Here is a 70,997-nt window from a genome sequence, read left to right as displayed (position 1 = left end):
TAACACAGATACACATACTCTGGGAACTTCACAGAATCACAGAATATTATGGTTGGAAAAGACCTTTAAGATCATCAAGTCCAACCTCACCCTGCCAGGCCCATCACTAAACTAAACCATATTGCTCAGCACTTCATCTACATGTCTTTTGAACATCTCTGGGGATGGTGACTCCATCACCTCCCTGGACAGTCTGTTCCAATGCTTAATCATACTAATGGTGAAAAAATTCTTCCTAACATCTAATCTGAACCTCCCCTGGCTCAACTTGAACCCATTTCCTCATGTTCATTACTAGAGAGAAGAGATCAACCTCCACTTTACTATCTTTCAAGTAGCTGTAGAAAGTGATCATATCTCCTCTCAGCCTCTCCTTCTTTAGGCTAAACATCCCCAGCTCCCTCAGCTGGTCCTCACAAGACTTGTTCTCTTCACCCTTTGTTGCCTGTCTCTGGACAAGCTTCAGCACCTGAATGTCCTTCTTGTAGTGAGAGGCCCAGAACTGAACACAGTATTTGAGGTGTGATCTCACCAGTACCGAGTACAAGGCAGACAATCACCTCCTTGGCCCTGCCGGTCACACTATTTCTGCTACAAGCCAGGACGCTGTTGGCCTTCTTGGCCACCTACACACTGCTGGCTCATGTTCAGCTTGATGTCAATCAACACCCCCAGGTCCTTTTCTGCAGGACAACTTTCCAGCCACTCTGCTCCTAGCCTGTAGCTTTGCCCAGCACTTGGCCTTGTTGAACCTCATACAATTGGCGTCAGCCCATCTCTCCAGCCTGTCCAGGTCTCTCTGAAGAGCCTTCCTGCCCTCAAGCAGGTCTACGCACTTGCACAGCTTGGTGTCATCAGCAAATTTACTGAGGGTGCACTCAATTCCCTCATCCAGGTCATTGATAGAGACATTAAACAAAACAGGCCAAAGATTTTTTAAATATCCTTGACCCAGTAGAGGCACACATAAACGAGCAAAGTATTGGCCATGAATCACGTACTCACTATTTTAAAGAGAAATTGCTGATGGATATGAGTCTCCCTCTTAAAACCATTCACAGCTCTTGACACAAGGCAGGAGGAAAAGGTCAAATGAGCATTGACACTTGTTGGATAACACACCACAGCGGTTTTGCAACAGCACAACTGTTTCAGTGAACTGAGGATCTCCTGGTGATGGACAAGGCAAACTGCTGACAATGTCAGATTTTAGGTGAGCTTACGAGGATGTGTCTGAAACACAAAGAATGTTTCTGGTGCAGAGCAAACCAGTGTGTTTAGGAAAGAAAGCAGGGAAAAGTTACTGCATTTCTGTGCCTCTTCTTGCTGTCAAAAAAAAATAAAGTTAAACAAAAATCCTGCTGTTTTACCTTATTTTGATAACTACATGCTATCTCTTATCTTCAGTAAGCCGAGAGCTTGCAAATTACCCGAGAGGAGAAAGGCTTCTCCGGGTTTCCATGCTGCTATGGGTCTTCAAGTGCTGCTCTAGAAAGCACTGCCTCCTACTCTGAAGTTTTCTCCCCATGAGCACCAGGACCTCTGCTCAGGCAGAAGCTCCAGCCATGTAGGACAGGCAGGACATGGACCACAAAACCCATCCCAGGTCTCCAGCAAAGTCGCCGCACTGTGAGAAGTAGAGTCATGGCCTGGGCATATCTCTGCATGCTTGTATCTGTCAGCTGCCCAGATAAACCTATGAGCTTAGAGTTGTGTAATGTGTTTCCTTGATGGATCATCCTATAAAATCACTAAGGAATCCTGAGGCAACCTGACACCTGTAATTGGCCAGAGGAGCAGAAACTGCTGTGGAAGGCAACTTGGCAAGGGAGGGAAGGGTATTTTTTCCTCCATATTTTTTCCTCTCTGCCTGGTCACAACAGGTTATTTGATAATTGTTCAAACTGGCAAGAGACTTTCTTTTGAATAAACCCAAGTTGAAATGAAAGAAATCAGTAAGGTCCTAAAGCTGTGGCGTAGAAAAGAGAAGGAGAGGACAGGACTGTGTAAATCACATTCTGTCTGAGAAAGTCACAGAGATTTAAACACTTACCTTACTCAAGATGTCCTTGTTAGTATGCCTGCATGCTCAGAAAATGAAACTTGCAGATCACTTCTATTTCAGTTGTTAGATTTTTCTCTCTCACTGTTGAGGGGATTTGTCCTACAGCAGCCTTAGGACAAAAAGACTGGGTTTGCACAGCTAGCCATGCTCTCAAGGCTCACACCAAAGGTAGAAACCCTTCTTTGATATCTAGGGTTATTTTTGCTTCTCATGATTCAGTATTTGTGCCAGTTTAACACAGGTGAGCACGTCTGGCTAACTGCCATGCCACGCATGATCCCAGGTCCCTTTGGGGTCTCATAGCAGCCAGTAGTTGTTTTCTGGTAGAAGGTGCGCTTTTAGGGTGCATCCCACCAAGATCCTGCTCCGGAGGAGGATTAAGTGTCTATGGTTAGCTCAGCCCACAGCTCTGGAGCCTAAATCCAGAGTTGTGAACCTCACAATCCTGCCCAAGCTGCTGCTGAAGCTTGGAGAGTGTTCAAACTCAGAGACACAGCATCTATGCACCTCATGCTTAGAAACCAGGAGGAGCAGGAGCCAGTGACCTACAGCCCAGCAAAGCCCACCCAGGAGGGCCTGGAACACAGACACCTGCTTGGGTGAGGGTTCATCATACCTGTGGGTGTAAGCTTCTCCTCTCAGACATGTGGGCAAAACTTAATCTGAAAAATATCTTATCTAAGCTAAAACTAGTGACTCAAGTTCGTTGCGTAGCCATAACCTATCTTTATCAATGTAATCATACAAGTATTTTGTGTTCATTATATAGGATTAATATTTCATATGTAAATGCTCCATGTGTCTATCAAGATTTATATTATCTATATAACTTTTGTTTACCGAGACACATTATATATTTGTTTATGGTATGTTATATTTTATGTACCCTGCACTGCACTTTACCTTTAGCCATGCGTGGAGAGGTTTTGACACTGTGAAGAGTGCATCTTGCAAAGAGTGTGAATCTTGGAAGCACAGCATGCAGAAAGGCAAAACACAATCCAGCTCCAGTTGGTTTAATCCACTCTTAGGGTTGCTTCAGATTCCTCCTGAAAATGACCTTTTGTGGTTTTGATGGGAGAGATGCAGAGGTTTTGTGGAAGACGGCAGGGCCAGCTTTCTGCAGGAGGGACAAGTGGTTTTGGAGCGTGTTCCTGGCTGAAGGAGAGAGGTAGGTGATGGCAAGTCTGTGTGTCCATGTGGTAGGGTGGCCTGGGTGCTGAATGTGTTTGGCCCATGCTGGGAGATATAGACATTCATGAAGAGGAGAAAGGATAAGGAAAGATGTCAAGGGAGACTTAGGCATGCTGGGGCTTGGACAGGGATGGGATTCCTGATGCTGCAACCCATCTGCCACAGGACACTGTGAGTGTGGGCTCATCGCAGAGCTGCCACAGGGAAGGTGGCCAGGTTTGGGGCTGCTTGGAGATGACCAGACTGCTCCCCCTGACATTTGGGAAGACAGATTCCCCCTCAATGCTCCTAAAGCAACAGAAACACATTGGTTTTGTTCTGAATCAGAACAGAGGGAGAAAAAAAAAATAACTGGAAATATTTACAAGCCCTATCTTCTCACAAGGGAGAGAGAGAATTGCCCCAAAGTGATTCCTTGACTGTGGAAGGGAAGCACGTGGTGATGGTGCCCATGCAAGGGGCAAGCATCCTTGTCCCACTCAACTGCAGACCCCACATGGGAGCTACATGGGTAGGGTATGGCCAGGAACAGCCAGATCTGGCTCCAGAGAGCCCACCTGAGTTGGACTGCTGTTTGCAGAGGGAAACCATCTGTCTGGGACAGAGGAACAGAGCCCATGGTTGCTGAGCCACGTGCGAGGTTCCCATCCGTCTTGCAGAAACTTGCCTGTGCAGAGCTGCTTGGGAGGGCTCTGCCATGCTTGGAGCGAGTGGGCAATTATCTCCCCTGTCAGTGAATACTTGGATTTATGTATATCCCCACGCCTTCCCCTAAACAAGCTTTCAGTACAGAAATTGCAAAGCTGAAGAGATCCTCCGCAATTAGGGGAGAAAACATCTCTCTCAGCTAACAGGAGAAAAAGGCTGAATGAAACTGTGCATTGTTAGCTCTTAGTCGCTGGGAAGGGTAATAAACAAGGCAGACTTGGTTGGGATAAAAAAAGCGTCGAGTATGGTGAGATTATGAAACAATAGGTACTGATAGAGAGGCAGCCCTGAGCCAGCCGCAGAGCAGAAGCTTTACTGAATGACTGGGTTTGAATGAATCCTAATGATAATCACGGGCTATGTGGCAATTCGTTTAAATAACGTGCCTCCTGCTTCCTCCCAGCCTGGCAGAATGAGTCCATACATGTTAATTGCTTAGTTTTGAAGAGAAAGCTCCTCTCTGTGTGGCAATACTATATATTTAATTTTTACTGTTTGTTTACTGTGCCCTTCTTCAAGCCTTTTGCTTTCTTTATAGGGCATCTGCTGCTGTCATTTTGCATTTCAAACAAAGGTGTTAGCATCCAAGCTCTGAAGCTGTTACGGGGAATTTCACTAGGGAAAATGGAAAGGATCGATTGCTGCCCAAGATGAGCCAGATTTCAGGAGGGAAGAGGAGTTGGCAAGCCAACGTACATGTCAGAGGTAAGAGACCCAGCACCACAACTCCTCTGAACTTTGTGTAGGGTTGGGGCAGGCTGCAGCTTGACCCTCTCAAGTGTCCTGCTCCTTTCCAAGCCAAAACTAGTGTGAAGACTCCAAGCACATCCAGGAATCTCAGTGGGCATGAACACTGGAGAGGTTGCCATGCTTGAAATAGCTTTATAATAGAGCAACAAGAATAACAATAATGTAATAGATGGAGATTTGAGCAAGATTCCTCACTGATTATGTGCCGTTTCATTGCTGAAGCAGAAGTGTGCTCTTCCAGGCAACTGCAAGACGATAGTATCAGTGGGATCAGAAGCAGAGGCAGTAGCACCTTCCTGGGCATCTCTAGCCAGAATTCTCAATGCTGCTGCTAGACTTAAATCTTTGGCCTCTTCTTCTTCCCCTGCTTATGTTCAGTTTCCCCCAAAAGCCTTTCTCTAAGTGATTAAGCTAATATTTCTGCAATCTATTTTACGTCAGAAATGGGGAATTCAGTCCCAGCTGCTTTTGCTCACAGTAGTTTATAGGTGTGAATTAGCATCTACTAAGTTGTGTTTCCTCTCATGTGGCCTTTGTTGCCATCTGACTGCAGGCCTGTCCTCTCCAGCAGACTAATACATTAGCTCATTTCATTTGCAGAGGTTTTTAAAGGGTTTTTTTATGGCCTCATCTTGAAAGTGGTTGTGAAGGTCATCCTGTCCTAAAGCAGCATATTCCCCACAACACCTGATACTCAAGCTTATCACTTAATTTAGATTTTTCATTTTCTACCCAAACTCACTGATTAAATGCTGCAACCATGCTGTGGAATGTTTATGAGAGGGTTACCATCACTAGAAAATAATTAATTAGAATATACTGGAAAAAGACAGGAATGCTTCTTGCAAATGCAAATAGCGTTGCTAGTAGCTATTTTCCCAGGTCTTACTGCCTATCGGGAAGCAGAGGGGATTGCTGTTTGTTTCCTGCAATTAAAAAACAACAGTTTTTCTTCTTCATTAACATCATTAACAACATTAGGCATCAGATTTTGACAGCTACATATTCAACAGGCACCACAGATCTATACACAATACTATTTAGGATGATTTAATACTATTTAGTGTAACATCTTTATGCATGGCAGGGCACGTTGCTGTGGCCCCAGGAGGAGATGCAGGGGAGGGAGGTGTGCATGGGAGGAGCAGTGCTCAGGAAATGGATGGACCTTAGGGCCTTATGACATTTGGCTGCTGCACCCTCAGGTAGCAGCAAAGTGCTGGAGAAGGAGCAAGTCCCAGCTTGCTGCTGTCACTCACCATCCCCTTGAGAAGCTGGGGGGAGGACTCATACTTCCAGTTAACTCCCAGGCTGGCCTCTGCCTGCCCTACATGAGAAGGGCTCAGTGTCGTCCTACAGGTGATTCCCGAGGAGGAGAGAAGGACCATTCTCTACGTTGGCTCCAGAAACTCATTACCAGGATCAGCTCCTTCCTAGCTACAGGGCTGAAGGCGCTCCATAGACTTGGATCTTCCCTTGTCCTACACAGCACCAGTGTTCAGACTGCATGGAAAAATTATAAATGGTTTTGGTTCCAAGTTTTAACAAGCTTTTAGCTACAGCTAATGAATGTCTTTAAAAGAATGCAATTGCACCTGCATTTAAGTCCCTATTTTTCATATGTTTTTGGGTTTTTTTTCACTTATGCATTGGAAAATAACAGGTATTGTCAGTGAAGCTTTTGTGTGGCTTACAAGACAGATGGATGCATGATGCGTCCTACCACAGTTGCTCTGCAGTGGCTCCTTTTTTAGGTGAAAGCTGTGGCTGTACAGCTAGGCTTCTTGGATTTGGAATTACGAACATATGACTTTCTCAATAGACTGAAAAGCAAAATGCCTTCAATTGTAGGACCTTGCTCCCTCAAAATGCATTAGAAAAGGAATTACCAAAAATCACAAAAGCTATCTCTGCCACAGATTGGCAGCATAGAATTAGCCCGAAACATGTGGCTCTGCAAAAGAGTTCCCAGATTGTACTGCTGCTCCTGACAGGCACTCAGGCCCCATCCAAACACAAAAGTTGTTTCACTTTCATTCTTCTTGTACTGTATAATCCCCACAGCTCTTTCTCTCTTCGCTGAGCATGGAAGCAGACATTCCAGCCAAAAGACATCAGTAGTGTAACTTACGTCCGTGAAAAATTACCATGCCTGTGCACATCATCCTGAATTACTCCTCTGCAAGCACTTTGGAGGAAAACTTCATCCCTCTCCCAAACCCTGTAGCCCTTTTCCTGAACGACAGAAAAGTGGTGAACAGACTGGACTTTAGGCTTCTGTCTAGGAAAAAACAAAAGGTATTTTTTTTCTTTCCTCATTCGCCCCAGGGCCAACATAACTGCTGATCATACTTTCCCCCCAGTGTTTTGCAGCTGCATCTGTTCCCTGATCTGGACAGCTCATGAGATCTTATGAAAGCCTAGTGCCAGCAGAAGGAAAAGGATGAGCATGGACATCCTTACCAGTGCCAATGTGGACTTTTAAATCAATTAGGTGAATATTTCTTGAGACTTTCCAAAGACCCCCAAATTACTGCACAAGAGTCTATTTTCCAAGAACAGGGATTGAAACTGTTATTCCCTCTACTACTATTGGGTATCTTTTTACAAAGACTCCCTTGGAAATGGCCCAAAGACTGAGTGATGCTTTCTGGAGAGCTGCATGGGTCATAGCTGACCACCACTGCTTTGGGATGGAAATACTGTGGTGATGCCTCTTCTATGTTGCCTCCCCTATGTTGCCTCCCCTATTTATTTACTTCCACTTTATCTCTGCACCTGTAGTTTTTGACCAGGACATGGGCAACCAGGCACAGCTTGCTGAGTTTCAAAACATCTACTTCCAGGACAATCCGTTAACACAAGGCTCCTTCTCTGGGCAAGGGGGTTGCTTCATATCTCAGGTCTTGTGCTGAGACTTGTTTTGTGATTTGCACTACACAAGTGTTGGATAATTACAGAGTACTCACAAAAGCATCAACACACACTTGCCATCTGCTCTGGTCTTCCCTACAAACTCACTCTTGGCTGCTGTGTTTCTGGCTTCCGTTGGACAGCGTGCCAGAGGCTGTGTGCTGAGCAGATGTTTTACTTCATCCAGTATGGACATTTTCTTTCTTTTTTGAAAAAAAGTCACCTTCGAAGCATTTAGAAGAACATATGGAGTCCACTGGTAGCTAAAAGGAGAGTTGGAGCTATTCAGGGTGCCTTGAGCTACCTTCAGGCATCATGTCCTAAGCGAGAACCACCAGTGCTCTACGCAAAAAGTGTAATGGGTGGCTCAGTGTATGCCCCACTAAGATCCCACCCCATTGACAGCCTGGTAGAAAGGTTTTGCATGATTTACACGCTGTCATCAGCGTGAATAATCCAAGGAGTGTGCAGGCAGTTTAACACTGCTGAAGAAATACATATTGCCAACTTGGGAAAGGGGAAAAGGCGGTCTTGCTGACAGTTATTTGTTACTGACTCTAGCTGGCATCAAGCAACCATTGCCTGATGTCACCATCCAGGTTCATTACGCAATTAATGCTGCTTTGCAACGCTTTTTAGGCAATTTTCAAGTTAATTTTTAGTGCTTGGACATTGTCCTGTGTAGGGCACTGCTTTCAGGACTTTGTATGTTGCTGCAACATGGGTTCCATTAACAGATTAAGAGAGAGGATGGATAAAGATTGCTGATAAAAGGCACCTTTTTCAACCTCATGCAGATAAAAAATAAAAGGTCTTGCTAAAGTTCTCCTGATTAAAACAACAACAAAAGGTCTTGATGAGGCATACTAAGCAGAAACTGTGTCTAGAATTTCTATTGAGTTATCTAAATGCACTCTTCGTGGGATTAGAATACATCATGTGCTTCACAGCACAGTCATGGCATGCCTGGATTTGTATAACCATGTTACTAGAGCAAGCTGTCCTCATTTTAACACGATATGACTGTGAACACGTGTATGGCACAGGGAAAGGAAGCCCACACTGATCAAGAGGCTAACTGGCTGGGAGGCCAGTTGTGCCTGGATCAGGGTTCTATTTTGAGCCTTCTTGCAGGCCATCTTTGACTCCTCATGCTGCTGCCTCTTCTTTAGGTACCATCATGCTTGCAGCTCTGCTCAATCATGGCAGCGGTAGCATCTTTGTACATGGTAAAAGCAGTTTTGATGAGAAATCAAGACTTGTGCTTATTCCTTTTCTCACAGGGTAAAGAAACCAGGGCTGGGTGAAAGCACTGTGTCTAGGTAGGGCATGGAGCTAACTAGGTGAACATATTTTCTGGGGCACATGGACAGGAAGAATCGGAACCTGGATGCAGGCCAGCACAACTCCACACAGAGATAAGATTGTGCAGATCAAGAAAGGAACTGGGCAGTGACCACTGCAGCGTTAACTTACTCTGGTGTAAAATGACTCCAGGGTGTAGGAGGGGTCTGAGCCACGGAGCAACTCACTAGCCAGGCTAACACCAGCAGCTGCAGATCCTCCTACATCAGTGCCACAGGGCTCCCACTGGTATTAATCATCTACATCACTACATTCAGAGACAGGAAAATAAGGAAGGAAGAGAAACAAAGGGCAGAAACAGAGATGACCCTAAAAGGGAACTTACTTTCTTACAGAGCAATCCTGAAAGAAACAATAAGGTACTAAACAATAAAACACAGCTAGGCAGTTCAATGCTACACAAGGTCACATTTCTACCTTCCCCCACAACCAGCCTCAGTGGGAGGCTCATTGTGGAGTGACGGATGCAGAGACGAATTGACAGCCAAACCTGGGGGATCTGGCTGTTTCCCCAGGATGGATCTGACATCCCTGGTTCTTGGGATGGAGACAAAGGGCGAGAGAAACAGAAATATTATGATTGCCACTCTACAGAGGAGAGTGAATAGCAGTGGCTTTAAGGCTATCTGCACAACAAGATGGCTTTATCAGTGCTGGAATAGTAGCATGCTCTCCTGCAAAGCACACCTAGCAAGGACAGAGCTATTTCAGTAAAACTGGGAATGTTTTTTTAGCAGATTAACACCCTCCTGAATGCAGTGAGCAACCATGCAGCTACAAGCATCGTTTTTGACAGTTTAACACTCACTAGCCCAGAAGCTCATTCCCACTTGCAGGCCTGAATTAGCTATTAGCCCTTCCTTCTCCTCTCCAAAAGAGGTTCACCTCATCCAGACTTCCTGTGTGACCTGGAATAAAACAAGGTAGAGCTCTACCAAGAGCCCTGATGGAGCGGGAGAGGCGTGTTCTCTCACCAGTTACAGTCACTGACTCTTCTCTTCCAACACTTACCAGGAAAGCATCAGCAGTGAATGCAGCAAATGCAGAGGATTTTGACTTTGCCCTCACTGGTCCAGCTCTGGCTCCTCTCCCTAAAGCCACAACTTCCAATGTGCCTCCAGGCAGCTCAGTTTGCTTCCTATTTCCAAGCAGCATGGCTCTGCAAGGAAAAGCTACAGCGATACGTAGAGAAAAGGGGAAAAGGCCATCTGTCACTACTGCTCACTCTGTCTGAGGAAATTATTCACGCAGTATCAGCAGAGCTGTTTTGCTGCATGACATACATCCCCCACGGGGGCTTTAGCTGACAGGATTACGTTGACCATTGCTTTTTAAGCAGAGACAACAGTTTCCCAGAATTCAGGAATTGTGAGCCCATGACAAATATCAGTCTGACTTATCACTTCTTTTAATACTAATGGGAAAATGGCCCTTTAGAGCAGATGAAGAAAAGATGATGAATTAGATGAGAAGTGAGGAAACAGGCTATAAGCAGCCCGATCCCACACTAAAGAAATCTCTGGCAAAATGCAGACTTTTAAGATAATTAGGTGTCCTTCCCTTTACTGTAACATCTGAAGGTGTGTTCACACCCCCTACTCAGGGAGCTTAATTTAGGAGTTTTAACTACTACACTCAGATTAGTCATGAGTGACTCAGACTGCTCAGACCTGCTTCCTCAGACAATGGAAAGATAGAGTTGTGACAGGCGTGAGGGTATAAGCTGTCTGAGCATGGCCCAGGCTGTCTCACACTCCCTAGAGGTGTTCTCCTGAGGTACCCCTGGCGCAGGAAGCACTATTTCCATCCTACGTACAGGAAAAGATGCCTTTGTCTGGAGTATGCTACCAACTTGCACAAAACGAGCTGCTTGCACCAGCTTATCTCCATTTTGCCAGAGTTTACTTTGGCCAAGAGCTGCACTTTTTTTCCACACAACATCTTCCCCAAACTACTTGCAATCATTATTCACTATAATAATTTTTTCACTTATGAAAAGGTCACAAGGCATCTTATACTGAGCACAGATATTTTAAGGCAAAAGGGAATTCAGATTTCTCAACAATGGGGATTTTATCATGTACTGCTTGCCAATATAATGAGCGCATCCAAGAAATATGACTCAAGTCTTCATGTTTCTTGAACCTAGGAACTGTCTTGTCCGCAAAACGTGCCAGAGTTTTCCATGGATGTGATCTGGCTTCTGTTTTTGCTCTCCCTGTATTATCTTGAATTAGATTGCAGGTACAATGCAACCTAAACACATATCCATGAAGACACAAATATTTTTCTCGACATGTTCTGGAATTAGGGAAATGTGACCTTAGTTTTATTTGCACACCTCTCTTCACACCAAATTTCTCACATTTTAGCAGATGACTCCCCTAAATAATGTTCTTTCATTCTCCTTTAACCCTCAGCCCACCTCTCTTGACTACAGCAAAGGAAATTCCAGTGTCTAAGCAACTACTCCTCTTTCTCCTAAGTGTCAGTCTTTCAGACCACGTGGGCAAATAAAGAGCTCTTCTGCTGACTCATCTTGGCAGCTGGATCACGTGGGCTTCTTTAGGTCCATCACAGGGCTAGAAAAGGGGCTAGGAAAAGCAAAAATATCCAGATGGGCGGGGGGGGGGGGGGGCTGGGCGCGAAGAAAGGGCTTTCATACAAGCCTGTTTAGGGAGGAATTGGTCCTACCAAGTCTTTGTTTTTGCAAATATTCTACAGTCAAAACCTCAACATTCAAGCCACCAAGATTCTAACCAACAGTGAGCTTATATGAAGCAATGAAGGAAAACAAAGGTCAGCCGCTGTACATCTGAGAGTTTTACCCTAACCTTTCAGCTTTTGTCTAGAAACTCATATCCAAGATGTCAATAACCTGGACAGTATTTTACTGTGGAACTAGGCAAGGGAAGGAATGGTGAAGAAGCATTTAAATTTGTTCCAAATCTCCTGTCACAGGCTTCCTGCAAATAGCAGCACAGTTTTGGACACCGTTATGCAACCAGGTCCCTCACTACCGCGCGCAGTAACAGTTAACCCCATTTCCAAAAGCAACAGTGGTTCTTAGCACATTAGGTATCTCGGAGGGGACTGGATTCTTGAGCCATAAAGCCTGGATTTAAAGGCACACACAAGAATCTGTTTTCCTGATTCACTTGTGGACCTTTGTGGAACTTTCTCTCAGCCAATAGCTCAATCAGTTGTCAGCATACAACACAACATCCACAGAAACTGGTAAAAAAGATGAGTGAGCACTACAATAATCACCCAAGAACCTGCTCAGATAAAGTTAAGAAATTCACATCAACTCCTAGGACTGTGATCCTTCTATTATTTTTGCACACAGCTGTATGCACAGTGCTGCACTCCCAAGAAAGCCTGCAGAAAGGGAAAACAATGTGAATACTTATGGGAGTTTGCATTAGCATGAACATTTGCACCTGAATAGCATGTCCTGCCATCTCTGAATACTATCTGTAGGCCTGCAAGTAGAGCTGCTCTGGATGGGACTTAAAGGACCCAATGCACATTGCAATGTTTCCCTTTACAGAATCATAGAATGGCCAGGGTTGGAAGAGACCTCTAGAGATCATCCAGTCCAAGCCCCTGCTAAAGCAGGGTCAGCTCCATTAGGTCACATAAGAATATGTCCAGGCAGGTTTGGAAACCTCCAGAGAAGGAGACTCCATACCCTCCCTGGGCAGCCTGTGCCAGGGCTCCCTCACCTGAACAGCAAAATAGTTTTCCCTTGTGGAACTTTTTGTGTTGCAGCTTATGCCTGTTACCCCTTGTCACTTGAGACAACAGAAAAAAAATCCACCTTATCCTCTTGACATCCACCTTTTAAATACCTGCAGATATTAATGAGATCTCCCCTCAGTCTCCTCTTCTCCAGACTAAACAGCCACAGTTCCCGCAGCCTTTCCTCATATGAAAGATGTTCCAGTCCCCTGATCATCTTGCTGGCCCTGTGCTGGACTTTCTCCAGCACTTCCCTGTCCCTCTTGAGCTGAAGAGCCCAGAACTGGACACAGGACTCCAGATGAAGCCTCACCAGGGCAGAGTAGAGGGGGAGAAGAACCTCCCTTGACCTGCTGACCACACTCTTCTTGATGCATCCCAGGATGCCATTGGCCTTCTTGACCATGAGGGCACATTGCTGGCTCATGGTTAGTTTATCAAACAGGACTCCTAGGTCTCTCTCTGCAGAGCTGCTCTTCAGCAGGTCAATCCCCAGCCTGTTCTTGTGCATGGGGTTGTTCCTCCTCAGAGGCAGAACTCTGCACTTGTCCTTGTTGAACCTCATGAGGTTCCTCTCTGTCCAACTCTCAAGCCAGTCAAGATCCTGCTGAATGGCAGCACAGCCTTCTGGTGAATCTTTGCAGAGCATCTATGTTACCATATCCTGGCATGATTCTTCTGTGGGAGAGCACCTTTTGAGGCAATTGACAGGTATTTATAGCTTTATAGTATCCAATTGAAACTTCAAGCTCCTTGGTATGGTACTGACTTCATCTAGCTGTGAAGCACCATAAACAGTTCTTAGTATTACAAAAATAACAACTCGACTGACCCACATGCAACCCGTGTTATGTGCCCTGTCAGTTCCATTGATTTGTGGATGTGCAAATAAAGTCCGGTTCAGGCTCTGTATCTTTGCTGCCACAGTATAATCTAAAAAGGACTCGGAAAACATACGGGATTAGTCAATACAAATTTTGTACTCAAAGAGATAGTGTTCAAGTTGTAACATTCAAGGATTAAGAAAACAAACAATCAGTGGAAATATCTCAACCACTTCATTTGGAAGCATGATTCATTCTTATTAAAATGAATTCACTACTAGGAAATACAGTGCTATATATTAACTGAAAATTACTTTCTAGTGCAACTTGTAGAAACAGGTATTGCATCTCATTTCACTGGGCAAAGTTGGGACTGGAAACACATCTGGGAAAACATCTGGGTTTACTGTCAGATGCTGAAACAACATGCTGAGACATATGTTAATTCACATTCTATTTCTGTGGCCCATCTTCATACCTGTGCAAGAGAGTGAACCGTACTCCTGCTTCCCTTATGAACTACCACCACAAAACTTATTTTCAGGTGAAAATGGCACTCTCCATTTTGACAAATAGATGGTAATAATCTTTTATTCACATCACACACCCCTTCATAGTTTCCCTGTATCACCACTTACAGAACAGGAAGTTTTCAGATTTTCACGAGGGGTAGTTACATCGTGTGGCATTACAAATGCATCTTACTTTGTTTAAGATGAGAAATTAACAACTCTGAGCTATAAAAACTTTCTTCTTTCATATTTTTGGTGAGTTTAGCAGATATTTTGAATAATTTACACGTACTAAAATGTTTTCCATCTCAAACATCAGCTTTGAAGAAAGCAGCCTTCTCTGTATTTTAAAACAAATCTACACTACGCTCAAGGTAGCAGCTTTTACTGTTAAATATTCTCAAACACAGCAGACTTCAAAGCAAACCCATTATTTGCTGGATACAGTTAGATAAAGTGCTAAGTAAGTACTTCCTCCTTTCCTCACAAACATGAGAAATGTAATTCCACAAGCAGCACTTTAATCTCAGTAGTTTTCACAGCAAAGAATCACTGTTGAAGGAATCATTGAAGGATATCAAAATAAAAAAGGATATACACATTCACTTGTCTTTCTTAATATGTGTATATATGTATGTATAATCATTTCAACTTGATTACAGAAAGACTGTGGTATGCATCAACTGGCATAGTAATATCATCCCAAGGAAGAATCCCAGAATGGCTGAAGTTGGAAGGAACCTCCAAAAGTCACCTGGTGCAACCACTCTGCTCAAGCAGGATCACCTCAAGCCAGTTGCCCAGAACCACATCCAGATGGCTTTTGAATATATCCAAGGATGGACTCCACAAGCACTCCAGCTGAGCTGTGCCAGTGTTCGGTCACTCCACAGTAAAAACTGTTTCCTGATATTCAGAGGGAAGTTCCTGTGCTTTGGTTTGTGCCTATGGTACCACTGAAAAGAGCCTGACAAGGTATTCTTTCCACCTTCCCTTCAGGTATCTATATACACTGATCAGATCATTCCCCGAGTCTTCTCAGGCTAAACAGCCCCAGCTCTCCCAGTTTTTCCCTCATAGGAGAGGTGTTACAGTCCATCATCTTTGTAACCCTTCTTCAGACTCCATCCAGTATTTCCATGTGTCCCTTGTGCCAAGGAGTCCAGAACTGGACACAGTACTCCAGGTGAGGCCTCACCGGGGATGAAGGATCCACCTCTCTTCACCTGCTAGCAATACTGTGTGTAACGCAGCCCAGGATACCATTTGCTTTCCTTGCTAGAGGAGCACATTACTTGCTCATGTTGAACTTGATGTCCACCAGGACCTCCAGGTCCCCTTCTGCCAAGGTGCTTTCCAGCGGAGTGGCCTCCAGCCTGTACTGATGCCTGCGGCTGTTCCACTCCAGCTGCAGGACTTTGCACTACTCCTTGTTGAACTTCACAAGGTTTCTATCAGACCGTTTATCCAGTCTGTTGTGGTTCCTCTGGATGGCAGCAGACCTCTCTGGCCTATCAGCCATACCTCCCAGTTTTGTGTCATCTGCAAACATACTGAGGGCATGCTCTACTCCATTGTCCAGATGTTAAACAGGACTGGACTCAGTATTGACTCCTGGGGTACACTACTAGTTACTGGCCTCCAACTAAACCTCCTAACACTGACCTGACCATCACCCTCTGAGCCAGGCTATTCATCCAGTTTTCAGTCCACTTGTTTGCTTATCCAGCCCATAAGTCAACAGCTTGTCTGTAAAGATCTTATGGGAGACAGTATCAAAAGCCTTAAAAGAAAGCAAGACAATATCCACTGCTCTCCTCCTATCTACCAGGCCAGTCATTTAATTACAGTAGTTTATCAAGTTGCTCAAACATGACTTCCCTGTGGTGAAGCCAGGCCGACTACTCCCAGTTATTTTCTTCTCCTTCATGTGCCTGCAAATGGTTTCCAGGATTAGCTGCTATACTACCTTCCCAGACACTGCGCTGAAGCTGACAGGCCTGTACATCCCCGTGTCCTCCTTCTTACCCTTACTGAAAACAGGAATGACCTTTTCTTTCCTCCAGTCTTCAGCCATTTCTCCCCATCACTATGACTGATCAAAGTTTATTGAGTGGCTTCACAATGACATCAGCCAGCTCCCTCAGCACTCATGGGTGCATCTCATCAGTGCCATGGACTTTCGAATGTTCAGTTTGCTGAAGTATTCCCCGAGCTGATCTTCCACTAAGGGTACATCTTCCTTGTTCTAACCCTTCCTCCTGGTCTCTGGCATTCCTGAAGGCTGATTTTGCTAGCAGAGACCGAGGCAAAGAAGGTGTTCAGTACCTCAGCCTTTTCCATGGCCTGTGTCACTGTATCTCCCACCTCACTGATCAATGGGCATACATTTTCCCCAGTCCTCCCTTTGTCTTCTACGTTCTTCTTGTAGTCTTTGACACCCTAGTCAGGCTCAATTCCATTTGGGCTTTAATGTTCCTGGATGCTTAGACAATGTTTCAGTATTCTTCCCAGGCTACCTGTGTTTGCTTCTGCCCTCTGTATGCTTCCTTTTTGTGTTTGAGTTTGGCCAGGAGCTCTGTTTTTTGTCCACACAGGCCTCCTGGCATTTTTTCCTGATTTATTAATTGGGATGGAACTCTCTTGAGCTTGAGGAGGAGGTGATCTTTGAGTACTAACCAGCTTTATTGGGCCACCCTTCCTTCCAGGGCCTTATCCCACAGGACTCTTCAAGTAGACCTATGCAAAGCAGAGCAGATTTCAAGGGGAGGTGATAAAACTCTAATCTCCTGAGCCTCATACCATAACCCTGACAAGGGCGTTGCACTTTCAGGTTGAAAAGTTCCAGCCAACACTGTCAGGTGACAGCAAGACTAAAACGAAAGAAAACATAGGCCACTAGAAATGAAAAGACAGATGCAGAAAACCGTAAGGTGAAAGGCTTTGAGAAAGCTGTATTTGAAAATTTCAGAATCAAATATTTTAAAAAATATTTAAATAAAATCATTCATTTATGCAAATGCATTAACCCAGGAAGTGCCAAAACCCAAACATCCAGTATGAAGATTTCCTTTACAATAGAAGTTCTTCTGGGAAGTATATTAAATATGACAAGAGAGGGGAAGAGAAGCATCTCACGATTTGTCTTCAAGGGCATCACATTTTACAACAATGTCTTCACCATTAATCATTTATAAACGATTCACAAAGAAATTAAATACACTATTCCATAAAAGAATAATCTCATTTACAGTTTATAGATGTAAGGCTTCACCGTAACATCTCATACCCTTTGCCCGACTCTTTGCACACCCAAGGTGAGTGATCTGTACTTACTTTCCTACCAGTGTAACCCCGCATGGTGGTCCACAAAAACATAGGTAGTGTCCAGGTTTATTTGTAAGGTTCAACCAAAAAATATTATTAGAACGTGTCCTATTATTTGTCACAATAAAAGCAAATTAAAAGCCAGTAGAAACAGGTAAGTTGTATTTGCTGGTCTAAGACTGAGGGAATGGATTAAATTATACTGTGCAAAAACCCTGCCTAGCTGCTAGTTATACCATCATATTATTAGTCATTGTGCACAACTGGGACGCTGCAACTCCAAATCACAGACTAGAAACACAGTGCTTCCTTTAAACAAAGTCCATAATTCTGTGTGAAAAGACTTGGGGAAAAAGAAACAAACCAAAAATCATGAGAACTATCCACCTCCATAGTTCTCATCCACGTAAGAATTATTTGCTTTACACAGCTCCAGTTTATTGAAAATACTGAATGTAATACTGATGACAATAACACCCCTTAGTCTCTTCATGTGTCAAGTACGATTCAGAGAAAAATCCTGCCTCAAAACACTCACTTTCAACCACAAAACATTGCCAGAAATCTTGTATTCGCAACAGTTACCTGATATCGTGGTTAACATATTAATTCTGAAGACAACAGTCACAAGTACTTACAAAAAACACAGATATGTTTCCTAAAAGTAAAGTGAAGCTTCATTTCAGGATGACAAAAGCTTTTGTAACAGTGCAGGGTGCAAATTTTCAGTATGAAGACATTCAGAAGATCTGCTGCTCAAAGAGGATCTTTTCAAACCCTTGTGGAGGTGTCTGATAAAAATCACTGAACTGACAATCCAGAATGGCACTGTCATCAACTGCAGGAGAGAACCAAACGGAAGGAATTAGAGAAAGAACACATACAGTTTGATCCTTCGTTACACCATCTCACTAGATTATATACCGTGCTCAAACCATGAAAAATATTCTCCAATATATCCATTACATATATACAACTAAAATAAACCTCTTCAACAAATTTGTGAAAGCCCTACAGACATACCTCAGGAGGGCAAATCATCTCTTTTCTGCCCTTTACTTTAGTCGGTGAAGTAAACGAGAACGCTATCTCTAGTGTCCCTGGGAGTGTTACCAGGGCTGCTGGCAATTCCCTCCAAATTTTCTCCTCTGTTTCTCCAGAAATCTACAGATTAACACCACTGCAGGGCTGTCACCTCCTCAGTTGCAATTTTTTTCTGTCCACTTCTTAATTCTGCTGGGGTGCCAGCTGTTTGCAATGCTGCTTCTGGAGGTTTACAAGGTTTCGTGGTTTCTGACATGGTTGGTGTCAAACCATCTGCTTCAGCATGTGATCCAAAGAGAGCTTCTTTGACTACTTCTTTAAGCTGGAAGTTAATGTTTTTTTTAAAGTACCTCTCTATTTTTGGACCCTTTCAATAATCTGAGATACAAGTGTTCCTGCTTTCAATGTAGAACATAAAAAAAAGAATCTGCTGAGGATTTTCAGAGCAAAGCTTCCATGTACCACTTTAGTAAGCTGAAATACCCAACCAGTCAGCAAAGTAAGATCTCCTTCAAAGACAATTTCTTCCAAGACAAACCTGCTACACTAGCAACATCAGACCAAAACTGAAAAGCTTCAGCTGAATTCCAAAGAAAAATATTGAGATATCTCTGAGCCAAAGCAGCATTTTCTTCCCTCCTAGGCTCAGCTAAAACTCCTATTGGTATATTTGTACAGTTCTGTAGTACTTAGGCAGTAACTGCATCTCACTTCTGCATGAGTGCCTGAGATACCGCTGCTGTAGGGAACAATCTTTAAGTCAATTTTTCTGCTTTATGTCCTCAGGCTTGACACTGTGTTTGTCTGCTCTTATCATGTTTCTTTAAAAGATATTGATAAAGATCTTGATACTTCCAGTCTGAATTATGCTTAAGAAACTCTCTTCTCTATGGTCAACTCCTTTCACATGCCTGGAAGTTTACATTTAATTAAGAACATTCATCATTTATACCAAGTAATTGTCATAGCTATATGTAAGAGATGTGATAATTATAATTAGATTATGCTCAGTTGTGGAAGATAAGAGCCTGGCAATTAAAGGTTACTGCATTCCCCAGGCTCAGAACTTCCTTAGTCAGAAAAAAAGACAATTTGCATCTTTGCAGGCTAACGTGACACCAAACGTTTCCTGAAAGCAACTCGCATTCTTCATGCAATGTAACACCATTTATAAAATGCAGGGAAGGTGCAACGATCAGTTTTCCCACAGCAGCTCTTTTGCTGCTGGTCAGGAGGGTTTTCACATGAGGAGATCCCGCAGTGCTGCAGGGTAGCTCCTGTTCCGCAGCATTTCACCAGCGCCATCATGTGGCACAAGAACAAGTCACAAAATTACCAGCTCAAACAATTTCTATTCTAATAGCTTAGAACGATACAATCAGTCAGCTACATGTATAGACTTCGAAGGCTCTGCAACACATCTAGAGTATTTTCTCCCTGTTCATAAAATGCAATATTACAAACGTATCAAGATATAAATGGGAACATGCCAACAGTTCATTAGGGACCAACCATGAAATAAAAAATCCACATCACAGAGCTAATAGTACCTCAAGGGCAAAAATATTTTTAAAAGGGTACTACTTAGATGATGCTCACTCAGGAATAAACTGGAGATGGCTGTAAGGACAATACAGGGAATTCGATGAGCAGTTATCACTTGCTGGGAGTTACCAGCCAACCCACAGCATAGTGTAGATCCCACACTGAGCTAGGGAAAATGCTGCTTTTCAGACGAGATGTTCAACAGAATTCTGACTACTTGGGAACTAAAAAACCACCGACAAGCTCTGGAAGAGTAAATTGTTAACACGTGTCTTGGCCAAATTCCAGCTTCCAGAATTCATAAACTCTTTTTTAAACTACCTATGCAGGGACTAATTGCCTGTGGCATTTGTTTCCTGTCCAAAACTGTGTTGTACTGACGGTTGCTGGTGAAACAGTGACTGCAATCTGCTCACCAATCGTTGGATGTCAAAGCCAGACATCAATTTGGTATACCTGCAAAAAGTTGCACCACTCGTCAGCACACAGCTGTACTAGTCCTACACTGAAGTCAGTACTGCCACAAGAAAATACAAACGGCAATTCAGTATCTATGTGTTTAACGCTGAACATGTTTAGGAAGTACCTGAAATGAACAGGCATAAACAGATTAAACTATTTCAGAGATAAATCAGATTAGCTCACAAGTATACATTAGTTTGAATTTGTTGTTTTCATCTGCTAAATAGTTTTTTTACCTGTCAGTTTTTAGACCAAGTGCAGTAACTCCCCAGTTTATTGGATGGGGACAGCCTAAGTTGTCAGTGAGCAGTGCTTTTTTTCCTGGCTCTCAAGTAGCATTGAAGATGAGGTGAAAAGATACTTCTGTATTTTCCAAGGTTTGTCTTTCATGCAATTTATTGCTGTAGTTGCCAAAAATAAACGATTGATACGTGTTCCATTGAAGTGAGAAGAAGAACACATAGCTCACAAGATAGGCTTTGGTACAAAGACATTGTCCATGCTGTGAAACAGCTTGCAAAACTCTGACTTACCGTAGACCACTGGATAGACAGTCCCTCGGATCCCTGAAGCTGGACAATGCATATTCTTCCCATTTAAATATACATTTAACTCTACATGGTCATATGTAATGCCCTAAAAAGTATAGAGAATTGACAAACAAACAAAAAAAGCATCAACAAGCTTATCCACACAAAACTGATACTTAATTGGGCTTTCTTAGCCACAGGGAAATTTTAGCACCATTATGCAAACTGCAGCATCCCAGAACACCTCACTTGAAATATTTCTGCAAAGGACTAGAAGTTAATAAACAACAAGTAACCATTTCAGAAGGGGGTTAAAAGAATAATATAGTATCTGATGGTAAAGGACAGAGGCAACAACCCTAGAAGTTTGGGTCTTTTGAAGATGAAATTTGCTATATAGATGAAAACTGCTATACAGACACAAGGTTACCCACTAGGAAAAAGTAGTGGTGACGGATGGTCTAAATCTCATTGCACTGCTCCCATGTATTTTTTAAAACAAATCTCAAATGAGACATTGAGAAAATGAGAGCAATAAAACACAACCCTTTGCACAAAGTCACTTAAAGATCTTTTCAGAAACCTGGAATAGTAAGGCACAAAAAAACCCCTTTTAAGATTCTACATTTTCTCTCATTCTTAATAATTTTTCCAGTGAGCGTTACCCCCTCCTCACTTAATATCTCCCCTTACCTACAAAAGTTTGGCTAAAAATACAATTCATTTATCACCAAGGACCTCCCTCTGCTCAGCTCTGTCCTTCTAATTATTAACCAGTTAGCTATGGGATCCTGAGTTGAGCTGGGCATGGTGCACTGCTATGTAATACATTCCAGTACATTATTTGTTCAGGCAGGTTCCATCTCAAACAACACAGGATTCTCGTGATGCAAGTTATCTGCCAGGTAGATACTATAACCAGTCTGCAACAGAACTAGAGGTTACTTTTCAAACGCTGGTAAAGTTTGTCCCTCACTCAGAAACGTATCAATGCTGAGAATGAAGCCCTCTGATCTGCAAGCTGCTGATCTGCTCAAACACAGAGGGAGTTCGTATCCACACTTTCCAAACATGGAGATGCAAGATGAACGATTTAACTGACATGGTCAGTCTAACACAGAGCTGCCCATCAGAGGAATCTGGGAACAGCTGGGGAAATAAAGAAGCCTCAAGAAACTCACCACCACGTCACCCTCCTGAGGAAGGCTGTTTGCTGGTAGTCTATTTTTCTCCTCATTGTTATAGTAGAGAGCTCCATCATTTCTCATCACCAGGCTATGGACATCTCGACCAAGTGGAATTTGATTCAAGTTTGCTTTCTGTGTTGCAACTCCAATACCCCAAATCCCTAAAACGTGACATTAACATGGTAAGGAAAAAGCGCATCATTTTGAAGACTACTTGACTAAAGCAGGACAGTATAAAGAGCATGTTTTTAACTAGTGCCATGGTGCTTCTACCAGTAAATCTCTCTTGGAAATACCGGGACCACTGGTGGTCAGCCCTGGTAGGCAGCCAAGCACCATCCTGTCACTCACTCTCTTCCTCCCACAGGACCTAGGTGGGATGGAGGAAGAGTTAAATAAAAAACAGTAGTGGGTAAAGATAAAGACAGTTTAATAAGAAGTGAAAGCAAGAAAGAAAACAAATAACCCGAGCGCTGCAATGACAATCACTCACCACCTTCCATGAGAAGACCGACGCTCAGCCAATTCCCAAGCAAAACATGGCTAACCTCCCCAAATCCCCCCTTCTGCCTTTTGCTTCTGAGCGTGACAGTACGTGGCACAGACTATCCTTTGGTTAGTTGTGGGTCATTTACCCTCCTAACCTCCTGTTCACTCCCAATCTTGTGCACTGAAGGGGCAGAGTGGGAAACAGAGAAAACCTTAATGCTGTGCAAACACTGCTGAGCAATGGCGAAAACATCAGTGAGTTATCAGTATTGTTTTGGTCACAAATCTAAAGCATAGCACTACAGGAGCTGCTATGAAGAAAATTAACTCCATGCTGGCCAGACACAATACAAGCAGTCACAAGTGACTGAAGATAAACAGCACCTATCCTGAAAAGGATTCAGAGAATTGTGATCACTTAACTTTACTCCCAGAAAAATACTGAAAACAAACTTTGAAACTGTAGGAAGACAGAAAAGAAGAAATCCGGTAGCATGGATTTGTGTTGTGAACAACATAACTTCTTTTTTCTAGACTAGTCTTAGGAAAAAAGAAGAAACTGTAAATACAATAGATCTTGATTCGGTAATGTTTTTGAAACTCATACAACATGGAAATAGTTACATTACAAAAACAGTCTACACAGTTACAGCAGTGTGAGTGCACAACTGGTTAGAAAATTGTATCCAAGGAGCACTCATCAGCAGCACCCTGTCAAATCAAAAAATGACTCAAAGGGGGCTGGAGGTTTTGCACTGAATGCCCAAGGTCAGATACTGTTCTGTATTCACAACAATGCTTTGGGTAACGTGACAATGTGCTTATTAAATGTGCTGTCAACACCAACCTGATGGGACCACAAGCTCTTCAGAGGCCACTCAAGTTTTAAATGATCCTGACAAAATGGTTAAGAGGTCTGAAATAAGGAAAATGCATTCACTTCTCCTGCATTACAGCAGGTAACTAGGAGAAGCAGGTAAGTAGAAGTAAGTGGCACAAATACAAAAGTGGCTTGGCAATCAGTTTGTAGATGATGATTTGGGGGTTACCACAGACCACATGCTGAGTGTGTGTGCCCTACTGTTGCAATGTATGGCATGCATAAAGCAGACATATGTACATACAGCAGATGAAGGACATCTGCTGCTGCAGCTGGAGCAGAGCATCCATTTTAAGTATCATACTTCAAGACAAATAGGTCAATTAGAGATATTGTAGAAGAAACAACAAAAACAACCAAAAGTGTAAAAATGTAATCTATAAGGAGACAATGCAAAGAAATCCCCAAAGTTGGACAGTTTAGTCTACAGGAGACTAAAATAAAGCAAAAATGCAAGAAAACCAGTTTCAAAAGACAAAAACGCAGAACAACTTATTCTAATACTTACAGGTCCAGAAAGAAAGAATAAGATTGCGAACAAGATTCAGATGAAACTTTGAAAATTAAACTTTCCAATAGTCAGGGTGACCCCCACAGATGATCTGTAATGGACTGTGTAAGGAACTTTGGAGAAGCCAAGTTACAAGTTAAATTACGTACAATTATCCTGCCTTGGGGTAGAGGAACAGATGAGACACGGGCTCACACAGACCAGGAGAGTTTACTACTTGTGTTTCTCAAGTAAAAGAACATGAATACTGCCATCTGTGTGAATAATGACTGTATATAAACAACAGTTGCAGTGAATTCTTCTCTCAAAAGAAAGGATACTAAAATTGCTAAGTTAAGACTGACCTGGAGTTTACAGGTAGTTTAAAACTAAACAATTGGTTTGACTGCAAGGTGTTTTGTACAGATTTGTGCTCACACTGCCTGCATTCTTTTCCAACTGAATGCAAACAACCCTTTCCCAAAAAGCACCACATTCAAGCTCCAGCTGAGATCATACGGCCTGTCTCTGGACTAACACTCCCCTTCTTTCCTCTTCCTACACCATTTAGGGAAAAAACAGCTTTATTTTCATAGTGTCTGTTGTTGCTGATTTTTTATGTTAGAACACAGGTAAGCCTGGAGTGCCCTCTGTGCTAGTGAAGCTGCTTGTATTAGTGAAAGCATAATGCTTCCAAATTTCAGTCACTTTCAGCTGCCTTGCATTAGATCTGTGAAAAAAACATAAAGGAACAGTGCTGAAAGGCTCCTCTTGATAAGGCAGTGTTGGAATAAGTGCTGCATATTTGATTTGAAGAGCAAAGTATAGCAGGAAGAGCATTACTCTTACTTGGATAAACACAGTGCATGTTAAAAGCAAATGAAGGTAGACAAATAGCTACAAACATTCCTGGATAACCTGTACTACCCTTTGAAAAATACTTCATAGCTCCAGTGAGTTATGGGGTCATACACATTTATTTACCAAAAAACATTTCTAAATATGCCAACTGAAGAGCATGTTTGTAACAGCACATAAAACAACACAGTGGTTTAGTATCTGCACTCCTTCAGTAATGCATTTACCATTATCTGAGACATGGTAATCTGACATACCTTCAGAGTTTAAAGTTGTACATTTTTGCTGACTAACCTGTGGACTGGATTTTAAATTCAAAATAGCTCTTGTTCTGATGCAAAGGTGCATTGGCTAAACAGCCTCCTGTGCCACATATTCTTCTGCCATTTTTAACAATGACGACATCTGTCCCTGCAAGAAGAAAACAATGCACAAAACTTCAAAACATTTTTAGAAGACTTAAAGCAGCTTTTAAAAGTCCTAAACATTCAGTACAGTTTTTGTTGTTTCTGCCTCAAGTAAGAGCTTCATTAGTCTGTGAGAATGATAGGCTGTGCTTTCAAGCACGAAAAGTAAAGCTTTTACAAGCAAGTTTATTGTTCAGCTAGGATTTATTTATTTAAAACACATACACTGCTCTAATTTCACCTCTTGGTTTTTACAGCACCGTGCTGATTACAACCTTTGCTCAGACACATCAGAAGCACAACTTAAAATTTACTCAGAAAGAGTTCATGCTAAGACCAAAGCCCTGTCCCCCGTCTCTGTATACTGGAGAAAAAAAAACTCTGCAAAGAAAAAGGAAGGAACATCAGATAGAAATGTTTGATGGAACTGCAAGGTGTTTATTCTCTGAAAAAAAGCCTTTTGTTAGAAATGTCAATACAGAGAGAAAAAAAAATCCTCTGCTAAGTTCTCCTTCTCTAGTGGAAGACTTCATCTTTAGGCACTGTTGCCATGGCCATTGACATGAGAGACAATCAAGGTCCACTAATACAACTGAATAAAACCAAGCTAATTGTACTTGAGCACCAAACCCTTGATCAGCCACACTGCTTCCCTCTTAGCTCTTTTCCCCATCTCTGCTGCAGCTGACCCAGATCACTTCTCAACAAAACCTGGGTACGGTTTTGAGGATAGCTCATCCTCAGGATGACACTCAAAGGGAGGCATAGACTCCATATAGACCAGCTCCTTCTTCACCTTCATTGCTGTAGCTCGTCCTCCTGTTCTAAGCCACCATCCCTTGCCTAACCTGAACAAGATCTTCAAATCTTGTCATAGAATGGTCAGGGTTGGAAGGGACCTCTTGAGATCATCTAATCCAAACTCTCCTCCCAAAGGAGGCTTCCCTCGATCAGGTCACATAGGAATGCATGCAGGTGGGTTTGGAAACCTCCAGAGAAGCAGACTCCACACTCTCCTTGGGCAGCCTGTGCCAGGGCTCCCTTACCCACACAGGAAAGTAATTTTTCTTTATGTTCAAGTGGAACTTCCTATTTTCCAGTTTAAGTCCATTACCCCCAATCCTGTCATTGGATATTACAGAAGAAAGTGTTCCCCCATTCTCCTCATATCAACCCTTTGAGTGTTGATCCCCCCCCAGTCTTTTCTAGGCTAAACAGCCCCAGGTTTCACAGCCTTTCCCCATAAGGAAGATGCTCCCTGATCACCTTGGTAGCCCTGCGCTTGACTCACTCCAGAAGTTCCCTGTCTCTGGAGCTGAAGAGCCCCGAAGTGAATACAGTATTCCAGATGAGGCCTCACCAGGGCAACCATCCCATCAGGCAGCATTTTCCCCTCGGAGGCTGACACACGCTCTCACGTGCTCATTGTGCTGATAAGCCTCAAGTAAGTGTAAACCAGTGAGATTTTTTTTCCCTGAAAACTGCTAACTTCTGAAGAAGCAGCAGTCGCAAAGCCTTTCTGACTGCACTTCACTGAGAGGGGAGAGGATAAACTTCCAGAGCAGGCGCACGCTCCTCCTCGGGCCGTTACGGTTATGTCGTGTTAAAACGACTCAACATCCGCAGCAGCCCCATGTTCAAGCCTCCCGGGACACACACGCGACCCTGGCCACTTGCTCCCCTCACGGGTTTCGCCGGGCCTGCGGCCTCACCGCCGGGAAGACAACTGCCCCCTAGCCCCGGCCCAGACCCGTCGCGGGCTGCTCGCAGCGCGGGGAAAGGACACCCGGTCCCGTCCCGCTTACCCATGCGCTGCGTGTCGAGATGCACCGCCGGCATCTCCTTCAACGGGATGTGTCCAGCCCCGCCATCCCTGCAACAGGAGAAGCAGCAGAACACGGAGGCGGCCATGGCTGGCCGGACCGCGCCGCGCGACGCCACGCAGGCGCATGGGCAGCCGGCGGGCCGGGCGGCGGCGCCCCCTGGCGGCCGGGAGGTGGCGCCACGGAGCGCACGGGCCTGCTTCCCTTCCACCCGCCCGGGCGCTCCGTGGCGGGAGGCGGCGGGTTATGGCGGAAGGGGTAGCCTCTGCTCTGCCCAGGGTTGTCCTGGAAGTCGGCTACGGTCTGGAACAGTCGCATTAAAACATTCAGGGGACGGACGTTTCAATTAAAACGAATACATCCGGAAATGTGCTCCGCAGCAGAGGGACTGTGTCTGACTGTGGTGGCAGTGTGGCACACAGCCACCTCAAGGATGACTTACACATACAGATATGATGGGCAGTTTTTATTGTGTGTGTGTGTGCGGAGTAAAAGGTTGGTGCAGCTGGTCCCTGCTGGGACTGGCTGCCTCTCCCACCTCACAGTCTCTCAACTTACCTCCATGCAGTGTTTGTGCCGTAGGGGTTGCCTATTCGCCTCATCTTCCACATCTGTCTGGCTAGTGAGGCTTAACTCTATACATTTTGGGTCATATTTGCTTCTACAGTACTTTCTCAGTACTTTCTGGATTTACGTAGTTGAACTCAGCTGTAATGAGTGCCACGGTGAAAACACAGCATGCTATCACTGCAATCCTTTGCAAAGCACAATATAGGAAGAGCTTTGCTTCTCTTTCATAGAGGCAGAACTCTATGTAAGATACAGGTTGAATTGCGGCCTTTGGGTTACAGAAGTGTATCTTTAGCAAAAGCCCTAGAGCTGTCCCTACAGCACAGAGCATCCAAAGCAGGGGCTACAAGCTGGGCTCCAACAAATATAGTAAAGCGTGATAAAGTGGCTAGAAAAAACCCACCTGTACCTACTTCATGGTTTTATTTACAGAAAAATATCCAATAAATGTTGTACCATTAATGGCTGACCTAGAATGTTTTGCAAGGCAGCAGATAATTTAAATACTTATATTTAAAGGCTTATTTATTGCCAGATCAATTTGGCATGAAATTGTTGTTTCTTACGATTTTCAGATGGTGTCTTATTTTGTGGCATTTCACCCAGAAAGCTCCCTTAACATTTTATTACAGTATACAATATGATGCAACTTAATGAAGCACATGTGGTACGATGGTATCTGTCTGAGGTTAAGCAGATATTCAAAAACCCCTGGTAAAAGAAAGTTTTGTAGCAAGAAATATCAGTCTGGATAGGCTGTATCAGTCATACTTACCCCTTAACTTGAAACATGAGGTGAAATGCTGTCTTTCTCAAAGTTGAGCCTAAAATCAAACTGATTTTAAGACCAGCTTTTAAATATGCATCCTTTCTTTTATTGGACTTACAGCCCATAAACATTTGGGGTCAAGAACTCCTTTCCTGAAAATATGCCAAATGGGATTAGGCTTGAACTTCTAAGAAATAAATACTAGGTGGAAACCGATGTTTATTTATTTCGCATGGAGGGCATCATGATTCTCATTGGTAGCTTGTGTTCACATAATTAGTCACATTTAAGTCACTGCGGGACTTTTATTGTCTGTAACACACTGCGGGTTTGTTACAGTAAATGCTAAATGACAAATGTTAGTATAGTTTAAAAAAAACCCAACAACTTAGAGACTCGACCTCCAAATGATTCCCCATCCCTTTTTTTTCCTCTGTGCCGCAGTAAGTCCTTTCTTCCCCCAAACAGGCACTGGGAACACAAACGCATGTCACCATGTGAAGTCAGCACTGCTGAATGGGTTGGACTCAAGGGGATGGGGCTTTGGGGAGCAGCGTCTGGCTATTGTAGGAGTTTCCCATAGGGCTTCTCCTGCTGAGTCATGAGGCTTGGACTGGACTCCCCTGCTTTCTGAACTCTTTCCGAGGGGTATCCACGTTCAGCTGGATCCAGTCTTAGCTCCTGATTGTAACTAAGTTTGGACTCTGCATTCTGGCACAGAGTCAGTTTATGACAGCTCAAGCTGGACCCTGTCTTATGAGAGTGATCTCAAAACAAGAAATCCCAGGGCTATTATACCCTCACAATCTGAAGTTCCTCACCCCTCTTGTGGTGCCTCTGTCCAATGGTGATATTTGAGTCTGAGGTCTTCTTGTTGCTTTTTGCACCTCCAGATGGTTTCTGTTCTTATCTGAGAAGCTGCAGTTCTTTGCAGGTTTAAAAGCATCTTAGTTTATCTGCACTTGGATATAGTCAGTGTCACCATTCTTTTACTAACTTGAGGTAGGACTGCTATCTCCCCTTTCTTCTAGTTTATCTCCTTAGCACCAGAGGACTCCCAGTGCTTTGTCATCCTGAAGTTTGTGGTCTCAGGCCTCAGCTCTCATAGTTGTCCATCTTTGGCAAGTTTCAATTCATCCTGGTTTTGCACAATTAATTCTAATATTTTACTATCAAGTTATTTTCATTTCCAACACTGGCTGTGTCTTACTGCCAGTTTCCTGCTCCACTGCTTTCTTAACCTGAGAGGCTGGTTTTACAGGCCAGCAGACTGCAGCACTTGTGCAGCATGCCACATCTTGGAAAAGATGACAGTGCTGCTTTGGAGCACATTGAATCCAGTGCCTATATGTGCTCTGCGGACAGGAAGCCTCAGGGAACCAAGGTCAGTGAAGCATTTCTCCCTGCAGTCCATCCTGACCCCCTTCAGGTGTGGAATCCAAGTTGCTGAGCACTCAGTGTCATCATGAGTTGTGCGGGAATGGTGGCAAAAATATATGCGTGCCTTGAGTGAAGGCTCCAGCTCTGGAGAAAATCAAGCAGGTAACAACTCTGGTCTGGTGGAAGTAAGTAAATGGAAGTAAGGCAAAAGTCAGCTGACTGGCTGGTAAGAAACATGGCTTAATCATATGCTTTTCTTGGAGGATGAGGTGAGGAATTCCAGCAGGATAGTACCATATTTGTGAATGTGCTTTTCAGCTTGTTTAGAGCATATTTGAACTCCAAAATTTTTACAGTGTGCAAAGAACTGCCCCAAGGAAATGAAGATCTGGACTCTAAGATTTAGAAGTGCAGCTGTGCTTGGCAATGAAGGGTTAATTCTGCTTCTGCCTTTCTTGAATGTGCATTTCTTTCACTGGGGAGGCCAAGTATTTAGGACCCTCCCACACTGGAAGCAAAATTAGGCTCAGCATGCCTAAACATGTTTGTTGCTCAAAGGGTTTTAACTGTTGTTTCCTTGAACAGTAGCAGCAGAGACATTTTGTCTAGGAACCATGTTAGCAGAACAGCAAAAGGACCGGTCCCATCCATTCACAAATGCAGGCGCATTTGGAGGTCCTGCTGAAAAAAAAATGATGGTCATTTACTTGTTTTGTTCTCTAGCTCAGAGCTTCATTCACAAAATACAACTGTCTCATTAGCCCTGAAAAGTAGATGTCCTGGCTGCAGACAAGTGTATTTCAAAAAGATTCTAGATAGCGCCAAATTTGCAGGAGAAGGAGGAACTCTTGCCTCTTGTTACAATGTGTACTACAACATGACTCATCAGTTCTCAGAAAAAAACTTCCTCTTTGCCCTGCTAGTAAAAAACACTGGGACTTACTTCTCTGCTGCCACAAGCTTTGTGAAGGCATTTACACCTGTGAAAACCAATGAAAGAAGTAGTTACGAAATATGCTGGAATGGATTTAGTGACATCTCTGTGCAACTTGCACAGAAGTAAATGATGGTGCAAGACTGGAAAATCAAGGTTTGTTTATTGAAAGCAGTCCTTCCACTCCCAGGGTCAGGCCTGTGGTTTGGAAGATGATACTGACAAGGTCTCAGATGAAAAACAGGTTGTGCTTGTACTTCTGAAGTCTTAATTATAATATGTTCTTGTGAGGATTAACGTTCTGTAGGAAGTCTTCTGTTCTATACAGTTAATCCGATGCTTGCAAAGTCAAAGAAGAAATTGTATATGAAAATTAATTTTACTCCTCATCTTTCTATTTACTTTGGTGGCCACTTCTCTTCTCTTTATGCAATACAAGCAAAACCCACTGGAGCAGTTGATGTTTAGGCAATCACAAACCTCATTAAGCCCGACAGGCATGCTGGCCATGCTTTGTTCAGGAAGGAGCAATTAAGTTCCTTTATGGCATAAGATAGCTAAAAAGCTAGAAACCGCTGCCCACGGTGCAGGGCTACAGGGCCAAGCGCTAAGATGAGCTAACTCGTATGAGCAAGCACTAATTTGGGGAAAGTCAGAGGCATTCCTCTAGGGATTGCTTGCGAACGCGCAGCAAAAGCACAGATTGGTTGCAGCTGTGTTTGCCTGTGTGCATGTCCAGGACCGGAAACACCGTGCAAGAGCCAGCAGACAGTGGGAGAAGCAGTGGTGCATGGCCCTGAGAAAAAGCCAAGGGACAGCTTCTTCTGGGCAAGCATCCTGGCTGGAGCAGCAAACTTGGACAGAGCCGCGCGGCACTCCCTCCCATTCGCTTCCTCTGCGTGCAAGGGAAATGGGACGTGGCTGTACATTCTTTGTAAATAAATAGAATTACACTGAGGAGATAACTGAATTCATCACTGATTTTTTTTTTTCCTCCCCTCGCAGGAAAGTCTGGCAAAGTGCTGAATATTAGTTAACTGTGTGGGTCAGAGGACAGTATGTAAAACTGCAGGGCTCTTCAGTGCTGCTAAAATAATCATTGGCGACCCTGTAGATATCACGGCAGCCTCTGAAATTCAGAGCTTAAAACAGCAGTTGATCATCTCAGTCACTGAGGATCCTTCATGGATTTTTAATGCCTGGCATTTCTACAACGCATATCAAAAGTAGCTTTTATGGAACAATAACGAGAAACTGCTTTCTCTGATCCTTCATTTGGAGCGTTTAATATGGTCCAGATGTATCTGCTGAAAAGAAATGTAGTCAAGACATGGTATAGCTGTGAAACATTTATACATGAGTAAGGTGTTAGATAGATGGAGCTGGTTTGGATAGTTTCTTTATTTGTGCTATCTTACAGCATCTTCTTGCTGAGCTGCTATCAGCATCAAAGCTCTTCCAGATTTATTTTCATATTTAGATCCCCACAGCAACTACGTGGTGCTTCTCAGATTGTCTCTCTCCATTGGAGGGTGTGCTCACACCAGCACAGCTGAATAAAGCAGTGTGCTTCAAGAATTCACTGTCCCGATGCCAGTGTGTGCTCTGACACCTCTGCAATGGGACATGAAGCCTTGACCTCCTTCAGTGGGAAGTAAAAGGCAAACTTGCAGCCAAGGATAAGACTGGAAAATGCCCTCAACTCACCTTTACTGATAGCAAATACAAACCTGAGGGGCGGGGTGTGGAAATAAAATCAAAAGCTGCATTAAACTCCAGCTGCATTTATCAATTGGTTTTGTGTTAGGCATCTTCTGCTGCGCAGCACAGCACAGGGGGTACATGAGCAGCTGGTGTGGCCGAAGGGCAAGGCTATGTTACTTTTGGCAGCAGCGCTGGTGATAGCTGGCTGGAGGCATTTGTGAAAATTATGGCCTGCAGGGACACTCCTGGTTTATGCTGATGTGTGTGCAGGCTGCCACTGACACGGGCCCTCTCGCTGGCTGGCCCTGGCAGCGGTGTTTGGTCGGCTGTGGGATCAGCTGGCTGCCAAAATTGATCCTGTGGAAAACTTTTTTTGTCTTAAAAAAAAAAATGGATTAGCTTTCAGCTCTGTTGGCAAGCGGATCTAGCCTAACATGTGGCCGCATGAATGTCAGAGCCAGCGCAGAGGAGGCATCAGGAAAGCATGACTAAGGGAAGGGAAAAGGATGGAATTATCTCTTTTGCCAGTAGCACAGTCTCAGCTTGGCTTAACCCCCTATGAATCTACCTCTCAGGATAAAATTATCTGTTACGGCTTGAGTCACTTAATGGCTTGCTTCCACAGAAAGGGAAAAATCATGTTCCTCTTTTCCTCACTCCTCTGCTGGTCATTGTCTAATCTTGCAGTGAACTGGTGTAACTCCTTGAATCAGCAGAATACTCATTCCGGCAGAGAAAGGGAATAGCATTCTGCTGGCTTAGCGGGTTGGCTCAGCTCGGTGAAGTATCCGCAGAGGCTGGCGGGGCTGGTACACGCGAGGAGGGCGGTCGCAGTCAGCTCTGAGGCCGCTGACTGAATCACTGCATAGGGCTTGAGCCTCAGAAATTCTTAGTAGAAGACCAAATGTCTGGGTCCTCTCTAAAGTTGAAAGGTGAGAATAGACACTATCCCTTTGTCTTACAACAAAGATGGCATTTGTCACATAAAGATGTGACAATGTTTTGTAATTCCTTCCAAACTCTTACCCCTCTTTTTGACCCTTTTTTGATTAGGGTGACATTTCCCTAATGCTTCTCTCCCAGCCAGGCCTCTCCTTTGTGCCTAGATTTCCTTTGGCTTTGTTTCCTTATTAGGTAGGGAACTGTTGCCACAGACCTACTGATGCACTTTCAGGCAGAGCTTTTCTCTGAAGCTTCAACAAATGGCCTCTGATACTGCTTTGGGAAGATGTGCTCGCAGATCACAGAATCGTAGAATTGTTTTGGTTGGGAAAGACCTTAAGATCATCGAGTCCAACCCAGCACTGCCATGTCTATCACTCAACCATGTCCCTCGGCACCTCAGCTACACGTCTTGTGGAAATGCAGGCTCATAAGCAAAACACTGTTGAAAAACCACTCTGAGCAGTAGAGAGTTAAAAAGAGTAGAGAAAGATGGACTTATATGTGTGCAAAACTGTTGTGTGCAACTTTGTCAGCCAGGTAGAAGAAATAAAATGTCCAAATTATATCTGATGATGCTTGGGACAGCTATGGTCCTGGCTTGGCACTGTCTATACCCCAAGCACCAAAATGCCAAGCGGTGCTTGCTCATACCTTTAAGTTTTCGTCTTTGACAGAAGAAAACCCAGGCAAGGAGGGACAAGAACATTTTCAAATGGTCCTAATGAAGAGGAGATAGGCTGTGCAGACAGGTGGCCACTATTGTGCCCATACAGCTCCTCCTTCATTTATAAGGAGATAGAGTAGGACCAGCCCAAAGAATTAGTGAGGAATAAATAGTGTGGTCTAAATATATATATCAGGAGAAAAAATGGTACGAAAAACATATTAACTTAACAGTGAGTGAGGAATCTAAAATACCACTCTGTCATTAATATCTTTAATATTTTAGATATTGTTAATATCTAAGATTACAGAGAAGATGACTAGAATCGGGAAATTCTTGATGTAAAAATGCCTGCTGGGGCAAGGGTAGATAAGAGGTACCCAGTAAGTGTGCAAGCATTGTGATATCTCTTTAACACAGTTTTGGTAGCTGAAGCATGGATTAAGCTATCACTTTTCAGAAACTAGCTGGAATTACTTGTTTTTAATAAACAGCAAAGAAGATGGAGGGCAATTAATTAAGAAGAAACAAGCAGGATGAGGAAGTGCATCTGAAGGTCTCAGTTGCTTTTGTGCAGCAGCTCTACCTTCTAGGGCCATTCTCTAGTAAATAGCGGATGGAATGCCCAAGGGTATGAGTGCTCTGAAGGGCGTTTTTGAAAATACTTGTCCTTGGTCCAGCTGCTCCTGTTGAGCACAGCTGAGAGGGCAGGCCAGCTCAGGTGGAGGCCAGAGGGAAGGCAAGGAAGAGAGCTCTTCCTCTTGCGGCTGCAGTGATTTGTGGAACCACAACCTCAACTATCAGAAGAAACATGTCAGATGCATAAGGAAGCTTGATTTGATAGAAATACGGTCTGGGCTATGACGTTTCTTGCGTAGGTAGTCCTGAATGTGAGTCTCCCCAGTGACTTGACTGCAGTGGGTGAGCGAAGAGCAGAGGAGTGGCAGGGATGCAGGAGGCAGAGCACATGCGTTTTGGAGCAGCTTTTGATGCAGAGTTTCACAAAGTCTAACTCAAAAGCAAGTGCAGTTTGGCTTTGATGTGGAGCTGTTGCCTGAGAACTAAAAGAAAGTCTGTGAAAAAGACACAAATCAAAAAGATTATCTGCTGTCTCAGCACTTCTGTCCAGAGTTTTGTGGTCCTGTAGCTGCAGGGTCCCTTCTGTGTTGTCTCCTCGGTACTGGTGGGTGTAATAATCCTCTGGGGTGTAATAACCCCCTGGGTGTAATAATCCTCTCAGGGGAGACCCTCAGAGCTCCGACAGGCCGCATTACTCTACAAGAGATTGACCATTAGGAAATGGTACAGCCAGGGCATTAAAGCAAACGGAATTAATCTCCATCCATTTATGAAGGAGATATCTGGCTACAATGATGTTGGTTTTCCTTTCCTAAGTGCTCTCAGGAAGTGTAAAATGCTCAGGGGGATTGCCACCCAGCAGTGCTCCTTGGTAGTCTGTGCAACGTGCGCCTGTGAGCTGCAGTCTGAAGTTCAATTCAGCAGAGTTAATAAACAACAGAAACCCGTAAATATCTCTGCGGGGGAGCAGGCGGCTTGCTCGGGCTGCTGTCCTCGGCCACCGGCGCCTCAGGCAAGCGGCATCCACGGCCCGGCCCAGAGGCCGCCCGCTCCTCTTTCCCGCTGCCTCGGGGACTTTTCCTCGCCGCTCACGGGCAAGCGGAGGAGCAAGAGCCGCAGCAGCTCCTGCCCCGGGACGGGGGCCGCCGGCAGAGGTGGGTGTAGGGGACGGCGGGCAGCAGCTCCCGGCCGATCCCTTCTGCGGGCCGGATCCGGAGACGGGACCGGGACCGGGACCGGGGCCGGGGCCGGGGCCGGGGCCTGCCCACCCCTCCCGGGCCGAGCGGCGGCGGCGGGGCGCGGCGAGGAGGGGCGTGTGGCAGGGCGGACAGCGGATGGCGGCCTTCGGCATCGCCCGCTGCTGCTGACCGACGAGCGCGCCGCCGCGCCTTGCCGAGGTGAGAGCGGGACGCCGGCCCGGGCCGGGGGCTGGAGCGACGGCGGGCAGCCTCGGGCCCGGAGGCAGCGGGGCAGCGCCCGGGGCCGGCGCGGCGTGGGCGGCCGCGGCGGCCCTCTCAGTCCGCTTGCCCCCGGCCTCTCGGTGGCCGCCGGCCCGGCATGGTAGGTGGCGCGGGCCGGGGGCGGCGCGGGCCGGGCCCGGGCGGCGCGGTGGCGTGAGGGGCAGGCCCGGCCCGGCGCGGCGAGCGGAGGCCGCGGCGGTGCGAGGAGGCGGTGTGAGGCCTCTCCCGGCCGCTGCGGGGACGCTGCGGTTTCAGCTGTCCTCCATAAGCCCCGCCGCCGGTTTATCTGTTCTTTGCGAGGCGCAGGCGGACTCAGAGGGCCGCCCTCCCCGGGCAGCGGTGCCCGAGAGAGGGGCTGTGACCCCCGGGCAGGCCCGTGGCCGGAGAGCAGGGCCAGGCCCGGCGGGAATGCCGTCGGTTGGGCCGGTGTCGGGGATCTCCCCGGCAGGAGTGGGCTGTAGCCAAAAGCCTTCTGCCTGGGCAGGTGGACAGGTAGGCGAGGGCAGACAGAGGGGGGACCTTATTAATACTTATGAGTATTTGAAAGGTGCATGTCAAGAGGATGGGATGACACTTTTTTCTGTAGTGTCCAGTGATGGGACAAGGGGTAATGGACAAAAGCAAGAACACAAACAGTTCCGCTTAAGCTTAAGGAAAAACTCCTCTCCTGTGAGGGTGAGGGAGCCCTGGCACAGGCTGTCCGGAGAAAGTGTGGAGTCTCCTTCTCTGGAGATTTTCCAAACCTGCCTGGACACGTTCCCGTGTGACCTAATCGAGGTGAACCCACTTTAGCAGGGAGCTGAACTCTAAAAACTCTCTAAAGCTCCCTTCCAACCCCTACTATTCTATGATTCTCTGAGGGCAAAAGCATGTGTTGGTGCTGCCCCCCGTGCCCTGCACGTTGTCAAAGCCTGTTGGTGAAACAGTATTCTTGGGGCCGTAACTGCACTGAACCAGATTTGCTTATTTCTCCAGGCCTTTCTAGCTTTGTGAAGGCTGAACATGTAGAATCTACCTGGTACTCCCGGAAGAAACTTCGAAATAACAGGTTTAAGCATGGCTGCTTTCCTCAGCTCTTTCTGGCTGCCTGGATACCTACTGCACCTGGAGGTCATTCATTCCATGTTAAAATATCGACACTGACCATTCAGTTGCAGTTCCTCTCAGTGGGGTGAGCAGAGCTGCTGGAAGGAGGAGCACCTGTCCCCCTTATTTCTTATCTGCATGGGACCCTTTTTTGGTCTGATTCAGCACACCAGCCTGACAGGAGGCTAGTGAAATTCCTTGCAGGAAACACAGACAAGGACTGGGGTCCTTGTGAAGGAAGGGAGACGAGGTCTCTCGTTGACTAGCACAACTGCTTGAGGAAATGCAGCCTGCCTTGGTCAAGTTTTATTTAGGATACTTACACCTCATTGCAGGAAACTTGTAATTCAAGAGCTGTCTTCTTGTTTTGTTTGAAGCTTGGTGAAATTTTAGTTTTGCTTTCAGCCTGCTGCTGGCTGATAAACTCAACTTCTGTGCTGAGAAGCATGCTAAATTAATTTCACTCTGGAGTGTGGGAAAAAGCTACTGTGGCTGTCTTTGCATTTATGGTTTGATTTGTTTTGCCATTCGTCTTCCTAATGATAAAACTGTGCTAGTTGTTCCTTCTGATGGGTGACATGTGGCTGGTTTTGTATCCAGAGAGTTTATGCTGCTCGGATGAAGGAGGAAACCACTGTGCCTTTTGGTCTATGTGCTATGAGTGGGGAATTCCAGGGCCATCCAAACATGGATCAGAAGTTACACGGAGAAATTCCCAAAGGAGAAGTTGAAATGTTGCTGTAGTTCTTCACACAAATACCAAGTTGCTAATACAAAGGGACATTTCAATCCACACGCTTAGTCTCTGAAATTAATGGCCTAAAGAAGAGAGAAGTTCAGCTGTCCCAACCAGTCATACAAGTTTTCAGTAGTTTTGGTTTGGTGTTACTGGTATTGTAAGAGGAGAAAAAAAAAGCGCCTGTTCTTTTGTTTGTTTGTTTTTAAAAAGCTAAGATTTTAATGATATCGTATAATGATTCTGAAATTCAGATATATATATAAAGCATAATTATTTAATTTGATAAGTGGGGTTGGAATGCAACAGGACAGTTTTATTTGGATCATGGAACCTTTTTGTGTATGCTTTTTGTATTTTTGGGAGCATGAAAGTCTTCAATGTTAGTCTTGCAGTTTTGATGGGACATGTTGTAGTAAGTATTTTCTGCAGTGGTTTGCAGTCCTCACTGTCAGGCATGCAAAGCTGCCTTTCCAGCTCCCTAACCAAGAAGTAAAATCCTCCCTGATAAAGGAGGTGGGCCAGACCAAGTATTTTCTGCACTATCAATTTTCATGTACTGACAGATGATGGAGAACTGGCATTTTAGTTTTGTAGTTACTATTCCCTAAACATGTGAGCAAAACTGATCACAAATTGTGCTGCTGTTGTGGCCAAAAGCTGTGAGTACAGGTTGGAAAGAGAGATCTCTTCATGAAGAGGAAGACTCAAGAGTGTAGGGGCAAAGTCATCGTCTTCCTGTCATTCCATTCTTTTTAGCAGTAGGAAGAGGACAGAGAAGAAATGTTGCTTGTTCTAGCAATGAGAGGTGCTTCAAAATCACTTTCTTCTCACAGGAAGTTAAGTTTTTGAATTGAATCTGTGGTCTTACAGGAAACCTTTGGTGGTAAATGGATTAATGAAACCTTCTCTCTGGAGATTTGTCCCTAGCTGTAATGGTGTCTCCGTCTGCCTGATGACCTGAGGCTGAGTAGAAAAGCTGGCAATTTTTTCCAAACTTTCCTTATTCAAATAAACAGAGAGAACACCACTCCTCTTCATCACTGGAAAAGCATGGGAGGTTTGCTTACACCTCTCAGAAATGACTTTCACTGTGAAGTCTCACTGGGACTGTACCAGTCCTCTTGTGAAGGAAACTCGGAATTGACCTTGCCTTTCTTCCTTGTAGTGACCTTTGCTTTCTTTGCGTCAGTAGTATTGATTTTATCGCTCTTCTTGTCCTGTGCAGCATGGATCTTCCCTTGCAGCATTCCTCTGGGCATGCACATTTTCCACTTTAGGTCTCTTTGAGGGGACAGAAGCCTTAATAACATCAAAACTAATTAAAGAGCTCATTCATATGCCTTGTTGTCACAGCAGTACTTTGATGCTCCTTTTTTTGTGATACATCTTTTAATTTATGAAATGAACTTTATTACATACATATATGAATACAAATTGTATAATATGGAAGGAATTCATACAAGGGAAGCATCTTACTAATTATAGCTCAAAACTAAGTAGATGAGAGTTTTGGCTAATACAAAGTGTCATCCAATTTGGTCTTCATTAGCTATTTGTTTTCTTAGAGCATGCTGCAAATTCTAAGGTGTCTGCATCTGAGAACTTGGCTTTGGCTAGAGGCACTGGAAGATTCTTTTCCGTGAGACTTCCCAGTAGAAAGGATTTCACGATAAATCCTCTTCCTGTAGGTCCGGTTCACAGAAACAAATTGCTGAGTTATGAATGCTGTGAGAACAGAATTTGAGGTAGAGATTACAGATGAGTAAAAACACTTGAGAGTTGTGTTTCACGATGAATTATCAACGATCGAGGGCAGCTATTCTTTGAAGTATTGAAACTTTGTGCTGAACACGTTCACTTGGTTATTTAATAACATTGCAGGACCAAGAGAAAAGATAACTTTTTGAGTTGGCTTTGCAGGTAGTGCAAAGAGCCATATCACATATTCTGTAGCTGAAGAAATTCTGAATCTGGGCTTTTTCAGGCACCTTTAACATGGCCTTCTTACAGTAGCAGTGCATGGGGTTTAGAGCTGTAAGCTTTGGATGAGTTGAGCAAGTAGAGAGTACTCAAAACTTGGCAGGGCACATCAGCTGGGTATCTGTTGTGAAAACCCAGTTTCTGTGTATTACATCAGTGAGAAAAGATGTAAGTCTTGAACTGTTACTGGGTGCATGAGTTGTTTTCGTTCAGAGCCCTTGCTGGGTTTGGCAAGCCTTCTTTTCCAGCATTCCTAGCTGAGAGCCCCAAAGTGGTTTTGTCAGACCAGGGAGCCGTTCCGATGCCTGCGGCGTGGTGGCCAGGTACCACAGCTGGCTGGACTGGCTGCAAAAGCCCAGCTGAGGCTCTGTCTTGAGGACACTGGAGGAAAAAGTAGATCCTTTTCTCACTGAGCCACATCCCAGATGGAGATCAGGTTTCGTATGATTTTCCTGGAGGAGAAATACATTTTCTAAGTCCTGTTACTGTCTTTCTTCTCTTTCCTAGGATACAATGGAGCTCCTAGAGGAAGATCTCACTTGTCCTATTTGCTGCAGCCTGTTCGACGATCCTCGTGTCCTACCCTGTTCACACAATTTCTGCAGAAAGTGTCTGGAAGGAATTCTCGAGGGCAACGTGCGGAATGTGCTTTGGAGGGTGTCCCCTTTCAAGTGCCCCACGTGCAGGAAAGAAACTCCTGTTACTGGAGTGAACAGCTTGCAAGTCAACTATTCCCTGAAAGGCATCGTGGAGAAGTATAACAAAATCAAAGTAACTCCCAAAATGCCCGTGTGCAAAGTGCACAGTGGGCAACCCCTTAACATTTTTTGCCGGACAGACATGCAGCTGATCTGTGGGGTTTGTGCCACCCGTGGTGACCATACAAAGCACGTTTTCTGTTCCATTGAAGAAGCTTATTCCCAGGAGAAGCGGGCTTTTGAAACCCTCTTTCAGGGCTTTGAAACTTGGCGTTGTGGAGATGCCCTCTCGCGGCTGGATACCTTAGAAACTAGTAAGAGGAAGGCTCTGCAGATGCTGACCAAAGATTCTGACAAAGTGAAGGAGTTCTTTGAGAAGCTGCAGCACACGCTGGAGCAGAAACGCAACGAGATTCTGTCTGACTTTGAGACCATGAAGCTTGCGGTGATGCAAGCCTATGATCCAGAAATCAACAAGCTGAACACAATCCTGCAGGAGCAACGGATGGCCTTCAACATCGCCGAGGCCTTCAAGGATGTGTCCGAACCCATTATATTTCTGCAACAGATGCAGGAGTTCAGGGAAAAAATTAAGGTGCTCAAAGAAACCCCTCTGCCTTGTTCCAGTGTGGACATCAGCCCTACAATGAAGAGCTTTGATACCAGCCAGTGGAACGGAATAAAACTAGTTGACGTGGACAAACTTTCATTGCCTCAGGAAAACAACAGTCTGAAATTCAGGATTCCCTCATTTTTTTCGCGCAGATTTATAGTGAACTCTCTTCTTTGCTTGCTTGTTCTTGCCCTCACCAGAATGTCCTTCGTGGAGTCAGTCGTTGACAACTTCCAGTGCTGGAAGACTCAGTTCTTTACAGTGAGCATGTCCTATTTGGCAGATACGGTGGAGATAGCAGATCATGCAGTCTTTTACTGGGAACAGATGACAGATGGAGCTTCACTTCTGAGAGAAAAGTGTAAAAACTATACGATGGTTGTACTGGATAATGTTGCACAGTTTGTGTGCAAATATAAACTGTTGTGAAGGCCCTGCTGAAATATAAGAACTAAGAGAGATCTGGTGAAGAAAACATAGACGTTCTTAAAATCAATTGTTTTTTTTAAGGCTTCCAGTGAAAACATTGAAAGATTTGGAATGTTTCCAAAACATTCACACTGCTCACAGAGGTTGAGCACTGATAAACTGAAAGATGAAATGGAGCTTTGAAAAACATTATTTCTCGATTCTTCTTTCAGTGGTGATTATGGGAATATTATTCACTCTAAACCATTTTTCTTAACCAAAATACAGGGCCAAACCGTGTACTTAGCTTAATGCTGATATAATTGTAGAACAAGATAAAAAATGTCACTACCTAAAAGGCCATAGTTGTTTTTTGTTTTTTCTAACTGAGAGGTGGTTTGGAAAGAAGAACAGCTGTGGCTGAGAGGAGTGCTGTATTGAGTGGCTTCTTGAGGACTGCCCTTCCACTGCAGAATACTGAGGGCATCATTCACCTTCTGGAGCCACCTTCTATCTGAAGATGTTACTTCTCACTGAAATGGATAGATGTATTTTTTTGTATAACCAAACCTTATAACTATCCTGTGCATTGTGATTCCTGTAGATGCTGGTTATTGTTTACATGTTCTTACAGAAATATATCTTCAGGGCAGGCATAAATTCATGGGGTAAAGATAAATCAGTGAGGGTGTTAAGACAGCACACACTTTGCAGATGGTGCATACTTTGGAATTTAGTTTTCCAGCATGAAGTTGTTGGGTTAACTGAGCTGTCTTGTTAAATCCACGTTTCTCTGAAGCCACATTCTTAAAAAGTGGCCTTAATATAGACGGCTCAGTGGGGTGAGAGGCGTGCAGGGTCAGCCACAGGAAAGAAGCAGCTTGTGCTCAAGCCCTGTGAAGGTGGCAGGCTGAGCAGTTTCTCTCCTGCCCATCTGTCTCTCCAGAATTCCATAAGCCAGGAATAATGATGGAATGATTCCTTGGAACAGAGTGACTAATGTGACAGGAGTATGGATGTTGGTGTTTGGAAGTGCTTGAGCACTGGAACACACACAGACTCTTCTTCTGTTACTGTTTTTCACATACCTTGTTTCAGGAATTAACTGAATTTTCTGGGTGTATTTCTTGGCCACAGGACAATAGATTTGAAGTGAACTGTAAGGTTGAGCTCTCCGAAGTGCCCTTCTTTAAGAGCATAGAATCCTCAGATGTATTGCTTGAAGCACACCTAACCTCTGTTTGCAGTGGTCACGTGAACAGCAGTACATGGAACAAAAACATTTAGTTGCCCTTTCCCAGAAACAGAGGTAATGTGTGCCATACTTTGAGGATATTTGTTGGCCTTTCTCAAGGTTTAAAAAGTTGTGACAAGTCAAGTCACTGTCTTCCCATGGTCCTTGCAAGCTGTTCATTTCAAAAATAAAACATTAAATTCCAAGACTTGAAGTTTCCAAGCAACCAAATGCTGCAAACAAAACTATTGTACACGGTATTTACATCTTTGTTGCCTGGGAATGCTGTCGCTGCTCCACACCTCGCTCCAAACACTTACTAAAAGCACTGAATGGTTCTCACAGCTGCAGATGCCATGCAGTTTAGGAAGGATCAAGCCACACAGTCTTAGATCAGAGCTGAGTGGCAGAGATAGCGATGAGTAACCGAGAAGTGGTCATTCTGAGTGTGGGGGGTGTGAGGTTTGTAACCCGGGCATCCACCTTGCGGCGCTTCCCCGAGTCCAGGCTAGCACGGATGTTGAATGACGATGACCAGGAATTCAAGCTGGTCAACGGAGAGTTTTTTGTGGACAGAGATGGAACTTTGTTCAGTTACATCATGGACTTCTTGAGGACTCTCCAGGTCTCCCTACCTACTGATTTCTCAGACTATCAGAGGCTGCGGAGAGAAGCAGAATTCTATGGGCTGTACCCTCTGGGCGACCTCCTGAGCCAGGAGCACTTGCTGAAGCCGAGGCTTGAGATCTTGGAAGTGCGCTTTTCTCTCCAAGAGCTGCAGGCCTTCTTCCGGGTCTTTGGTTCCTGCAGTACCACTGTTGAGGCACTGGCTGAACGGATTACTGTGTTCACACGGCAGCAGTGTTCACAGAGCTGGAGCAGCCCTTTTCCTTCTCACAAACCACTTGCTCCACTTCCTTTGGAAAGACCATCTCACCATGATGTGGTTTTTCAGTGTGGTACTGACTACTCTGCCGGTGACCAGTTTGTGGCCAGGTACTTTCCCCAGTGTGACTTCTCATTGTGGAAATGTTGTTGTGACTTCTGGTTGATGCAGGACATGCAATGTGCTAGCAAAGCTCATTTTAAAGAAACTATTGGACAGCTGTCTGAGGGAAAAGAAAAATGTTTCCTTCTTTCTACTAGTTTGATGTTAACTTTTTCTAGTTCTGAAATACCCAGTTTGATTTCCATTATGCTGATTTACCTCTTGTTCAGCTTCCTAAAATACTGTTCTCAGTGTTTGCTTTGAGTTCTGTTGGGTCTTCCCCTCTCTGCCTTTTCCTCCTCCTCACCCTCTCCCAGGCTTTAGAATTGCACAGTATCAGTGACCTGGGGGACCTGAAAAACACAGAGTAAAATGAAGCAAAGGAAGAAAAATAAATCAGGAGTGAAGTGCTGGGGAAGCTGAAAATCTCCACTAGCTCAAAAGACTTTAATGTGGAAAAGAAGAAAAAGATAATGACTAAACAGGGTTAAGAACATGAGTGGAACAAAGGTAGCAGTTCAGGGACTGGAAAGTTTTTGTGAAGCCTTTTCCTGAAGGAGGGAGAAGGGGTAGATTATTAACTATGTGCTACACATTGGGGTTTTTTAAATTCAGAGCCAGGTTCTGTTTTTATTAAGATGACTGTATATCAGTGATTTTTGTGATAGCAGTACAATGTTCTAATGGCAACTTATATTTTTTAGCATTTGCTGGATGTCTCTCTTGTATGGAGACACATTCTTACTGTATAAGAAAATGTAGCCTAATTTGTCCTGTGTGGCTGTTAGAACATCTGGAGTTTTATGGAAATGTCATTGAACTGTTTCCAGAAGGGTTTTTCTATCTGGACATATGAGTCAACGGAGCAGTCTTTTGATTATTTTAAAAAAATAATGAACAAAGTTTACCTTTCTTCTGGCTTTCCTTAGCTAAACAAGTAGGAGAAAATCTACTTTGCATTTGCAAGGCAATGTATCTTTATGTGCCAAACCTTAACTTTATTGTGTCTTACCGATTTGAGTGGACTAACAATTGGTTGAGTAGATTATGGCAACTTAAAATAGTGGGGAAAATCATTCCTGATTATTTCCTTTATTTCTTCAGACTTGGTAAAAGTTTCTCTCTGTAGATCAATAGAAAACCTTATCTTGAGTAATGAAACAAGTCAAGTTTGATGATGTTGCCTGCTGAATTTCTATCGACTTAAGTCTTTGTGGTGACATGGACTCTTTTGCCTTTTTTGTGCTTTCCATGAATGTTTGGTGTACTTTCCTGTGAGCTGTGGAACAGTTTCACCCCTGTCAGCTTATGTGTTTTGTAATAGTATTTTTACCTGACTTCTGCTCCTCAAAATGTCTGGGTAGATTCTGAACCTGTACTTTATATCAAGCAAAATCATTTGAGGCAATGTGAAAAGGATTTTCATACTTGTTACCCCAAGACCTGCTGTAAAAGATAACTTTGCAATAAATGTTTGCAGAGAAAGATGTCGTGTCATGGAAAGAGATGCCATTGGGGTGAATGTGTCTTCCCTGTCCTTTCCATCATTTACTCTTACCAGAAGAACCATTGCAGCATTACACAGAGAGTGTCCTTCCCCTCCATTACAGAATCACAGAATGGTAGGGGTTGAAAGGGACCTCGAGAGATCATCTAGTCCAATCCCCCTGCTCAAGCAGATCCACCTGGATCAGGTCACACAGGAACACATTCATTAAATGAAATGAGATGGATGTTGTCACAGCTATTTCTTAATAAAGTAAGTTTTGGCGTGAGGCTTAAAGAAAAGTTCTTCTTCCCCAACATCTTAACTGGATGAACTGAAAATTTCTGTTCTTGTCATGAGGGAAAGGGATAAATTGTCCTCATAGGAGGAAAGAAAAATACATGAAACTGTGGCTGCTGTAAACCCGTGTGACTGCTGAGCTGCACCATCTGAGGACTTGGATTGTGGTTTTTCTTCAAAAAAAAACCTTCTTCCATCCTGCAAGAAGCAACTAAAGGGTGTTGTAACTGCTTTTCTTTTTATTTTAGGTATGTTTCCATAAAGCCTGATGATAGAAAGCTGATTAATGGTACTAACGTGCTAGGCCTACTGCTTGACACTTTACTCAAAGATGGATTTCGCCTCATAAGCACCAGGACAGTCTCCCATGAAGAAAAAGTTGAATGCTACAGTTTTGAAAGGATGCAGAGTCCTGCAGGCCTCACCATTGAGGTGAGACAGACCCGAGGGAGCTCTGGGGCAGCGCAGGCAAAGAGAAGCCAAGTGCAGAAAGCGAAATAAAGGCTTTCCTTTCATCATTTGAAGGTGCAAGAGGGCTGTCTTGGCACTAGTGGCCTTTTTGTTGCTTGCTTGAGACTGCAGCTACCGAGGAAAGTACCAAATGAACAATTAAGGATTTTTTCCAAGTATTTGCACCAAAAAACATTAAAAATTGCTTTCCTGCCTTTTATCACTCTGCCCTCTTCAGCTCTAAATAAAAGAAGCACGGATTCAGTGCTGGATTCGTGACCAGATTCCAGAATTTCCTTGGGTTCATATTCAGTGCTGATGTGTCAATAGCTGATAAACACCCAGTAACACATGAAAGAAGAGCAGCTTGACACAAGTGCCACTGCGAGGGCTTGGAAGAGCGGCGGGAGGAGGAAGGCAAACCATGGCTCCACGTGGCTTCTGCTGCTTTTAAAAGATAGACACACACCGATTTCTCTTGCAATTGCATCTTGAGTTGTTTTGCTGCGTGGCTCCAGGCACCAGAAAGTGGCTTTGTGAAGCCACCTCTGGCATCGGTGAAATAAGGTGTTACTGTCTCCCGCAGAACACTCCCCTCTTCTCAGCTCCTCAGGCATTAAGCTGCTTGTCAGCGCTGAGAATTAAATGATAAAGGTCTTGGTGAACAAAGGGTCAGTTAGTTGTCAGAGCTTTAAATTAAAGAATGAGAATGTGTTGAACAGTCCTTTTGATGGAAGAGTTACTACAGTGGTAAACAGAATAGTACAAAGGATTTCTTAAAGCTTGTGAAGTGCAAAACATATTTAGGAGGAAAGACTTGGCAGAAGTGGCTTTGAAAGCCTTGGGAGTGTTAGTCCTCTACAATGCTTTGTGAAGATGCCAAAATTAGCTCAGGTACCAGGAGAGGTAGGTTAATGAGGTCCTATAAATTAAGAATCGTTTGTTCTCCCTTTCAGGGCGGGGAAGGATGATAGCTGTATCTTCAAGGATTTGTTATTTGAATCTGACTGTTGTTGATGAAACACCATCCTTCCAAAATTAGAAAACAGCCAAGTAGAGCTTGTTTGGGCTTTCTTGGCTGAGGAACGAGATCTGGCTTTTCATTAGCTTTAAAATGGGAATTTATTGCTGCATTTGCAGGACTTAAAATGAAGGGAGGTGGTGGGAATCGCCCGTCTGTTTCTTGCCCTGAGGAGTCTGAATGAAAGGGATCATTCCAGACTGGCGGTGCCACTGTCAGATATCTCTTTTTCTTTTGCTACCACAGCTGTCGGTGACACTGCAACTGTGTCATTTTAGCTTGACACAAGTTCCGAAGTTCAGTGAGAACAGAGAGGTGCTCTTTGCTTATTCTGGAGCTTTCTGGGTTGTCAACCCAACCTGATTATGGGACTCCTATCTCCGAAGCTGCTTCCAGGTTATATAATGTAATAAATGCTGAGGAATGTAAGTGTGGATATTTTCAGTTCAAATGGGATTTTTTTGGTCAGTAATATCAGTATGTTTGTGTTTGTCTTGACATAAAACATTTTTTCACAGTGAGAAACATCATTCACTTGAAGAACCCGCCCAGGGATACGGTAGTCCTCATTGCTGGAGGTTCTCGGGATGTGATTGGGCAGGGTGCTAGATCATCTCACCTAGACCCCTTTTCCCACAAAAAGTTGCACCAGATAATCTTTTGAGGCCCCTTTCAGCCTGACCTGTTCTATGATTCCGTGCAGACCTTCTGTGAAGGTGTATGTCAGAAGGCCTGTCATGATGGACTCTAAGGTCAGGCTGCTGATGGAGACTGTGTGTGAGTGACACAGCAGACAGGCTGTGTGCAGTGACTGTTCCAGTAGGTTACTGTACTGCAGAGACAATGATAATTTGGTTTAGGAGTTCATTTTGAGGTCCATGAACATGTTTTCCAGAACAGTCCCCATTCCTCAGGTTGGGATAAAACTGAAACCGATAGTGATGAGTATGAGGTGAGTCAGTGACATGAATACTGTTGGTGGAGAGACCAAAAACAGCAAGAAACACAAGACATAGTTGTTAACTTTTTACAGGAAAAGAAAAAACAGGACTTGCAGCTGTATTTAAACATAATGCCTTTAATGCTCACTGATCACAGCAGTGTCAACCAAGTGACATCCTGGCCTGTATCTAAAATAGTGTGTCTAGCAGGACCAAGGAAGTGATTGTCCCCCTGTACTCAGCACTGGTGAGGCCGCATCTTGAATACTGTGTTAAGTTCTGGGCCTTTCACTACAAGGACACTGAGGTGCTGGAGCATGTCCAGAGACAAGCAACAAAGGTGACAAAGGGTCTGGAGAACGGGTCTTGTGAGCTGAGGGAGCTGGGGATGTTTAGCCTAGAGAAGAGGAGGCTGAAGGGAGACACGATCAGTTTCCCCATTTACCTGAAGGGGAGTTGTAGTGAGGTGAGGGTCAATCTCTCCAGTAATGAATTGTAGAACATGAGGAAATGGGTTCAAGTTGCACCAAAGGAGGTTTAGATTGGACACTAGGAAGAACTTTTTCACTGAGAGGGCTATTAAAAGCTTTGGCACAGGCTGCCCAGGGAGGTTGTGGAGTCCCTATCTCTAGAGATATTAAAAAAACGCATAGCTGAGGTGCTGAGGATATGGTTCAGTTTAGTGCTGGGCCTGGCAGTGTGAGGTTAGTGGTTGAACTCGATCTTAAAGGTCTTTTCCAACCATTAGGATTCTGTGATTCTAAGTGAGGCATGCTTTGGAACACCTTGTAGGAACGAAATGATGCTAGTTCACCTACCACAGTAGTAGTGAGTTTATTTTCCTTGCTGTAGCTGCCACCTTGGAAACTGAAGTTCAGATTACTTTTTGGTTTTTAATAAAGTGAAAGAAATTGGGAAATACTTCCATTTTTAAAAAGCCCTGGAGTTCTAACCTGTGACAACACTCATGCCACATGCCTTGTCAAAATGAGTATTTGGGACAACCCTTTCAGTAACAGCTTGTGATGAGCTAGTGCCAAACACTTTCTGGTTCCCCTCGGGGGTTTATTTTTATTCAGCACAAAGATAATCCTATGACTGTAAAATTTTGTCTCTGGAAAAACACCAGTGCAAGTCCCTGCCCTGTACAGAACCACACGTGCTTTACCCTTACCACATGTAACAGCTTACTCTGGGACCACACATCTTTTTGAAGCAAAATGTGTGACTGTCGGGGAGTTTGGATGCCCCAAGTTCTTCCCACATTTATTCTTTCTTAGCACTGACCTGAGAAATGTCATATTCTATCACATCTGCACCTTCAGAGAATATGGCTGGGCTCCTAGACCATGCTTTAGTTTTGTTTTAACTGATAGTTGTTGCTTAAGCAAGTTTGAGAGTGTGTGTGTGTGTGACAGAAATTTGTTGAAAGCATCTGTCTGAGACCAGAGGGATAACCATGACTTTGCATTAAAGAGAATTCAGTATTAGGCTGGTTCTTCACAGGAAAGCACCTTTCTGGATTTCTTTATACAGAAAGCAGAAGCAGTGATGGTGGAGCTACAGGTGGTGTCGCTTCAAGATACAACTAAATGACAGCAATCATGGAGGATGGGGTGAAACTATCTTCATCTGCAGATAAATTAATATAAAAATAACATCAATTTACTAGGAGGATCTTCAGCTGGTCTGGTTGCTGCTGCCCTCCAACTTGCAAGATTATTTCTGTTAAAGTGTTGCTGAACCTGGATGGTCATTGTTCATGCCGTCTTTGGGGTGTTGTGCAGTGGCCACAGGCCCCAAGGCACAAGTTTAGAGGAAGCAATGGCTTTACTGTGTGTCCCCTTCTGAGGTCCCAAAGAGGCAGCAGTGCAGCAGAGTGCTTCACACTGGTGTGTTCTTCTCCCTCTCTACTCTGCCCTGGTGAGGCCTCATCTGGAGTCCTGTGTCCGGTTTTGGGCTCCCCAGCTCAAGAGGAGCAGGGAACTTCTGGAGAGAGTCCAGTGCCACCAACATGATGACTGGACCTCTCTTATGAGGAAAGGCTGAGACCTGAGCCTGTTTAGCTTGGAGAAGAGAAGGCTGAGGGGAGATCAGGAGGATGGGATGGCATTTTCTTCTGTAGTGTCCAGAAGGGGTAATGGACACAAGCTGCCACACAAAAAGTTCCACTTAGACACAAGGAAAAACTTCTTTACTGTTCAGGTGAGGGAGCCCTGGCACAAGCTGCCCAGGGAGGGTGTGGAGTCTCCTTCTCTGGAAGTTTTCAAACCTGCCTGGACACATTCCTGTGTGACCTGGTCAAGGTGAACCTGCTTTAGCAGGAGGTTGGACTGGATGGTGTTTAGAAGTCCCTTCCAAGCCCCACCATTCTGCGATTCTGTGTTATTCTCTTTCCACAGAAAGTAATAAACAGAAGTGGATTTTGCTGATGGGAGCCCATATTAGCTACCCGTCTGAGTGATTTTAAAAGCCTTCTGGTCAAAACAAGATTATATGTTAAACAGTACTTTCACCCAAACCTTGACAGGCAAATCAACTGCAATATCTCAGAGCACATTCTCTGCTGGACTAGAGGGCTGTTGGAGGTGACCTGGTGATGCTTTCATATACAAGAGAACTGGGAGCTCTGATCACTTGTGTCTAACCCTTTTTGGATGAAATAAGATTGGGGTTTTGAAACATTTAGACCTTTTTTTTCCCAGTGAAGTTGGAATTGTGATCCCTGACATGATCCACTACTTCAAATCACTGACAACTTTCTGAAGAGAATCCCTCTTTCCTGTGAAAGTGCAAAATTGGCTGATTTCAGTAAGCTTATGGCTGTAGTTGACTTTGATTCTTCCTTGGATTCAGCAGGAATGTGCAAACTGTGATAAGACATTGACTGCCATGGTGCTGGGGGCTGCCCTCTCCTGCACTTACAGCAAGTGGTGAACTCTCTTCTGCTTTTTAACACACAGGCTAACTGCCAGAACAGTAAGATCACTAGAGGGAAAGAAAAATAGACAGTAAGGTAACACTGTCATTCTGTCCTACATGGACTGCAGTTTAAATGGCAGGTATCTAAAAAGAAGTGTCCTTAAACTCGAGGAGGATAGGTTTTGATTAGATGTAAGGAAGATATGCTTCCCTGTGAGGGTGAAGCATTGGCACAGGTTGCCCAGAGAGACTGTGGGTGCCCCATCCTTGGCAGTGTTCCAGGGCAGGTTGGATGGGGCTTGGAGCAACATGGTCTAGTGGAAGGTGCCCCTGTCCGTGGCAGGGAACTTGATTAGCTTTAAGAGTCATTTCCAATCCAGACCATTCTGTGATTCTATGAGGTGACAGTTTGCTGGATTTGCAAAAGGCAGATGATTCAGAAAGATGACACCTCATTTATCTTACATTTTCTTATTTTAATCACTTTCTTCTCCTTTATAGTTGGATTTCATCTTGTATTTCTATATTCAAGACTGTCAAGGGCTTTACCAACAGAGTTACGTGGAGTCTGTTGGCTAGCTCAATGGGACAGAGAAACTACATTTTTTCTTTTCCCCTCTGTTGTCTTCCTTTCATAGCAGTTAGCTACATTTTTATGCTTTTAAGTAACTTTTTGCCTGCTTCTTCACACACTGGGAAGTTCTTTTATGTCCTTCTTCACTCTTCTGGGGAAATGTCATTTATTTACCACCTGAACTGTTCAGTAATCTGCTGTTACCAGAAAGGAGAGTCTGATGTGAAATACCTTCCTGTTCTTTGGGAATGGGTTCTCATGTGACCATTCATGGGGGTTTTAGTTCTTTTAGGAAGTGCAGCCACTGCATTTTTAGGGATTCTGCAGTGAGTGCTCATCTGATTGTGTAACTGATTAAGAGTAGACATTTAAATAAAACAATTGCACTAAAAAAGACTGATCTCCCAGTGCTGGCTGTAGTACTGGGAAGTTCTCCCCCTTACTAAATAATTACAAACCATTTTTTACTTCCCTGCATAACTGAATCTCATGGAAATAGAAGACTCCACCCTAAGATGCAGTATATAAGGAATTAATGGCCATAGGGCAAAAGAATGATGCTGGAACAATTGCATCCCACCCTGCTTCTACAGCTTGCAAATGCAGGTAGTAACTTCCCTTCTGACTTTGGAGAAACGTTTCCCCACACTGGTTTGTTCCTACTTTTTACCTGTTTTGGTTGGTTTCCAGTTTTCTAACTTCTTTAATCTGAGCTGAGCAAGGCTGATGTGCTTTTGTCTGTCTTTGGAGGTATAAGGTATATCCAACATGCAATTTAGGTGACCCTTCCTTTGGATCCACAGCTGTAAGTCAGTACCAGAAAGCCACCAAAGTGGACCAGAAGTTCCATCTGAGATCACATCGAAGTGTTCATAAATTTGAATGACTTCTTTAAGGGAAAAAAAAAGAGAAGTGTTCCCAAATTGCTGGAAAGTGTTATTTTCACTGGGAAACAAGCTGGGAGCTATCCAGGAGGGGAAGGGAGACTTGTTGCCTCTGACTCCTTCCCTCTGATTTGTGCTGAACCACTGCCAGGCTTTAACTTTACAAGGTTTATTTTTATTGATTTTCAACAATAAACAGTGAGAGTATCTACAATAAAAGATTTACAGTGCATCATGAGAAAATACAACTCCCTACCAAATATTATATTGATCTATTCCCAGATGCTACTGAAACAGCATATAAAAGCCCAAATGAAGTCCAGTGATGGAGAACTTCCTCTCTTTACTGACAGATGCATATGACTGTTCTGTCTTCAGAAAACAATAAAAGGGAAGGGAGTGACTCTGCTTCTTTGACCGTATCTTCAACAGCCCAGTTAAATCTGTCAACTCAATGTAATCCACATAAATAAAGAATTTGGGAACGAAGGGAACTGCTAGTGCGTCTGAAGATTCCCATTCTTTGAAGCTGCCTCTCCTGCTGCAGTCAGGCCATAATTAGTCACAGAAGGCCTTGTTGTGACTAGTAAATGGATGGACCAACAATGATTTGAATAGTCTGGAACCGTCTGGAGATATGCCTGGAGCCCTGACTATTCTCAAATGGGTGGGTGGGATGTAAATCACTAGTCATCATAAAATACAAATAAATCTGACTTCTATTAAAAAAAAAGAAAGAGGAATGTCAGTTTTCTAGACCATCATGTAGTTTCTGCCGAAATAACCCCCTGAAGTGAAAATTCTTCCAAGAATCCTTCCTCCAGTTCTGCTCCATTTCCATTCTAACGCAATGGTTCAATAATTGGTGGCTTCTTTCTGGTCAAAAGGATGATGAATGTAGCCCTAAAGGTTGGAAACAGTATGTGTACAAGTCTGCTGCAGAGAATGAATTTAAGGCTTTGCTTTCTAAGCAACTTTCTGCTACACCAGTCATCTGAGTGCTTGTTGAAACTGTGAAGAATTAAGTGTTGCAACATTGTTCTATCCCACTTCTCCCTTGGAAAAAAAGGCAGATTGGAAACATCAAGTCTTGGGTTTTACTAGTACTTTGGACTCAGGAACTCAGTTTTCTTTGAATTTCAAAGGAAGTTTGTAGCTTTCATTGAGGGCCTTCTGAAAAGACTGGTCTATGGGTTTTGTTTTTGTTCCCCAGTGATAACTAAACTAAGTAATAGAATAATTGCTGACATACCGTTTTATTTACTATGTTGTATTCAACAATAAACAGAAGGCATGCTGGTCCTCTGTCCTTTAATCTTTATGTCATTTTACTATGTCTTCAGCTCGCTCCTTGGCTTGGTCACTGGTGAAACAGAGGAAAAAGATATGCGACAAGGGCAGGCAGAGATCCACAGAAGGTGGCAAACTCACTTCCTTCCCATTACAGAAAGGGAGTTAGGGAATAGAATCCAAACAGAGGCAGAGATCCACAGAAGGTGGCAAACTCACTTCCTTCCCATTACAGAAAGGGAGTTAGGGAATAGAATCCAAACAGAGGCAGAGATCCACAGAAGGTGGCAAACTCACTTCCTTCCCATTACAGAAAGGGAGTTAGGGAATTGAATCCAAACAGAGGCAGAGATCCACAGAAGGTGGCAAACTCACTTCCTTCCCATTACAGAAAGGGAGTTAGGGAATAGAATCCAAACAGAGTCACTGCCTTTGTGGGGCCAGAGAGATACAACTTCCTGCACTGAAGGGAGGGCAGTTAACAGAGATGTCAGAAATCTCAACACCAGAGAAAAGCAGATTTTATAGGGGTGAATTAATAGGTGGGTGATAGTTGCTAAAGGGATCTGGAAAAAACACAGAATGACCTAGATGGGAGGTTTAAATGCTTATGAAACTACAGAGATGTTTCATTTTTTCCAATGTGCCAGGTAAGTGGATCTGCAGAACACTGTACATCAATAGTTTGCATACCTGAAGAACAAAAGCTCTTGTGGAGGTCTTTTCTGCATCTGCCCTGTGAGGTGAAACACTGCAGGAATCAGCCATAAGGCAGGTTAATCATGCCAGTACCTCTTATTTGGAAACAGAAGCTAAACTTTCAGTAGCCAAACAGACAAACTCTGAAGATGAGGATACCAGCACTGTGTTAGAAGCCTCCTGAACACATCCTGTTGGTGGCCTTTGTTTCAATTCAGTTGCAGTACAGTGAGCAGAAACCCTATTGCTAAGTTTGTGGTTTTCCACAGACGGGAAATGTGACTTCTGGAGCAGACTGACTGGTTTATGTTGTTTCTCCCATTTGCAAATCGATCTTTAAGCCATACAATTCTCCCTTGCTACCCATGATTGTTCAAACCATTATCTTCTCAAGATGGCTCCATAAACTGTGGATCCTTGGAATATATTAAAGGATTAATGATTAATATGGCCATATTAACTATGTAATTGAAAAATTGTTGGTGATGTGAGATCCTCATCCATCTTCGGTCAGGATAATCATGTTTTCTGCTGTTACTAAGAGTGTTCATTCAACATGGAAATGCAAGAGCGCAATCCAGAGTTCACTGGTGACATTTCCATGGATACATGTGGAAAAGGATGGACAAAAGATCATATTTTTGTTAAATCCATCTTTCACTTCAGAAATTCTCTGCAGAATTTGGCTAGAAAACACCAACAGGGACAGTTGTGTGACTGCTCTGTTGCCTATAGCTTGCCCTTGGAAGCTGTGCTGCAGCATTCTCTTGTGCTTAGGTCTTGACAGCTTGACCCCTGCTCTCACTGAACTTGAGGTAGGCTGAGCTTGAATAGAAAAGCTGAACATCATGTGAAGTCATGCAAGGCTAATGGAACATCAGTCTGCTATGGTTTTGATCATCTGTGTTGTGTGGAGGGTTCTGCGCTGACTTCTTGTTTACCCTAAGCACCAACGTAACAGCCATAAGTGGAAGATCTAACGATAGTTCTTAGGAGTTGACATTTGGAGTGTTCAGGATGTGAATGTGTGGATTTCTGTTCTTCTGGAAGAAGTGGTGACAAGCATGCAGACTTCTACTGGAGGCAATCCCTCCCGCTGCAGAGGCCATGCAGCTCCTTTGGGCTGGGTGGATAACAATGTGGAAATAACTGTTTCCAAACCTTGGATCACAACATTTAACTTGGTAATACAAAACTACTAGCTGAAAGCTTTACTTTGTGTCTGATTATTTCAGATGTTTGTATTCACACCTCTTGACACCTGAGACAGCAAACACAAATGCTGTATTAGGACTGAGTTGTTACCACCTTTTTCCCTCTCTTTTCTGTAGGGAAAGAAGTGATGTCACTAATGATCTAACACATTCTCATTAAAATGCCCTGGGATAAAATGCAGGCAACCAGCAACTAAAATAGAATACACAAGTCTATCTCTGATGGCTGGTAGGCAATAACCTGTTATAAAACCACTTCTGTGGTTGAAAGGAAAAGGCAGAACTTTAAAAATGTCCCAAGTGTTCCAGATCAAACAGTCAGACACCCTGTCATGCTGATGAAAGCAGCAGGTGAACTGCTACAGTCAAAGAAGTTGGTTTTTTTTTTCCCCTCTTAGAGCCTTGTGCTACTTTGCTGAAAGGCACGTAGGTCTGTGTGGTTGGAAAGCCTGTGCTCTGTGAGGCCCGGGCTTGGGAACTGCCTCATTTGGGGACCTAAGAGTAGTGTGCACAACCTTGTCTATAGAAACAGACAGCAAAGCATCGAATAGCTGCTTGTACTTCAGAAAATCCTCGAAGAAGTTGTCTTTATAAAGATGTGTTTCTTTGGAAATGTTGCTACTGCCATAAATATTCTCTACTGCACCGTGTTCTAAATTCCTCCCTCAATGTCTGTGGCAATTGTTACTGTTGTAACAGTATGGGGATCCTCATTTTCAGAAGACAGATCTTTCTGCAATAGAGAGGAAACTTCATCTTCTTTCTCTAGGTGTCAACATTTGCTGTTACTGAAGGCAGCTTTCCTTCCAGAGCAGTTTGTCCTGAGACAATACTCCAGTCTGATGGCATTTGGTAATGGTTTTGGTATTTCGTACAACTGTCCTGTGAACTGGATCTTTGAAGGCTTTGCATTCATTGGCGGCACATAATGAGTCAGGAGCTGCTTCTGGGGAGAAAATGAGAATGAAATGCTGATGGGGACTAATGGCTGGTGACATAGCAACCACCAGGCTGCTTCTGGTTCTGACCAAATGCAGGAATATTTTCTATGGAACTAGTCCTACAGGATTCTGAAAACTTATAGAAACGGTCCCTTAGTAGCACCAGAGTAGAGAATTGTTGAATCAATATCAAAGGCTGGACATCCATAGAGGTTTGTAAGGGGTTATCATAGAATCTTAAGGGTTGGAAGGGACCTTGAAAGATCATCTAGTCCAACCCACCTGCCAGAGGAGGACCACCTAGAGTAGGTCATGCGGGAACTTGTTATTCTGAGCTTGATTTAACAGTGAGGTGCTGGATTGCTCTGCCTGCAGCTGAAAGATCCAGTCATGATCTGACCTTGTCAAAATTAATTTTGGTGTCATTGCTACCGTTAATTTCTGCTCTAATATCATGGCTGCTGAGGGATCCAAAAGCTACAAGACCACATACCATGAAACATCCACGGCAATTCCAAGTCTATCACCAGGAGGGCCTGGTGTTCCCAGCTTCAAGCTTCAGAAGAATTTATGTAGGAGAAAATCAGGACCTGTGTTGCAAACACTGTTCCTTCATACCTTCTAATGAAGGTCTAGGAATGTTAGGGGATTTGCTGACAGCCTAGGGCAAGAAGTGGGAACAGCAAAAGTGTTCTGATCTTTCTCAGTATTTCTGCTCAGAAAAACTTATTGCTTGTAATATCTTGAGGCAAGCTGTTTTGCATGCTCAGCATTCTTAGAAGATTCATGTGATGCTCATCACAACAAGTAAAATCTATCTTATGTGGATACTCTATGTTTAATCACAATGCTACATGACACAGTAAGTGTCTGAATGCTAGGGAGGTCCTGCTCACTCATGGGGTATGCACTGATATAGAATTCCTCCTACAAGAAAGCAGTTCCTCCAACAAAAAAACCCATCAAGAAATGCTCTGATTCTTAAAACTAAATCCAAGCTTTGCAGTTAGTTAGGTGTTAATATAAGCATAAATTAGTGAGTAATAAGACTACCTGGTATATCATTGACTAACAATCTTTATCTGTAGCAGTCTGAAGAATGAGGGGATGGCAGGACTAACATTGCTCTTGCACAAAGACACACAGTTACTGCTTTCACAGGGGCTATTGAACAACATTCTCCCACACAAATGCATAAGGCACAGGTACCAATGCACAAATACACACATGGAGAAGGATTTCAAGTACTCACAAAGAGCTTTGAATCCATGAATTTTTTTTGTTCTCTCCATGTAGTACCAAGAGGAGGATGAAAGAAGTTGGCAAAGAGGCTCAACATCAATTATTTGCTTTCACTGTAGAGAATCATAGAATGGTAGGGGTTTGAAGGGACCTCCAGAGATAATCTAAGTCCAAATCCCCAGAGAGTGACAGAGAAATTCCTATGCCAAGGCTATGCTTTATCAGAGTTTTCACCAGGTCTAGACGTCTCAGAGGAAGAGCTTGTTGGCAGCTTGAAAAACTCAAACACTATAAATCACCAAGACCAGGTGCTATTTTTACAAGAACTCTGAAATAAATGTAAGAAAATAGAGATCCAGTTAAGAATTTATCAATTACCGTTATAAACATCCACTGCTCTGGGCAACTGCTCATACCTGCAAAGCTGCAGTCTTAGAGGAAATCAAGATACTTTAATAGCGTAAGGCTACTTGTTAGTATCACTTATTATGGCTGAATAAATACAAAATAATGGGATCACAGTATCACAGCTCTGAAAAAAAACTGTACATTCTAAGCTAATAGAATTGCTTGAACAAGATAAAAAAATTAGATACTCCAAGAACCATGAGAAAGTTCTTTGGGGCTGTTTAGTCTAGAAAAGAGACTGAGGGGGGATCTTATTAACATTTATAAAGAACTAAATGGTGGGTGTCCTAAATGGCTGGGGCATCTCTTCTTTCAATGGTAGCTAGTAACAGGACAAGGGGTAATGGGATGAAGCTCGAATACAAAAAGTTTCACTTAAATATAAGAAAAATCTATTTTACGGTACAGGTGAAGGAGCCCTGGCACAGGCTGCCCAGAGGGGTCATGGAGTCTCCTTCCTTGGAGGTCTTCAAGACCCACCTGGACATGTTCCTTTATGACCTGATCTAGGTGACCCTGCTTCTGCAGGAGGGTTGGACTAGATCTCCAAAGGTCCCTTCCAACCCCTACCATTCTGATTCTGTGATTCTCAAGTTTCATCCTAATTTGGAAAAGCAGTAAGTAACCACTCCTCAAAAAGAGGAAAAATTGTTCTAATTTTTCTCATTTTTGAACCTTCTTCTACCCTGAACTGGCTTCTCAATGCCACTAACTTATGAGGGAGATTGCAAATTCTACTGTTTAAGAAAAACAAACACCCATCCACACTCAAAAAGCCTCTTCAAACATGGAAAAAAAGCAAGTAGTTTGAGAGTAGAGTCAAGGATAGAAGAGGTGAATCCCCTTGCTGGTTGCTGAACAGACATGAAGCTCCTTAACGCCATGAGTTGCTCCCTGCTTTTCCTCTTCACCAGCTTTAGAGAAAGTGGGAGAATAAAGCAGTTCAAAGCCACTTTTACTTGTGCTTTCTTTAGCAATAAAAAACAGGGCTTTGGCATAGCAGAGGTCTGTGACACAATTCACAAATGTTCAGTTATCTCAGTGTTCATCTACTGGAAACATAAGGTATTCCTTCAGTGATCTTTAATGGGTACTTACATTTATTGTATGCTCATTTTACTGTTACTTCAGAAAACATTTCAGAGAAAGAAAATGGAACTTCCAGGGAACTGCACAGTTAGTCCAATAAAAGCCAATTCCAGCACCCTTTGAAATCCTACCTGGAGCCTGCTTTCATCTGCTAATGGTAACAGTTATAACTGCCAACAACCTTTGAACAAGTTTGGGACTTCATTTTTTCACATTTATTTAACAAGAAAGATGGAGAACATCTGTGGGCAACTTCCACTGGGTGCTTTTTGGAAGCAGGAGATGTGAACTTGAATCCCCTCAGGCTTCTGAAACCCAAGGTTTTTTGTTTTGTGGAAGAGTCCCCTCACCTCAAAATTGCTTCAGCCATTTTCTTAAACTCTTCCACTCTATTTTAGCAAGTCATGACAATTTTTTGGTCTGCCCCTGTCTTTCCCATTCCCCCTCTTCAGTCACAGCATGCATCCTTACCCTCTCTTCTTTATGTCAAATGTTCAAAGACATCTGATTACAACCATTCTTTTTAATGTATTGAAGCAGAAGAGGAGAAAAAAAGAGAAAAAAGAATCCTTAAGCACTTTGGTTTTCTTGGCATCATGTTTAGCCTTCTCTTGTAGTCTGGTGTTGTAGAAGATTCTCACATCAGTTTCTCCACTGCTGCTCCAGCAAAAGATTTTTAGTCATAAATGCAATTCTTCAAATGAAGACAAGCTTTTATAACCTAAGGCCACACTTGACGCAGAAAGAGATCACCTTTGTATTGTTTATCTCAGAGTAGAAGATCCTGTGCCTCCCAGACAGAGTTCTTCCTGGAAACTTTCCTTGGGTTGCCCATTTCCACCACAAAACATAGTGCCTTTTAAGCATGAGTAAGTTGTCATATTCTAGACAACTGCTTGTATGCATTCATATAGCACCTATAGCATTCCATCACACTGTGGGTATCCAGTGACTATCAACAAGGCAGATTTTAGGTCCCCTTTACACTTTAAAAACCCCTCAAAAGCCAAAATACTCAATATGTGCTCTTTGATATTCCACTACTTTTTACACACATTGTTATAAACAAGCATAAAAAAACCACCTCAAGCATCCTGGTAAAAGTACCTTGTTAAACGGCAGAAGCTCTTGTAGATGTGCCTGCAAGAGTGTCCCAATGATTAAATAGAGCTGGAGCCAGTATCTGGCTAGTTCACTGCTAGCTTACAAACTTTTATGTTCTAAAAACTGATTACCTGCCTTCTTGACAGAAGTTTATCTAAATACTTAGCATTGGCCAGGCTGTAAATGTCAGATTTCAGTATGCTGGTCTTAAGCTTCTATCACAAGGCCACAGCACTTTTCTACATTTTCACTGCAGCTCTTTAAAAATAAGCTTAAGACATTGAGAAACTGAGTGTAGATACTGCACTTAACCAAGCTTCTTATACAGAAGAGGAATAAAACTTGATTCAAAGGTAATTTTTACAAGTGCATGCAATCCCCTCCCTTCTCTGTTTGTGATATGGGAATGAAAAAAACCCTGCTCCTCGAGTGCAATGAATTGCTGAATTCAAGCACAGCTCCTCTGTGGAATCTCCACAACAATATAGCCAACAGGGGGCTGTCTGGCTACATCATGTTATCGAATCTGCACCAAAATCCCTTTTTCTTTTGGTACCAGCCACCACCCCCACACACTTCCTGACACTGCTTGTGGCACAGGTCATTGCTCCAAAACAGCACAGCTCTTTTTCACCACTGTTCAACACTATGGGAAGCTTCTTATTTTTGTGTCTGGTCTCATATGTGATGGATAATACAGTTTACATATCTATTGATATATATCTGAAAGTGACACAGTTATTGGTTATTGGAAAAACAGGGAGACTTTCATATCACCTTGATGACAGGAAAGCTGTGTCACAGCTGTTTCCATATGCTAAGAAGGTGTATCTATAAGAGCATTTTTGTGTCAGTTGCATATGCAGCTATCAGTCTCTTCTAGACAGAAAGAGGTAGAAAAAGATGTTGTTAGTCCCATTTGTACTGGTTTAAAGAGCAGATAGGCAAAGTCTGTCTGTAGGCATCTCAAGAAAGGAAGAATAAGGCCCTGAACATTCTTTATACTGGTTTAAGTGATGGAAATTAAAACTGGACTGCCACTTTGGAGTGCAGAGGGAAGGTTTCCTCGGTGCCAGCACTGTTCCTCACACAGCAAGCATACTCAGCTGGCTGAGCTTACCCCAAAACTAACCCAAAGCCATTCAGTGAAACCACCATGGAAATATCAGAGCCAGGCTAATATTGAAGGAAACAGGAAGACTTTGTCAGCCCGAAACTTGTCTGGCTTGCGAATCATAGGACTGTAGAACCATAGTCATATATTATTGTTGACTACTCTAGCTGGTCCAACAATATAGTCCCTGAAGCTTTTCCTTTGCCTTTATTTCAGTAAAATATTAAAAGTGCATACATGAGACTTTATATTCCATAATTTATACCTTATATAGTTCAAATTTTATAATACTTCTGGTTTTTTTGAGTATATTGTGAGAGGTTCCAAAATATTTTACTTTTCAAACCACTTAAAAGCGTAAAAGCTGCTGACAGAATGTTCCTTTATAGGTAATAAAGCCACATGCATGCCCTACAAAAACCAGAGGGAAATGTGAAACTTTCTATCCATTGCTGTCTCCTACGGCTATAAACAGCAGAAGAAACATAAGGGATACATGATTCCCATCTCTCAACAGAAGTTAAGTCAGTCAGCCTCCAGCTACTTGGCACTGTAGACATAAGACTGAAGACTTTAACTGGCTAAATGCTGCTGTAATTAGTTAACTTCAGAACTTTTCAACACACAGTTCAAATTTTACATTAAGAGACAGAAGCAATATTAGATACATTTCATTTGCTTTATTAACACAGAACTGTAAGTTGTTAATCAAATTTGGAAAAATATTGAGATTTTTTTTTTAATGCACCTGAGACAAATACTTCATTGAGTGAAAAGTAATTCCCCAGTGTTATTAACCTCCTCACAGAAAGATGAACGATGTCGCTTGTGCCACTGCATTTTCTCCTTTTGTCCTTATTTCTATTTACAGTTAAACATTTTTTCTGATACATGTTTTCAACTGCCACCTTAGAATGGAGATTCACCTAAACCTCAGACACAAGCTTTCCTTCAAATACATTTAAAACTTTTGGTTTTTTGCTTTTACAAAAATGAAGAATTGCTGCTCTCCTTCAAGTTAAACTATGGTAAAGTAGTAGCTCGCCACTTTGGATATATTTCTATCAATCACTTGTTGTGACTTTTATGACAGGAGGTGGTGATGGAGAACATAAAAGGAGTCTACACATTTCAAATGTCAATCATTACTGCTAGTATTGCTAGCTGATTAGGAGAGACTTCCCCTAAAATGTAGCAAGATACCATGGCTAAGGGAAGAGATGAAGTATTTCCAGATCTCTATCTGAATAACAAATATCAAAACATTCTCACTCAGTGAAGTGTGCCATATTCACTTTCAAGAAAACCACTCTTGAAGTTTGAAGAGCAATGGCCTGCAGAAGTCCTAAATACATAGGTGTAAGTCACTTCACATTTTTAAAGATGCATTGTTCACTGCTGCACATAACAAATTAAGTGTTATAATGAACTAGTGAAGTTGTTTCTGCAACATACATCTTTAAAGGTGAAGTTATTGTAAAATATTCTCATGTTCAACATTAGCATCACCTCTAGTGTGTAAAAGATTTTGCAGAATATTGAAAGTGTACCTTATGAGAGCACACTGAAAAAATGCAACAAACTAGTGTTTAATACTAACAGGTACATAAGCACTATGAATCAGTGACAAGATTGGACACAAATCAGAGTACTTTGGAGTTCACAGGAAAACAATGGATCATGAATCAAGAAAAGAGAAACTTGGTTTCTTAGCTCATGCTGGTAACAAGGGAAGTAGATTGCAGAACTGGTCTTTGAAAGATGCAGAATACTCACCTCTTCCTTTGACATCAGAATTAAGTGCCATAGAAAATACCACGAGAAAATGCATTACTGTAGCACAGCTACTAAGCTAAAGGGAGCGTTTTTTTAAAAAAGCAAACAAAAAACCAACAGGCCCTCAAGATAAGTGTCTATTACCTCTGTTTGAAATGTGACATGGATGGGTAGAAACTGCAGTAATCTGCAACAGTTCAAGGTACCCTGTTAAAGAAGACAGGAGACTGTCAACAGATGTAACATCTCATAGTATTTTAGTTGAAATGATAGCTTCTAAGAAGCTCAGCTGCAATAGCCAGTATTTCTGTCAGACACAAAGGTCTTAAGGTGGACAGCTCTGAAGTGAGGAGTACAAGTACTTGCAGAGTCCACAACCATCTTCCCTGGCTCAGCATAGCAGGGCAATCCTATCATTGGACTAAATATTCCATATGCTCATGAAGATTGCTTCATTGAACACTAACACAAGGGGGCAAATGAAGATTACAGAATCTAAAAGCAGGAGTAACCTGACTTAGTGTTTCATTTTGTGATTTTCATGTTCTTTTTACAGTTACTAGGTTGTGTTTTGCTTTTACCCTCTCCTTTGAGTTCCAATTCCTCTATTAATTGGAAAAAAATGTTTATTTCCACAAAGGCAACAAGACAACTGAAGCATCTTTCACATGAAGAAAGGCCAAGAGAGATGAGACACCAGCCTGCAGAAGAAAAGGCTTGCATGTGCGTGATCGCAAAGTTTATAAATGCCCACAGATGGAGGTAAGGAAGAAGTGTTAGTCAGGCTCTTCTTTGTCACGTCCAGTGACAGGACAGGAGGCAACAGGCACAAAATGAAATGTAGGAAATTCTATCTGAACAGGACAGGTTGCAGAGTCTCTGTTCTTTAAGATACTCAAAATCTAACTGGACACAGTCCTTTAAAAGCTGCTCTGTCTGACCCTGCTTGGACTAGATGATCTCCAAATGACTTCCAATCTCAACTGCTCTATTATTTTGAGAGTCCTTTTCAGGACCAAAATTCATATGCTGAAAGTACCAGTAAGGTTGTCCTCTGCTCCACGGAATACAATGAGAGGGATGAAATGGACAGGTTTCACAAGTGACAGCAGAAGCTACTACCTAACAGTCTGCATTCCCTTCTGGATCTGAAGTGTAGAGCTCGCAAGTGAACGTTAGGAACGATCTGGAGTGTGCAATCCCCTTTCTTCAAGCCCAACTTCTTGTCTTTGCCTCAGGTCAGATCTCTTTTATACTGTTGCTTCTTCCAATTTCAAGAAACAAACAAAACCCCCAATCTTTGCCCAACCTGTCCTAATCCTTCTACTTTTCTAGTTCATAAGATCTGTCCTTTCCCTATGAGTTCTCATCTCCAACCTTTCAACATTAGATTTTTAGACACGCTGCTCTTAGAAGATGTCTTCACTCTTATACTAATCCAAGTTCTTTTTCAAGCAGACCTATCTTTTCTTTCCTCTTTTGATATGAATCAAGCATCTTTTTCCCATACAGTTCCTAAGTCTAGCAGAAAAGAAGCACCTGAACTGAAAATAGTTGTCTTTCTTGTGTCATCAGGCACAAGAAAAATTTTTTTCCTGAGTAGTCAACCTCACTTTGTCCATATACCTTGAGACCTGTAATAGGTAAATGTACAAACAGAAGTGTTTATGAAAAGGTGTAGGTTAATACTGCATGGCTTTGCTGTTGCAAACTGTTCAGGTCTGAACTGAACTGGAAATCTTAGCCATTGTTAATTTCATCAGTTCAAATCCGTAAGAGGAGCAATCGAGAAAAGTGTGATTTCTACCGGCACATACACCAGGCTGAAATTCTCTATGGTCAAATAAAACAGATTTATTAATGATAAGAACTCAGATTCATATTCACCTACATTATGCTTGTACCTATGCAACTCCCCCAGTAGCAGGCATGTGAAGCTTGAAGTCAAAACAAATCCCGGGTGCAGATAAGCTTTTATTCCTCCTCTTAAAACATCTCTATAATGTAAAAACTTGAATGTGAGCATGTAGTTGAAGAAGGCATGTGTATTTTAATGGTAAAATATAACAGGGCTAATAAAATGAGATTAGCAAGTGATACTGAGTCATGATAATGAAGAAATAAAATCTTAAAAGGAAACACACATTCAGATCTTGACTGTATCTAAAATTAGTGACATTTACATAACCATTAGTCTACATTTGACTCACCACACAGTTCTTGCATGCAGCTTTTAAAAGGAAAGGAGCCCAAGTAATTTCCATTCTCATTGCAGCGATTTCAATCATCTCAATGAAAGATTCCCCTGCAAGAGAAACAGCTTAGGGGAAGACGAGGAAAAAAAATAGTAAATATAGTCAGATACACAGTTTAAACTGCTAACCAGAAATTTTTTACCTGTCTATAGACAGAGTGATTTAAGAAATGAAGTATTTAATAAGTTGTGTTAAAAATTCTGTAAGATGCTTTTGCTTTACGTGCTCACATTGCTAAAGATGTGACAAAACAGTCCCAGTTCCACTAAGAAAGTGCTGTAAAAAAGAACACACAGTTTTAATAACTATAATAAAGAAATAGTGACATTTAAAGTAACATCATTTTGTTTAATAAAAAACAAAGAAACAACAAACAAAAATCCCACGCTTACCAAAGCACCATTACTTAGGTGTAGCTTGAGACAGGCCCTTTAATAAATTCACCTTTCATGTAAACCAAAGCATTTGAAAGTTATATATGTATATATAGTATATTTGCCATCAGATACTATGAATTCCTAAATAGTGCTTCTGAAAAGATGAAAACAAAACAAAAGACAAGAAAATGTTCATAAATAATCAACATACAAATTAGAACGGAAAGGCACCAGGAAATACATCAAACATCCTTTTTCATGACTCGCATGCAGAAGTGGCTAGCCTTACTTCAGCAGCACAGTTAATACTGGAGATATTTACAGTCTTAACACCAATATTTACGTGCTGCTAAAGTATGACAGACATCAGCATCACAAGACTGACTAATTCGTAAGTGGCATTTCTCTTCAGGATGATGAAATCCTTGTATTTTTGAGGCAGCACAATATGGCCTGCACCTTTTCAAAACCCACAAACCATTATGTGCTGCTACGTTATGCCAAGGTGTCTACCATACTTCAAGGAAGTAAGAACATATGCTGAAAGTTGAATGCAGAATTTTCTTATTGAACTTGAGTTTTCATGTACTGACATCAGCTGCATTAATAAACTATAAAATGTTTATAAAACACTTGGCCATTGCCAAAGCTGTTTATTGATAGTGAAGCTCTAGATGTTATTGTCAACTGTGCATAATACCTTAATGGGACGTGAGCCAGGAATTGGACAAAATTGGATGTCTGATTAGAGAAACTACAGATTATGCAGACTTTTACTTCACAACAAAACAAGATAAATCTAGGTTATTTTCTAATCTAACTTTTGGTCATCTGGAAATCTCTGATGTAAAAAAAACCCAACCAACCAACCAACCACCCCCACCTTTAATACACAAGAGAATAAGAGCTAACTTCAAAATAAACTCCTGTCAAGTACTGCATCAGTCCTCAAATTTGTTTACTACTTCTTCAGGCACATTTTTGGGGCAGATAGTTTACAAGTGCTTCTTAATCCATTTCAGGACAAAAAAACTATATAAAAAATTACTCCCCTTCAACAACCACAGAGAAGATTGTTAGCAAGGGCAGTAACTTAGCTGTTATTAGGAGCAGCAGTTATTAGTTGTTATTAGTTATTATTAGGATCAGCAGTTCACCTACCCTCCAGCCTAGAATGGCTTGTGCTACTTTATTTGAAGAGGCAGGCAAGAGATTCAAGAGTTCACATTGCTGCCAGGTATCTCTTTCTTACATTGAAATATCCTAGTAAGTGTGTACAGAATTTTTACTGGTTCCCTAGATAACAAAATAATTTGGTATAAAATCATTATTAAAACAAAAGCTACTTAAATGGCATGGATCCAAGCACTTCATTCCACTGTAACGTGCATTCTAGCAAGTTCATGATAAAGTAACTTCTGTAAATTAACAGGGCTATCTGTAAGCACACACACTCAACAAAAAGTCTGTAAGGCCACAAGGGCAAAAGTTTGATGAGTCTTCCTCCTTTCCTATTTTTGATCCTTCAATAACACAGCAGGATGATCTCTGCTAGAAGGGTCTGTTGCTACAAATATGTCACTTAAAGTGAAATTTGCCAGTGTAAGTCTACAGGTAGCTGCAGCAACAGAGGTTTTTACACAGCTATCTAGGTACAAATGCTACTGTATAAAAGAGCCATTTCCAGTATATTTTACACATACACAGCTATATTTACACTTCCTTTCTCTCTACCTATGTTTATTTGTTTTTTAAATCAGACAGCTAAAAGAGGCAAACTAGATGACATAGGCACAAGTTAGTACTGTGATGAAGTAAAACCTGAATGCAAAATCAAAATAAACCCATCTGTAAAGGTATGCTGTGACAGTTGGTTTTCCCCTGAAGAAACTCTGATAGGCATAATCCAAAAGACAAAGAGGTAAAGAAAAATATTCACTATATATACATAATGTGGAAGGCAAAGAAAAAGATAGATGCATGCAAAAATGCTAGCCAACAGTAAGAGATTTACTTAAACTGTTCTGGGAAAAGAATAGGAAAGATGTTCTCTAACAAGAGAAAAGAACTGCTTCTTATTTGTAGATTTACCTTAGCAGGTTGAAAGGAAATTATTCAAATAAGACAGCTGCAACACTTAGTACCTTTATGCAAGTGCACTTCTTATTTGCATGTTCAGACGAAATCCTTCATTTGTGAGCCATGTGTGTTTAACTAGATACTGTTGTTTCAATTGCCTATTTGGTTTTTAGCTTCTAGCTTAAGCATGGAGTTTTTCTGTTACATAAGTAAATCCCTCTAAAATTAAGCTATGCACACCACAAAACAAAGACTTTGCAGAAGTATTATGCTATTTTCTACAGTAAGTACATTAGTGCAAAAGAACTTGTAGGTAATTCTACCCACCCACCCAAATCAAGAACACAAAATCTCACATGCATTACAGGATTGGGAAGTGTGTTTGTACACATTTATTATTTTTTACATGCCCCCAAACAAAACAAAGAAAAAAATCCCAAACACATCATGACTGTATATTTTCTATATTGTTATTAAAAAGATATTTTATCTGTAAGGAGAATAAGCAAGTTTTCACATAAAATTGAAGATGCATGTGAAAGAAGAGTTTGGAAAAAAAAAAGGGGAAAAAGATGAAGGGATGAAGACTAAGATAAAAAGTGTACTGATAGCTAAGCTAGAAATCTATTGAAATACAGGAGTGTCTGCAAAAAGCTTTGTATGTCTATTTTTGGTCATAAAGATAACATAGTCACATTATCAAGAACGCTTTCCTACCTCTATCCTTGTGGTTTAAGATGGGGGTCTGTGGGTGAGAGACATACAAGAGAGGAGAACTCAATAAAAGTTAGGAACAATGTATACAGGTAGCTCCATTAGATCCCCCCCAAGTCCCTGAAAGCAAGAGCTCTGCTGAGGAAGATGGAAGAAGGAAGGACTCTGAAGATGCAGAACTGAAATTCCATCAAAGCAGGCTCTCTACACATACACAGAAGTCAGGAATGTCGATAGAAAAAAAACAGTTAAACTGTTTAAATATTTTTTTAAAAAAGGATGAGAACACCCCAATTGCAACAGTTGACAATCAAAGAAGGATCTTTTCCTTGATTTCAGTATTAGTTATTTGATTTATCAAAGACCAAGCCTAATATAAAATATCATGTTCAGTTTTTATTGGTTTATAGTTAAGAGTCTATGACAAGACCAAGCTGAAATTCAATCTCTTTGTGACCCCATGAAAAATCAGCTACCACTATATTTCTGGCTACTGTAGCTACTAATAAGCTCCTTAAAAATCTACTATAACCACTAGTAAGCACTTTAAATTCTATGTAACATATCGTATCCAAATGGTATCATGTTAGCAATCTGACAGTTCAGTGATCTGAAGTAACATGTACCCAGATCTCCTAAATATTGCCTCAGATGCCCAAAACCGTAAGATTAAATATTTACCTTGTGCCTTTTGCTCATACAACAACTGCACTCATTTGATATTTCTGGGCAAAAATATCTCTCATTGATAGTGTTATACACCATTTTCACACAACCATATTCTATTGCTTGCGTTACTTATTAATGCAAGGCAACACAGACCCACTATGAAAGCAAGGCTATTGCTTCACTACTCACTGTGACCCTTTCCCAACCTTATTTTAGCTTAAAATTAGAAATCTGAAGGTGAAAAATACTGAAAGACTCTTAGTGTTCCATAAAGCATTACATTATCCGTCCACCAGTTCTACTGTCCCTCACAGCACAGACATCAGAAAGTACATCTTATCTCAGTTTTGCCAGTGAGAGACAGTTTGCACCCAGATGGCACAGTATGAAGTGGGGCAATTTTGACAAGCATTTTCTCTATGATGCATTCCATGAAAACAGTAACTTACTCATATGGTAGACAGGAGATTTTTCAGTGATAAGCTTTTTGACGACTGCTGGTGAACTTGCAAAGCTCTGCTCTTGGAGTTCACAGTTCAGTGTCACTAATACACCACCCAATATGAATAAACACACTAACAGTTCAATTCTTGCTGCAAACACCTGTTTTTTTCTTACTAAACTAAGAAATCTGAACACTTCTATTATCAAACATCAAAACTGTAAGATCTAAAAGTGTATGTAGCTGTATCTTGATAATGCACTGTTTACTTCCCCCCCTGCCCCCACCAGTTTAAACAATAGTAGTTTCACTTTATTTTTGTCATATGCTTACTCAACATTGTAATATTTATACTGCAAACACACTTGAATTTATAACTCTTGCACATTCTTAAAACTTACATGTATAAGTGTATATTTTCACTTCTGCCTTCTGGTTGCTTTTGTTAAGGAACTCTTTCCCCCTAGTCCTTAGTGTCAGCAGCCTTTAGAGTAATATGCACATACTTAAAAAAGAAGAGATTCATCCGAACTATTTCAAAGCATTACTTCAAAGGCATCAGTGTACATTTGGCTACTACTGCATTATAATTTGGTTCTAGGATATTCAGTTAATTCACTCAACTTAATCAAGGCTACTTTGTGGTCACAGAGGAAGAGAATTGGAGAATAAAGTATACACCTTAATTGCTATTCCTCTGAAGTAAGATTTTGAACTCACAATTAAGACTGCAGGTCTAGAAAGCAACCTAGCAATTCCATACTAGGGTTAGGGGGTTGTTGCTTTGGGGTTTTTTGTTTCTTGTGGTTTGTATTTTTTTTTTTCCTGGATTTTGTTTGTTTGGGTTTTAATATTTTTTTTTTAATTAAACGATCATAATCCAACAATGCATTAGTCACACCTCACCTCAAAAAGGGACACTCACTTATGGTTGAGGTTATACATATTCTTCTTGGAGAAATCTTCTACCAAGCAGCTGAATACATCTAAGACTATTATCAATTTGTGTTAAATGCTCATAATTTATGCTTTCAATATTTTTCTGAACACAAAGATGAATATTTGAACAGAGATAACTAGCATCAATCTGGAGTTTTGGTTTACATGATAGGAAAGGTCAAGCAAACAATCTCTGACA

At 42.7% G+C, this 70,997-nt stretch overlaps 3 protein-coding genes and 1 long non-coding RNA gene across 8 annotated transcripts; 2 read left to right on the top strand and 2 right to left on the bottom strand.

Moving 5' to 3' along the window:
• Positions 1–17,004: 17,004 nt before the first annotated feature.
• On the bottom strand, positions 17,005–27,221 carry SPRYD7 (SPRY domain containing 7). The gene is made up of 5 exons (XM_061994413.1): positions 27,100–27,221; positions 25,182–25,298; positions 22,165–22,331; positions 20,987–21,089; positions 17,005–18,240 (listed from the first exon to the last, which is right to left on the bottom strand). The coding sequence occupies exons 1-5, from the start codon at positions 27,203–27,205 to the stop codon at positions 18,143–18,145; spliced, it is 591 nt and encodes a 196-aa protein (XP_061850397.1). The 5' UTR covers positions 27,206–27,221; the 3' UTR covers positions 17,005–18,142.
• An 8,419-nt stretch (positions 27,222–35,640) lies between these two features.
• TRIM13 (tripartite motif containing 13) lies at positions 35,641–41,677 on the top strand. 4 transcript variants are annotated; one of them, XM_061994392.1, is made up of 2 exons: positions 35,641–35,816; positions 40,435–41,677. In XM_061994392.1, the coding sequence occupies exon 2, from the start codon at positions 40,441–40,443 to the stop codon at positions 41,665–41,667; it is 1,227 nt and encodes a 408-aa protein (XP_061850376.1). In that variant the 5' UTR covers positions 35,641–35,816; positions 40,435–40,440; the 3' UTR covers positions 41,668–41,677. The 4 variants fall into 4 exon arrangements, with proteins under 4 accessions (XP_061850376.1, XP_061850367.1, XP_061850357.1 ...); XM_061994383.1 differs by lacking the exon at positions 35,641–35,816 and adding an exon at positions 35,972–36,059; XM_061994373.1 differs by lacking the exon at positions 35,641–35,816 and adding an exon at positions 36,168–36,222.
• A 1,611-nt stretch (positions 41,678–43,288) lies between these two features.
• KCNRG (potassium channel regulator) lies at positions 43,289–46,155 on the top strand. Its single transcript, XM_010208251.2, has 2 exons — positions 43,289–43,876; positions 45,903–46,155. The coding sequence occupies exons 1-2, from the start codon at positions 43,299–43,301 to the stop codon at positions 46,153–46,155; spliced, it is 831 nt and encodes a 276-aa protein (XP_010206553.2). The 5' UTR covers positions 43,289–43,298.
• A 6,444-nt stretch (positions 46,156–52,599) lies between these two features.
• LOC133625245 (uncharacterized) lies at positions 52,600–66,226 on the bottom strand. 2 transcript variants are annotated; one of them, XR_009818560.1, is made up of 3 exons: positions 65,534–66,226; positions 63,468–63,530; positions 52,600–56,595 (listed from the first exon to the last, which is right to left on the bottom strand). It is a non-coding gene; the product is annotated as an uncharacterized LOC133625245 (long non-coding RNA). The 2 variants fall into 2 exon arrangements; XR_009818559.1 differs by having other exon boundaries at positions 63,468–66,226.
• Positions 66,227–70,997: the final 4,771 nt, after the last annotated feature.

This window comes from Colius striatus, chromosome 1 (assembly GCF_028858725.1).
Source record: "Colius striatus isolate bColStr4 chromosome 1, bColStr4.1.hap1, whole genome shotgun sequence".
In the NCBI taxonomy this organism is placed as follows: domain Eukaryota; kingdom Metazoa; phylum Chordata; class Aves; order Coliiformes; family Coliidae; genus Colius; species Colius striatus.
This window is presented reverse-complemented; position numbering and strand designations above follow the sequence as displayed.

Bases quoted from the DNA above. Each gene is read 5' to 3' on its own strand.
- SPRYD7 (XM_061994413.1), bottom strand. From the start codon at position 27,205: ATGGCCGCCTCCGTGTTCTGCTGCTTCTCCTGTTGCAGGGATGGCGGG. The intron at 22,332-25,181 runs GTTAGTCAGCAA...GTCACGTTTTAG, and splicing joins ATTTAAAATCCAGTCCACAG to GGATTTGGGGTATTGGAGTT. The intron at 21,090-22,164 runs GTGAGTTTCTTG...TATACTTTTTAG, and splicing joins CTCAGGAGGGTGACGTGGTG to GGCATTACATATGACCATGT.
- TRIM13 (XM_061994363.1), top strand. From the start codon at position 36,531: ATGCCGTCGGTTGGGCCGGTGTCGGGGATCTCCCCGGCAGGAGTGGGC. The intron at 36,615-40,434 runs GTAGGCGAGGGC...TCTCTTTCCTAG, and splicing joins CTGCCTGGGCAGGTGGACAG to GATACAATGGAGCTCCTAGA.
- KCNRG (XM_010208251.2), top strand. From the start codon at position 43,299: ATGAGTAACCGAGAAGTGGTCATTCTGAGTGTGGGGGGTGTGAGGTTT. The intron at 43,877-45,902 runs GTACTTTCCCCA...TTTTTATTTTAG, and splicing joins GGTGACCAGTTTGTGGCCAG to GTATGTTTCCATAAAGCCTG.